The sequence below is a fragment of the Rutidosis leptorrhynchoides genome, chromosome 4 (genome assembly GCF_046630445.1).
Source record: "Rutidosis leptorrhynchoides isolate AG116_Rl617_1_P2 chromosome 4, CSIRO_AGI_Rlap_v1, whole genome shotgun sequence".
Lineage (NCBI taxonomy): Eukaryota > Viridiplantae > Streptophyta > Magnoliopsida > Asterales > Asteraceae > Rutidosis > Rutidosis leptorrhynchoides.
In genome coordinates this window covers 275617020-275689108 of record NC_092336.1, presented here as the reverse complement: position 1 = coordinate 275689108, position 72089 = coordinate 275617020, and positions in this window count along the sequence as shown.

Here is a 72089-nt window from a genome sequence, read left to right as displayed (position 1 = left end):
TTATATCTTCCCTTATATTTCAAAGCCCCTGCTTTTGTCTTCTATAATCATTGACATCCACAGTTAATGCTCCCTTCTATTTGCTGTGATTTATACTCCAATTTCTATTTTGGAGTTTTGTCCTTTCGTTTCTTCTTCTTGCGATTAAGCAATGTTTGTAATGGTCCAGTATTCGCAGATATGAATTTCAGAATGAACATAGTTAATGTTCTAAGAAGAAAATGGTAATGGCACGATCTTGATTTGTTAATTTACCAGAATACCCTGAAAAGACCGAATCATCAAGAAAATATATTCTTGATATTTTTAGAGATTAAATAGAATACAAGAGTCGTGTAACATGGAACATGATGACGTTATGATCTGTGAATCATCACGTTCCATTTAGAAACTCAGCATGACTTACTGTAATATAATCACATTGATCAAGTGTCATTATATTATACTAGTTCATGCTTCAGTTCCCAACACTACTTCAAAAATATTCCTATTTTAAATTCGAAAGTTTCAGAATTTAGAAACTAAAATAGTTTCTTTTATGATGTAATACAGACAGCACGAAGAGGTAAATGATTTCAGATAAGAATAATTATGGAAATATCTTCAGAAATATGGAGAATATTTATAATGAAAGATACGATGATATCTTAAAATTTCTAATATCAGAGGATGATGAAGAATATTGTCCGTAAGGGTTTAGAGTCAGGAGCAAGGTATTCAATAATGACTTCAGCAGACACGGAATCATTTGGATTCTTTGAAGGTAGATTTCATCCTTGTGATTTATCCACAGCCTTCTTCATGGTTTGCTCAATCCGTATTTTTCAGTACCAAATCTTCTCTTTTTCTTAGCTTTGCCAACACACTACTCTTTATCATCAAACTTTTTACTGTTAAGGTCGTTTATAGTTTTTGCTGCTTCATCAGTATTTCGAGAACTAGTTCGCAGTTTAGGGTGTTTTTCAGAAATTTCACATTCAAAGTATATAAGTCCAGAAGATATACACATATAATTGTTGGCGTAGACATGCTGCGAGATTTCAAAATACTGATTGCTAATTTTCGATGATTTGTATGGCAATTCTCGTTACAAGATGCAGATGAGTAAATGATGGGGCTTTGATAAATATAAAGATTTTTCGGAAAGTCAAAGATCAATGAAGTTGTTAATAAGTTTACTGCTAATGTGGCGAGATATGAAAGGTTCCCCGGTAATAATGATGAAGGGGTAATCATTATAATAAGGCTTATTCAAATGAACAAATGAAGTTGGTTTGCTGGAGCTGTGACAAAACCGTCTATTTTTAGAAGGGATTGAAAAGTTATTTTAGCTAGTAAATGCCAAAAGGTCTGACATGGATACATGTTAAATTATGACTTTGGTTTCAAGAGTTTTTCAGGTACGTAACTGTGGATAACATGTGGTTGGATCATCATCTCGATTGTTCATTATTTGAAGTGTCTTCAGGTATTTCGAAGGGCTTGAACACAGATTATAATCGTTAATATACATACGATGTTCTAACACATTTTTGAAGTTAAAGTATAGCTTTGAAAGATGTAAGAATCTAAGAGTGATGATACCGGTTATAACTTGAATTGAATTCGGCGATTTCAAAATCAGAATATGTAATTAGATTTTTAAATGAGTATGGTTGTTTTGATTTCTATAAAAGAATGTATATTGTTGTGAAAGTAGGGAGTATAATGGATGATTTGCTGAATCAGATTCGAAGAATGTAACATATTAATTGTGAATTTATATATCTCTCGGGTATTACCTACCCGTTAAAAAAAATGTCACAATTAATATTTAGATAAACAAAAGAATTTTATTACAGTCTTTATGGAAATATATGTGTATATTTCTTCAGATGTAATATAGATTTAATGAGTTAATATTAAATTAAACTCACTTGATTTATGGTTAAGGCTAGGATAGATAATTTCTAAACTTTAGAAATTACATAATCGTTGTAGAATGTTTTCCCAATGAAGTTATGAATCAATACTTCATCGTTGTGGTATTCCTTAGTATCTACAGGGCGTATGACGTCGATGCTCATGGGACAGATTGTGAAGTTGAGGTTTGCGATGCGATTGTTGTTGGTGGTGGTAATGGTACTGTTGATGTTGTTGATGGTGGTACTGGTTATGTTGCTGGTGCTGCTGCTGGTGTTTGTAACCTTTGCACCATATTCTCCAAAGCCACTACCCGAGCGCGAAGCTCGTTGACTTCTTCTATTACACCGAGGTGATTGTCAGTTCGGACGAGCGGATAAATAAGATCTAGAATTTGGTGTAGTATATAATCATGACGAGATACTCTGGAAATGAGAGAGAAAATGGTGTTTCGGACAGGTTCGCCGGTAAGTGCTTCAGGTTCATTGCCAAGAGGGCAATGTGGTGGATGGAAAGGATCGCCTTCTTCTTGTCTCCAATGATTAAGGAGGCTACGAACCCATCCCCAATTCATCCAGAATAGATGATGGCTGATTGGTTGATCCATTCCAGTCACACTGCTTTCGGAGCTTGAGTGGGATTCCATTTCGGAATCCGAGGAACTTGAACTGATGATGAATTCCATTTCGTACGATTTGATAAAGGATTTTTCGATACGAAATGATTTTCCGGCTATCGGGTGGTATTCTAACTACATAGAATATCTATATATATAGATCAAAAGATTTCATAGATTACGGAGGAATTTACGGAATATGTCAGGAAAAGTTTACGGTAATAGATACGATAAGATATGATTTAGCAGATACGCTAAGATATGAATTTTGTCTATGCACTATTCATGCAATCAATGTAGCAAGACGTGTCTAGACTAAGAATGATAAGCAGGTAATTTCCTAAGGATGGTAAATAGATGATTTTCGACTAAAAATGATAAACAAAACTTTTGACATGCAGACACGGTCGAAGTCCAGACTCACTAATGCATCTTAACAACTATCAGTTAGACACACTAATGCAAGACCTGGTTCGCTAAGACCACCGCTCTGATACCAACTGAAAGGACCCGTTCATATATATTATAAACGATTCACAATAGTTGATTACATCGCGAGGTATTTGACCTCTATATGATACGTTTTACAAACATTGCATTCGTTTTTAAAAGACAAACTTTCTTTACATCAAAAATTGACGGCATGCATACCATTTCATATTACATCCAACTATAATTGACTTAATATTAATCTTGATGAACTCAACGACTCAAATGCAACGTCTTTCAAAGTATGTCATGAATGACTCCAGGTAATATCCTTAAAATGAGCTAATGCACAGCGGAAGATTTCTTTAATACCTGAGAATAAACATGCTTTAAAGTGTCAACCAAAAGGTTGGTGAGTTCATTAGTTTATCATAATCAATCATTTCTGTAATAGTAATAGACCACAAGATTTCAGTTTCCATAAATATCCGTACACTCGCAAGTGTTTAAAAGTATTCTATAAGTTGTAGGCACCCGGTAACAAGCCTTAACGTTCATGTTTTACCCTCTGAAGTACACCAGATCAGGTGTGTTTAAAATAACCTCGAAGTACTAAAGCATCCCATAGTCAGGATGGGGTTTGTCAGGCCCAATAGATCTATCTTTAGGATTCGCGCCTACCGTACATAGACAAGTAGTTTAATGTTACCAAGCTAAGGGTATATTTCTGGTTTAAACCCACATAGAATTAGTTTTAGTACTTGTGCCTATTTCGTAAAACATTTATAAAAACAGCGCATGTATTCTCAGTCCCAAAAATATATATAAAAGGGAGCAAATGAAACTCACCATACTGTATTTCGTAGTAAAAATACATATAACGTCATTTAACAAGTGCAAGGTTGGCCTCGGATTCACGAACTTATATTAATTATATATATTTATATGTTGGTCAATATTTGTCTAACAATTTTTGATCAAGTCATAGTGTACCACAATCCTAATGCTCGAGACTAATATGCAAAAGTCAACAAAAGTCAACTTAACCCAAAATGACTTCTAAAATTTATACGTGTTTATTATATAACTTAACTATATTCGTTTTATATATTTAAATATATTTATTAGATTTTATAATAATAAAAGTCATTTATTAATAATAATTTATATTAACGTTTATATATGATAAAATATACTTTTATATATCTTAAGTAGTAAAATTTATAAAGTTCACTTAATATCTTAAAACTATAGTGGTAAGTATTATTAATGTAATTATATTACGCGTGGTGAAAAATATCTTTGTATCCCCTATTTATTTGATAAAATAATATTGATCATAATAATAATAAGTAAAAGTTGTATTATTTTGTAATAATAATTATTATTATTCTATAAAAAAATAACAATATTTATATTTACTAAAAATGTTATTATGATAAAACGATAATACTAACATAATAGTAATAATGATATTTTATAATAACAATGATATTTCTATTAAAATAATAACGACGATAGTAATAATAATCATTTTAACAATAATACTAAAATTCAGTTGACTATAACTTCAAATCCGTTCATCGAAACCATTCGATATCTAAATGAAAAGTTCTTAATTTTTCGCTAGCTTTCCAATGACATGCATATCATATACCCTATCTCAGTAGCATATGTATCTAATTCAGGATTCAACAAACCTATCTAAGGACAATATCGAATGTACAAGCATGCATAATCCTATATACTCGAGCACTAGTCAGGGATACACTATTGATATATAAAAGTTAAGTTATGAGTGCTCACGTATCAATATTGAGATTCAATATTGCAGGAAAGTAGGTAGACGCAACGGAGATGATAAACACTAGATTGACCTCACGAGCATACCCATGAACCATACCCATCACTTCCATAGCTATAACCCATAATTTCCTTAGCTTCGACTCATTCAAAAAACTATTTTGAAATCACTCGGACATCACTCCGTCGTAATATTTTATGTATACTAATAATATCTTGAAATAATACAGAGCAAATATATATATATATATATATATATATATATATATATATATATATATATATATATATGTAAATCGATTGAGAGAGTTTAGAGAAATATATTTTCAAGTTTCTATGAAATAATGAAACTTATTGAATTCTATTTATAATATATTTTTGAATTATTAAAGTGAATTATTAAAGTATGAATTATTAAAGTGAATTATTAAAGTATGAATTATTAAAGTGAATTATTAAAGTATGAATTATTAAAGTGAATTATTAAAGTATGAATTATTAAAGTGAATTATTAAAGTATGAATTATTAAAGTGAATTATTAAAGTTAAAGTAAAGTAAAAGTAAAGTAAAGGTAAAGTTAAAGTATAGTAAAAGTATAAAAACTATGTATGTATAATACGCGTATAAATATATATAATATTAATTTAAATCGTTATATATATTTAATGAAATAAAATATAAATATCGTTATATTTATTATACTGGTTAAGTAATGAGTTATCAAAAGTGATTCTAGATATTTATAAAAGTTTAATAATAAAGTTTTTTTTTAAACTGAAAACGTTTTTGTACGTTTGAAAATAGATTAATAGAATATTATGGAAACCAATTCTCTACTAGCTTTTGTCCAACTTTCGTAAATGACACTTTTTATTTTTATTTATAAATAGCTTTACAAATTATTCCGAATATCGTTAAGAGAAATAGATTTCTCAAATCATAGTGGACCTCTCAACAGAGACTTGTAATCATAATTCAATGTTTCTGATAATTCAATCATTTAATATATTTTTTTTAATTTCATCGATAATCATATTGAAACAAATACGTTCATATAAAGCATTATACTTTTAAATACTTTGTTGACATTTTCAATTTATAACATATACACATATACATACATATTCATATATGTTCATTTAATGGTTCGTGAATCATTGGAATTTGGTCGAGGTTTAAATGAATGTATAAACATAGTTTAAAATCCTTGAGATTTAACTTAACAAACATTGCTTATCGTGTCAGAATAATATAAAGATAAAGTTATTTAGTCGGAAATTTTCGGGTCGTCACAAGTAGTAACAAGCTGAGTTTAAGATATCACAAGCTTTTCTATCATCGTTTCAAGGTTGGACTTTTTCTCTTCGACTTGGGGCTTCTGAAAATATCCGGGAGCTTGCTATTGATAACCTCCACTAGATCCTGGCTGGAACCTCGAACCTTGATTACCTTGAGGGTTATAGGGATTATTGAAATTCCTATTAAACTGAGCACGTCCCTGAAACTGATTGTTGTTCTGTTGACTAATAAAAGCGATCTCTTCTTTCTGATTCATAGTCAAACCCGCATCACAATCTTTTGCTAAATGTAATACCCCACAATATTCACAACCAACCTTCATACCATGAATATCCTTATCCAACTTCTCTAAATGCCTACCAAATTTATCTAACTTAGCATTTATAGACCCATAATCATCATAAGCACCAGTGGTTTCGGTCCTCTTTACTGAAGCTGAACGAGGTAACTCATGATATTGATGCCACTCGTGAGTGTAGGCAGCTTGCTTTTCAATAATCTCTAACGCTTCTTCTTCTGTCTTATCCATCAAAGTACCTCCTGCTGCTTAATCAATACTCTGGCGAGTTAGTATGTCAGAACCTTTGTAGAAAATCTGGACCTTTTGTAAATCATTCAACCCGTGTTATGGACACGAGCGTAACATATTAGCATAATGGTCCCAAGCATCAAATAATGTCTTACTGCTCTTTTTCCTGAGTTGTGAAATTTCTGCTTGAAGTCTAGCAGCTCAAGATGCAGGGAAAAAATTTGATAAAAACTTATCCACCAAACCATCCCAAGAGGTAAATGTACCCTCGGGTTTCTTATCTAACCACCTCTTAGCTTCTCCCTTAAGAGTACAGAGAAAAAGCCTTATGTTGATCGAAGTATCAGCAACCTTATTCAGCTTGAATAAGTTGCAAACATCATTGAAAACACGAAGATGATCGTTAGCATCCTCACTATCTTTGCCATGAAATTGTCAATCAGAAGAAATCAAACTCAAAATTGGACCTGTGATTTGGAAAGGCTGAGTGATGTTTGGTTGAGTAATCGAATTCCCTTGGCCAGCTTGGGTGGCCTTCAACTTTTCTTCCATAGTCTGAGGACGAGGTGGTTGATCAGCCATCTCTTCAATCTTGAAAATATCTAATGAAACGTAAGTGTCTTCCTCTTCGTTGATTTTAGGTGGTGTATCGGGCACCACGGTCTCAGAACTACTACCCAAATGAATTATATTATCACTCGAAGAAACGGGTGAATCTACTGTAGATTGTTGCTCTTGACTTAACGCTCTAAATAACTCTCTTTCAGGTTTGTTAAATGGTTGAAGAATCGGAGAATCTGAAGAACGTGTATGTGGCATGCACTACTGCTATCTTGCAAAACACAAACGATAAAATGATTAGACGCACCGACTCAAGAAATAACTAAAATCAAAGAAAAATAATAATAACTATAATTAAAACTAAACTAAGAACAATTAGATAGCAATCTTAATTTTTGACACAACTGTCCCCGGCAGCGGCGCCAAAAACTTGATGTGTAAAATCGCGTCTATAATCTATATATGGAAAATACTGGTTAAAAGGATTACTACACACTAACGGGCAGTGTACCCGATCGTGTAATAGTATAAAGTTGGTAATCCGTATTCGTTCCAAGGACAGTTTAAACGTGAAAATTAAGGTTGCTACTAATGAAATTAAACTAAGTTAATCTATTGAAATGAAAATTACGAGATAATAGTTTTGGGTGGCTATTTAACGATTAGCCAAATCAATAGTGATTTTATCTAAGAACAGAAAAGAACAATATTTTTGGTATTTTAAGATTTAAGCTTTAAAGCAACATGCAAATAAAAATAAGATAGTTGTAATCAAATAAAAAAACAAATGCTTGTCTAGACCTTTTACACCTAGTATTTGATGCATTTAGATTAAGCCTCAGTTATTATCTAACATATGTGAATTATCTAGTCGGTTCACCTGGAATTCCCCAGCGCAAACACTTCAATTAAGATTACACGACACTGAATTCCCCGTAGCCTAAGACCTCCTAATTGTGACCAAATATTTCAACTGAGATGAAGACTCGAATCACATTCACACCAACTCTGGTTGTGTATAATTCACCCCTATTTCGTCTAGCCTTTCGAATTCAATTTACTCTCATCTCTGAGTAAGCAAACAATCAATTGACTCAAACCAATTGTAAATTTATGTATTAAATTAATGAACTCTCATCCTATCAAACAAATACACAACCAATTGAATCGAAAAGTCTAGCTTCAATAAGAATCATTCTTTAATTCAAACATCAAATCATCATAAATTTAACGAATAACTGATAAGTACCATCCAATACATAGGTTTATAAGTCTAGACAAATATTAACTAACTTAGCCAATAACTATGGCAACAAAAGAAATCAAAATAACAAATAAAGAAAACATTGTTTGATAATTTAGAATCAACCTAACACGATGAATCTTGATGAGTGCTGAGATTGATCCTTGAAATAGGAATGATTGGAGCGTTAGAGTGACCTTGGAATTCCCCAAAAGTGACTGAAAATCGCCCCTAATGCTCTCAAATTCGGCTGCCAAAAAGATAACCCCTAGAATAAAAAACTGCACCCTTTTTTATAGGTTTTAAAAACTGGCCGACTGAAAACACGCGGTGCGTGTTTAAGTACGCAACGTGCACTTCCAAAAGATTTTCGTTGCTCGAAATTTAAAACTGCCTGATATGTTTTGACGCACAAATGCGCGATGCGCACTCTTCCGCGCGGCGCGCACCTGGAGACTTAGCAATTCTTCACTGCTATTACATATAACAAGTCTTGGTCTTATCCCAAATCAACCATAATCAAATAAACTGTTATAAACTCGCCATAAACTCCAAAAATCAAACAAATAACACTTATCGGCTCTCAAATAATAATCTTCCAAATAACCGCGAATAATAACCAAAACCATATCCGAATGGACTAAAAATGACGGATATTGCCATGATAAATATATGAGAAATGTACAATATCATTGGGCGTCTAGTGGAAAGATCCATGTGCTTCCAGATGAGAGTCAGTAGTGCTCGTTGGTTTGCTGAGACCAGAAGTGCAGATCCGGCTAAGGCGTGATAAACCTTAGAGTAAATGATCTTCTGATCTCGATAGAATCTCGTGTCAAGAATAGTGTGAACCACTGAATTGTGCTCTCGTTGCCTTTCTTCTCGGTAAATATGATCGTGAAGAGTGTTGATAAAGTCTTGAATGCGTTCTTCTAGGATTTCAACATCAATATCTTCTCTTTGGAGATAGTGGTTGTGTTCTTCTCGGATAGACATAATTCGTTCTGTTAAATGTAGCGTGAAATCAATTGTTGATTTACGGATGGCTTCGAGAATATCTTCAAATTCATCAGTATCATTGATGAAGGTAATCATATCTGCATGTGTAGATATGACCGGAATCCAAACTGAAGAAGAGTCTGGCTCCCCTTGATCTGGTTTGATTGGAGAGTGTGAGTTATCCAGGATGTCTTCATGTTGCTCTTCCTCTTCATCATTGGTATAATGTTCTTCTGAGGATGCGTCTGATGAACGGGTTTCTTCAGTATTCTGATTCTCCACTTTAATACTTGCAGGGTTAATTGTCAGTCTTCTTCTTGAAACGAATGATTAAACTGTGATCTTCCATCTCAAGCCTCATTAATTCTTCGTAATGCTTAATGCTTAGAGAGGGTATTATCGCAGTTTCTTTTACGTCTTCCATTTTCTCTTCCTCTTCAGATTCCTCCTCTTCCTCTATTTCTTCGTTGGGATCCTCCTCTTCCATTTCTGGGCCGTCTACAGACTGTGACTCGACACCTATCTCGATATCATCGGCTGGTGGTGAAGAGTCATCATCGGAAGTGATCCGTCTGGTGGAAATAGCAAACATCTCTTCCTGTCCAGAAAGATCGGTTGGTCGGTCAATTTTGAAGGTAACGCTCTCTCCATGTGATCGCAAGATCAAGGTTTGATTGTACACATCAATGACAGTCCTAGCCGTGTTCCTAACACTACTGGTATGTGTAGGTCTTCCTTAATATCCATTACTACGAAATCCGTAGGATACAAGAATTTTTCGACTTTCACCAAGACATTCTCAACTATTCCCTTAGGATATCGAATTTTGTGATCGGCAAGTTGGATTGTCATTTTAGTTGGTGACAAGTCTCCTAATTCTAATCTCTTATAGAGAGAGTAGGGGATTAGGTTTATACTTGATCCTAAATCTGCTAGCGCATGAATGGTTCCAGATTGGTAGATTAGACACGGGAAAACGAATCAGCCCGTATCTCCTAGCTTTGGTGGTAGAGAGTTTCTGAGTAATGCATAGAATTCTTCACTCAAGAGAATTTTGTTAGAATCTGGTATCCTTTCCTTTGTAGAGAGAAGTCTTAAGATGTATCTCTTCTGGTTGGGGACTTTGGACATAGTGTCCAGGAATCTTCCATCAAGTTTGAAGGAATCAAGCTTGGAGAGTTCCTCTTGTAGCCTTCTAGGATAGGGTACACGAACTGGAGTTGTAGGGGTCAGCTTCTGAGTATATGTCGATTTGTTCTTGAGCCTAGCTAACCTTCTCCGTGGTTCTTCCTCTGGGATTACGGAATCCATTTGCTTAGCTTCCTCTATGTGGGGGTTTTGGATAGTATTACTTGGTAACCTTCCCTGTGTTCGGGTTTCAAGGCGTTGTGATAACTATCTGAGATGCGTCTCCAGACTTTTGAGCAGAGCCAATTAATTTCTCATTAGTATCTCCGTCTAATCTTATCTGGCTGCATTTCTATGATTTAGCTGTTGTTGTCCTTAAATGAACTGAGTCAACTGATCATCAGCTCCGAGAGTGGGGTTGGTTGCTTTTGTAATTTGGGTGGAAGTGGTTGATCATTGGCCAATTGAGATTGTTGGGCTGGATAAGGTGGGTAGCGATAGCGTAAAGGCTGGTTGCTTCGTTGAAATTGATTAACCCTAGGTTGTTGACTGAATCCCGGATTTGGTGGACGAGCTCGGTATTGAACGTAATAGACTGAACTGTCAGGGTTTTCGTACTCAAGTTGATATTCTTCAGTGGGTTGCGAGTTGTTTAGCGAGAGATTCCATCTTTTCCGTGAGGGATTTGATGGCCTCCGTTTGATTGTTAAGTGCAGAGAGTGGGGCAGATGATGAAGCTGGTTCACCACTGTTCCAGTCATGATGATGCATTGTCATGTTTTCGAGCAATTTCCATGCTTCGTCTGTGGTTTGGTTCATCAGATTCCCTTGAGCTGCTGCATCGATCATTGTCCTACGATTTACCATAAGACCATTGTAGAAGGTACATATTTGAGCTGACCGTTCTAGCTGGTGATTAGGGCATTTCTTCATTAGGGTTTTGAATCGCTCCCATGCAGTGTAAAGAAATTCATCATAGCTTTGTTTGAAGTTAATGATGTCATTCTTTAGTTTGGTTTGTTTAGAATGAGGAAAATATTTAGTTAAGAATTTAGTAGCCATCTCCATCCATGACGTGATGAAATCTTTTTCCAGTCCTTCGAACCAGGTTTGAGCATGATGAGTGAGAGAATAGGAAAACAAGTATAGCCGGACTATATCTTGTCCTATCCCTGGCAGTTTGTAGGAGTTCGAAAGAGATATGAATTTATCAAGGTGAGAATTAAGATCATCATTCGGTAATCCATGAAACTGACAGCTATTTTGGATGAGCTGGATGATGTGATGTTTTAACTCGAACGAGTGTCCTTGAATCTCTGGAAATCTGATTGGTCCTCCTCGACCTTCAATCGAGGGTTTGGTATTTTCTACTAAAGTAACACGTAACACCATTTGATTTCTGATTCGTGCTTCCTTGCGTGCTTTAGAGATTATTGCGTCTGGATCAGGTACGAATAACAATGGCCCAGGTCTAGATCGGGTTTGGGTCATACACTGGGTATGCCTTTTTGTTTTTAATTTTAATCAGATAAAATAAATTTCTAAAGTAATCTAAGTTAATTCTAACTTAATCTAAGGTAGTCTTAATATAAGGTATTCTAATTTAAAATAATCTAATTTAACTAACTATCCTAAGGTTGAATATGTTTTTGGTTCTTCCTACTCATTCCCTGGTATTTCGGTAACAGAGCTCCGCACGAACTATTCAACAAACCTGTAACACCCCGCCAAAATCACCATTGACGCGAATGTTAACTCTGGTCCCAGTACTTGGCTTGACTTCTAAGTAACAGCAGAGTTCTACAGCGGAAGCAAAATATCTAAGTACCTGAGACAAAACATGCTTAAAGTGTCAACCAAAATGGTTGAGTGAACATCATAGGTTTAACAATCATAATAAGTTTTAGACCACAAGATTTAATTCAAAATATCAAAATAGTAAATATGCCATGAGTTATAATATCGAACTAAACATTAACCCATGATACTGTATAGGTGTCGGCAATCATTATTATGTACCCCCTTGACGATCACGCCAATGGGTAGAGACGTCACTCTCAATAGGCCTACTCACAATAATTAAGCTTGCAAATTTCAATTCCAGCAATTAACAATATTATGGCGGGGATTCGCATGTAATAATAAATACATGTTTAACAAAAGTCTCACAAAATTGTATATCAAATAGTTTAGGCACTTGTGTCTAAATTGTAAATCATTTAAAAGCAAGCATGTGTCTTACCCCAAAGTTTATAAAACAGTTAAGAAATAGTAGAAAGAGGGGCTATGAAGTTCACCTTAAATCGAAGATGAAGATAATTTCATGAATAAAATGAACGAGAGTATATACCAGGCCTTCAACCTAGAGATATATAGGCTTAATCAGAAATTTGTCCAATTGACAAATGAAGAATCCTAGGTACATTAAGGATTGACTAAACATATGTTTATCGTTATGATTATAGTATTCACTAGTTGTATGTAAGTATAGTAATACAACACTTAATAGATTACTTGTACATACATTTAATACATGTTATATATATAATAAGTATTATATATTATATAAATATTATTTAATTGTTTGTATTATATATATTAATTAATTAGTGTTATATATTAACAGTTATGATATATTAAGTATATAAGTACTTGTTGTATTACATTTTATACATTAAATTAAGTATATATAATTTTAGATTTATTATGTTATTATATTTAATATAAATGAATTATTAAAGTATATATTTGTATAATCTATATTATATACTTTATAAAGTAAATGTATTATATTAAATTAGTTATGTTTTAGTAGATATTTATTATATATATATATTAGTAACATAAATAATTATTATTTAAATAATTATTTACAGATTTTTATATTTAGAAACAATAATATTTAATTATTATAATTTATATGCATTATAGTTATCCCGAAAATAGATATATACTTCCTAAATTCGTTTTTAATTAAAATAATTATCAAATAACTAAGTTTATAATTTCTATAAGTTTCCTTTAGTGTAAAAACCTATAGAAAATTTTATAAAATTATTCTACCTTCTTTTTATATTTATTTGTATTTATTTCCTTATTTATCTTCTCGGTTTATATGGAAACAAAATTAATTATTTATAAAATACTAATTTGACTTAAACAATAAATTTTATAATTTTTATAAATTCTATATACTGTAAATATAATAAAAAAAAATTTATAAATCGATTTTATATGGTTTATAATATTTATTTTAAAATTTTACACTTTAATATACATAATATTCCATAAATAACTAATTAAATATAATAAACCTTCCAAAATATTATATAATGACCTAGATATGTTTCTTAACAGTTCTAAGTTGTTTTTATGTGTCTTATACAGTTCCTCATATTATATATAATTAAATTAACAATTTAACATACATTATATATAAATTGAAAACAATAATTACATAATAATTAGTTTAATAGTTATGAAATTATGTAATCTATATTTTAATGTTATAATAATAATGTTATGGTTTTACACCAGATCCCACGAATTTATAATACTTTTATTAATTACTTTTGTATTTTAATCTTTTTCAATTATAAATAATGATGATAAATCTATAAAATTTCGTATATAATATATATGAAATATGTACTGATCAAATTAATCAAGGTTTATACCCTAATTTACTGGAAAAATAGTCGTATAATTTATTTAGCCTTTTTCCTATTTGTTATAAATATATACATATACCGATTATATATGTATATAATATAAACTATTTTTAATTATTTAAAAAATATAAAAACGTGATATAAATCTATAAAAGTAATTTTCCTTAATCCTATAATATATAAAAGTATTTGTCATCTATTATTTATGATTTATTTAATTCGTTTCATATTTATTAAAAATAAAAATATATATCAGCTAAAAAAAGAAAAGAAATCGAAAAAATAAAAAGAACTTACAAGATATTTTTAGGGTTTGAGAGGACTCCAGGGATTTTGTGAAAAAAAATGTGAGGCCAAGGTATGTATTTATAGGGTAATTTTCCTTATCACCAAGTAAAAGCAATTAGAATGGAAATACAATTCTATTTCCTTTTATAAATTTGATTATTATTATTATTTTTTTAAATTTCGACCAGCCATGGGGGGTAAGAAAATAATTTTTTTTATATAACTTAATTATTAGTACATTCTATAATATTGTTTGTTATTTAATGAATTTATATTTATCTTCCTTTTTAATTTAAATATCGAAAAAATATATATATATATATATATATATATAAATTTTCGGCTTTATTTATTTATATAAATAATCCTTATAATTAGACTTATTTAATTATTTACATTATACTTTTATATTTTATAAAAGTGCCACAACATTTTAAATGCAGTTTGTTATTACATATTTTAATTAATAACCTTGTATAATAATTAGTTAATATTACATAAGTATATTATAATTATATTATACTTATATTAATAATGATGTTGTCTTAATAATAATAAATATTGGGTCAAGGTTAATTAAGTTCCTATATTAATTATGTTACCGTATATAAACCCTAAATATTAGATACGCAGACATGCAAGGAAAAACCCTATGGGTATTTTAGTCATTTCGAGAAGGAAAAAGTGAGGGTTGTCACAGTATCCCCCCGTAAATGGAAACTTCGTCCCGAAGTTTTAGGTAGACTTCTCGGATGCATCAACGGTTGAGAATTAATGTGGATATTTTCGCTTCATCTGGTCTTCACGTTCCCAGGTATACTCGGGGCCTCTTCGTGAATTCCAACGAATCTTAACAATAGGGATAGTGCTATGTTTCAAGCCTTTAGACGTGAAGTATTTCCGCAGCCAATCCTAAAAAGAATAGTTGATGAGCACAAGAAGCATGTTTCGTTCTTACGCGGAGGATAAGAGGAGCTGTGATCTCTTGATGAGAAAGACGTTCTCGCACCTATGGCGAGTCGATCTATTATTCACTTATGAGTTTAAGTGCGGACGAAAAGAAATATGAATCATTGGCTACAAAGAATAGTCACACCGGGTGAGGAAATATATGAGAAATGCTTTCTTGTGCCAAAAAGATATTAAATCATAGAATTGACATTTTACGAGGTTGTTGTGGTTGAGCCGTGAGATATCACAAGTAAAATCTTCTCAACGGTCAACCTTACAAGGGAAAAGTTACTGAGAACATAGAGTTTTGAATGATGAACTCAATGGTAAGTTTTCGAAGGGCAAGAGGAATTGTGATTACTACATTGTGTAGAATAATACGAAAATTTTTATATAAACAAGCAATGAAAATTTTATAGAAGTTCGAGTCATTTAAGGTGACAATGTAGAATGGAACGAAGTTCTTAGTAAAACTAGAGTTATGTACATCATGTACTATTTTACTTAAAATATCTTTTGAATAAAAGAATTAATTTATAAAAGTCAAAGTATAATTTTATATGTACTAGTTCAAAAATAAGTAAAGGTAAATTTTATTTACTTTATTATATTAACATATACGATTTATAAAATTTGCACGAATGGTAGTAAATAAATTTATAAAAATTTTGAGAAGATCGCACAGTAAAATAGTGTGTGTAAAATTTTGGTAAACAGAATTTTATATTTATGAGGTTACGAGTTGGAGAATGACTGAGAAAAATCGAGTGAAGGACCTTGAAAATTTCGGGTGATATTTGAGCAACAATGTTACGAGGTAATGAAATCTATTGTATTTAAATACGGTTGTTGACTATTATTAGGACATACGTTCTTGGAATTCAAAATGTTCATGTGTGAAGCTGTTGCTGACAAGTGAGATATGAATGGTAGAGTATGAGAATGTGATAGTGAATGTGGTGTTTATAATATCTTCGTTTGAATATTCAAATGAAAATCTTGCGAGTGGTTGTTGCTTATCTTCGACGGGTTTCCTAATGGGTTTATGAAAATCTATACTAGGAGCGTAATTGCAGATAACAGGAGGCATACTTCGAAGAAGTTTCGGGGGTGTCACTTCAGGTCACTTAAGAACATGCATCCTTCCTTCCAGCGGGGATGTGATAATTAAGCGTCAAAGAGATAAGTTGTTTAAGAATGCCAAGCTTTACAACTTTTATGGCATAGGAGAATTTATTAACCTACTCATGGGTATGAGATAGATAGTTTGGTTGAAAAACGAGCTCTTAGTATCTCTACAAATCAGATGATGATTACCCTTCATGTAATAACATTAAGATTTTTGAATGAATGGCTTAGAAATTTTCTTTGATTCACTTTCTATTCCATATGTCATGATATTGGAATTTCTATATGAATTACCGTAATATAATCACGTTGGCCGGGAGTCATTATATTTCACTAATTCATATTTCCATTTCTATATCACTTCACAAGGTCAGGATATGTGATCAAACTTAGATAGTTGACGTTGGAATGTTGAGTCATGAGTGACATCCCTTCGCGTGAGTCAAGAATACTTTGAATCACAATGGCGAAGTCAGGTCATAAGATATGTATGGATATGATAACAATCACATACTAACCGATCCTTTAGAGTCGGGATCAGGCAAGATGATAGGGTTTTGGCTTGATATCATTAGGAAAAGGTACAAAATATCAACAGAGGTAAAAGCAGGACGTAAGATGAAATAGCATTATTAAGATTAAAGGAAAGCGCTTATAACTAAGGCAGGAAAGGTTATAGTCCAAAAGATTGCTAAGGTACCTAACTAACACATAAGGCACTCCTAAATTAAATAATGAGATAGGTATGGTGGCGTTCTATTTTTGGAATACAAGTAAGTTATGGCCCTTATTCTAAGAGTCAGATGTGTAAGTATAGTTACTATAGAAAAGTGTTTTCTAAAGAATTGAATGGTATAGGAATTCTAGGCATAACAAATATAAGTGAACTTAATGCACATAATCTAGAATGTAATGCAAATAATCAATGCAAATGAACAACTCGGTTATAGACTAGACTCACTAATGCATCCTAACTATTCATGTTAGTCACACTAATGTAACCTAGTTCCCTATAACCAGAGCTCTGATACCAACTGTAACACCCCGCCAAAATCGCCATTGACGCGGATGTTAACTCTGGTCCCAGTGCTTGACTTCTAAGTAACAGCAGAGTTCTACAGCGGAAGCAAAATATCTAAGTACCTGAGATAAAACATGCTTAAAGTGTCAACCAAAATAGTTGAGTGAACATCATAGGTTTAACAATCATAATAAGTTTTAGACCACAAGATTTAATTCAAAATATCAAAATAATCAATATGCCATGAGTTATAATATCGAACTAAACATTAACCCCTGATACTGTACGGGTGTCGGCAATCATTATTATGTACCCCCTTGACGATGATGCCAATGGGTAGAGACGTCACTCATAATAGGCCTACTCACAATAATTAAGCTTGCAAATTTCAATTCCAGCAATTAACGATATTATGGCGGGGATTCGCATGTAATAATAAATACATGTTTAACAAAAGTCTCACGAAATTGTATATCAAATAGTTTAGGTACTTGTGTTTAAATTATAAATCATTTAAAAGCAAGCATGTGTCTCACCCCAAAGTTTATAAAACAGTTAAGAAATAGTAGAAAGATGGGCTATGAAGTTCACCTTAAATCGAAGATGAAGATAATTCCATGAATGAAATGAACGAGAGTATATACCAGGCCTTCATCCTAGAGATATATAGGCTTAATCAGAAATTTGTCCAATTGACAAATGAAGAATCCTAGGTACATTAAGGATTGACTAAACATTTGTTTATCGTTATGATTATAGTATTCACTAGTTGTATGTGTGTATAGGAATACAACACTTAATAGATTACTTGTACATACATTTAATACATGTTATATATATAATAAGTATTATATATTATATAAATATTATTTAATTGTTTGTATTATATATATTAATTAATTAGTGTTATATATTAACAGTTATGATATATTAAGTATATAAGTACTTGTTGTATTACATTTTATACATTAAATTAAGTATATATAATTTTAGATTTATTATGTTATTATATTTAATATAAATGAATTATTAAAGTATATATTTGTATAATCTATATTATATACTTTATAAAGTAAATGTATTATATTAAATTAGTTATTTATTAGTAGATATTTATTATATATATATTAGTAAAATAAATAATTATTATTTAAATAATTATTTACAGATTTTTATATTTAGAAACAATAATATTTAATTATTATAATTTATATGTATTATAGTTATCATGAAAATAGATATATACTTCCTAAATTCATTTTTAATTAAAATAATTATCAAATAACTAAGTTTATAATTTCTATAAGTTTCCTTTAGTGCAAAAACCTGTATAAAATTTTATAAAATTATTCTACCTTCTTTTTATATTTATTTGTATTTATTTCCTTATTTATCTTCTCAGTTTATATGGAAACAAAGTTAATTATGCATAAAATACTAATTCGACTTAAACAATAAATTTTATAATTTTTATAAATTCTATATACTGTAAATATAATAAAAAAATTTATAAATCTATTTTATATGGTTTATAATATTTATTTAGAATTTTACACTCTAATATACATAATATTCCATAAATAACTAATTAAATATAATAAACCTTCCAAAATATTATATAACGACCTAGATATGTTTCTTAACAGTTCTAAGTTGTTTTTATGTGTCTTATACGGTTCCTCATATTTTATATAATTAAATTCACAATTTAACATACATTATATATAAATCGAAAACAATAATTACATAATAATTAGTTTAATAGTTATAAAATTATGTAATCTCTATTTTAATGTTATAATAATAATGTTATGGTTTTACACCTGATCCCACGAATTTATAATACTTTTATTAATTACTTTTGTATTTTAATCTTTTTTGATTATAAATAATGATAATAAATCTATACAAATTCGTATATAATATATATGAAATATGTACTGATCAAATTAATCAAGGTTTATACCCTAATTTACTGGAAAAATAGTTGTATAATTTATTTAGCCTTTTTCCTATTTCTTATAAATATATACATATACCGATTATATATGTATATAATATAAACTGTGTTTAATTATTTAAAAAATATAAAAACGTGATATAAATCTGTAAAAGTAATTTTCCTTAATCCTATAATATATAAAAGTATTTGTCATGTATTATTTATGATTTATTTAATTCGTTTCATATTTATTAAAAATAAAAATATATATCGGCTAAAAAAAAGAAAGAAATCAAAAAAAAGGAAAAGAAAAAGAACTTACAAGATATTTTTAGGGTTTGAGAGGACTCTAGGAATTTTGTGAAAAAAAATGTGAGGTCAAGGTATGTATTTATAGGGTAATTTTCCGTGTTCCCCAAGTAAAAGCAATTAGAATGGAAATACAATTCTATTTCCTTTTATAAATTTGATTATTATTATTTTTTTTTTTAAATTTCGACCAGCCATTAGGGGGGGGGGGGGGGGTAAGAAAAATAATTTTTTTATATAACTTAATTATTAGTACATTCTAGAATATTGTTTGTTATTTAATGAATTTGTATTTATCTTCCTTTTTAATTTAAATATTGAAAAAAATAAATATATATATAAATTTTCGGCTTTGTTTATTTATATAAATAATCCTTATAATTAGACTTATTTAATTATTTACATTATACTTTTATATTTTATAAAAGTGCCACAACATTTTAAATGCAGTTTGTTATTACATATTTTAATTAATAACCTTGTATAATAAATAGTTAATATTACATAAGTATATTATAATTATATTATACTTATATTAATAATGATGTTTTCTTTATAATAATAAATATTGGGTCAAGGTTAATTAAGTTCCTATATTAATTATGTTACCGTATATAAACCCTAAATATTAAATACGCAGACATGCTCTAACGACCCGTCCTAATCCATCTGGACGAATACATTACAATTGATTACATCGCGAGGTACTTGACCTCTATATGATACATTTTACAAACATTGCATTCGTTTTTAAAAGACAAACTTTCAATACATCAAAAGTTGACGGCATGCATACCATTTCATAATATATCCAACTATAATTGACTTAGTAATAAACTTGATGAACTCGATGACTCGAATGCAACGTCTTTTGAAATATGTCATGAATGACTCCAAGTAATATCTCTAATACGAGCAAATGCACATTCGTACCTGAGAATAAACATGCATTAAAGTGTCAACCAAAAGGTTGGTGAGTTCATTAGTTTAACATAAATAATCATTTCATATTTTTAATAGACCACAAGATTTCATATTTCCATTTCTCATAAACATACGTCCCATGCATAGAGAATATCATTCATATGGATTGAACACCTGGTAACCGACGTTAACTTAATGCATAGAATATCCCCAAAACAGAACCTCTCGTCTGTATAATAATCTCAAAGTACTAAAGCATTCGTACCCCGAATGGAACTTGTCAAAGTCCATAGATCTATCTTTAGGATTCGCCTCAATCAGGGGCCATTTCCCTAAATTCTTAGGTTACCAGACTTGAAGGGCGATATTCGGTTTAATAATCCAACCATAGAATGTAATTTTAAGTACTTGTGTCTATTCCGTAAAACAGTTATAAAAGCAGCGCATGTATTCTCAGTCCCAAAAATATATATTGCAAAAGCATTTAAAAAGGGAGCAAATGAAACTCACGATACAATATTTTGTAGTAAAAATATACATACGACGGAACTGAACAATGCAGGGTTGGCCTCGGATTCACGAACCTATATCATTTACATATATATTAACACATATAATTAATATGTAATAGTAATCAAACCTAGTTTATTTATATTACTTTAAAATTGTAATGTATTTTTATATAAAATATTTATTTGTAATATAATAATAATAATAATAATAATAATAATAATAATAATAATAATAATAATAATAATAATAATAATAATAATAATAACGCATAGGGAAGCATAGGGAAGTCTAAACGACCAAAAATCCCCTGCATATTAGTGTGTAGGATAATAATAATAATAATAATAATAACGCGTGACGAAACATAATTTGGCTGCTGCTTCTCAAAATTACCCTCATGGCGTTCTCAGTGAAGATGGGTACTTTTTTGTTTTCATCTATTTTTAAATATTTGGTAACGTGATTGATAATTGATAATTGATAATTGATAATAATAATAATAATAATAATAATAATAATAATAATAATAATAATAATAATAATAATAATAATAATAATAAGCCCCCTGTCAGAATCGCTTTCTTTATCAACTATAGCATGAAAGAGAGATTGGCACCTGTATAGTCATGTACTTTTCAGAAAGCATCTACTGTACGAGTTACAAAACACGTTCGCCATTCATATTATCGAGTGATTTGAGATTATCATATTCTCAGAGATTAATCAAGCTTGGGAGAAGATAGAGTTGTATCATTACTCAATTGAATTTGTGCCCACAAGGTGTTTGTTAAAAGTCCCCTATGAGTTTTTTCTTGGCTTCATGGTTATAATTTTATTGGTGTATGGGGATTTTGTCTCTGTCATTTTAGCTATGCACTACAACTAAAGGTTGTGTGCAGTTATGTCGCATGTCACAGTGAAGTTTCATTGTCCCTTTGTGGGTCTTAGTGGCTGTCAAAATGGGAGTGGAAATGGGCTTGTTAGAAGTTCTCTTATCAAGCATCTTAGTGATCATCATTGTGGTATCGATGCGCGGGATATCACTCGACATTCTCTTACTTCTAATTTGGGTGTTTATACTGAGGCTGATGTTACTTTTAGGCGTATGGGGATTTGGTTATGTGGTGTTTGCTACAAAACACACACGGTACGTGCTAAGTGCCGTCATGGTAGGGGCCCGGATGTGCCGCCCCCGATGAGGGAAATGGTGTTGTTCGTTTTGTGCTTCATAATTTTTCCAAGCCACTAGCTCCCTCTTCTCCTGCTCGACTTTGTATTGAGGATGGTTCGGTGCGTGATCATAACGATGGTTTTGACGTGGCTCTCCTGGATCAGTTGTTCTCTAAGGGGTTTCGCACGGTTAAGTCTATCCCTCCCAAGTGTCGTTTGGGGTTTTCTCGGGTTTTGAAAGGTGCTCTTGATAAGGTGATCTTTAAGCCTGATGACATTTCTAGTTGGGTCTCTTTGTTGGTGTTACCCCTTTGTATCCTTAAAACCTTTCGGCCACGGAGTAGTCGTGAGTCTAGGTCTTCGATAAAGCGTCGGCATCAGGAAGAGAATATTTCCCGTGCTATTTGCTCTTGGGGGACAGCGGGTGGGAGTTTACAGCTTGTGAGGGAGTATTTGGCAGAGGATTCTCCTATGTTGTCAGTGGTTGATGATGAGGTCCTTGATTTGGAAGAGCGTAATATTAAGCAGTGTCGTAGAAAGATTTGTGATGGCCATTACACCGCTGCAGCTCGTGTTCTTTCTTCATCAGGCGTTGCTCCTTATAATGACGCCACACTGGCGGACTTGCTGTCTAAGCACCCTTCTTCTATCGCTCCATCCTTGCCTGATATGACGGTTGATCACCTTCACCTCGTTACGACTTCTGCTGTTGTTTTGGGCCAGATTAAAAGTTTTCCTCGGGGCACTTCATGTGGTAGGGATGGTTTACGTGCACAACACCTTATGGATTGCTTGAGTGGTGCTGCTGTGGCAGTATCGGATGAGTTGGTTGGCTCTATTACCGGAGTCGTTAATCTCTTTCTAGCTGGAAGGTGCCCTATGGAATTAGGAGAGTATATTGCTAGTGCTCCCCTCACACCGCTTGTCAAGCCCGGCGGTGGTTTTCGTCCTATAGTTGTGGGTACTGTTTGGCGACGTCTTGTTTCGAAGGTTGGCGCTGCTATGGTTGGCCAGTCTTTGGGAAGTTACTTCGATGGTCTTCAGTTTGGTGTTGGTGTTTCTTCAGGTGGTGAGGCTATTCTTCATGCTGTGAATCGGCTGATTGAGGATCGTGGCTCTGATGTTGGCCTCTCTATGTTATTAGTTGATTTTCAAAATGCCTTCAATCTAGTTGATCGTACGGTCATGTTACGTGAAGTTCGCCGCCTTTGTCTGAGCCTTTCTCGGTGGGTTGAATTTTGCTACTCTAATCCAGCCAGATTGTATTATGGGAACCACACATTATGGTCTTCTCAGGGGGTGCAACAGGGTGATCCCCTTGGTCCGCTGCTTTTTGCTTTGGTCCTACAACCCTTGGTTTCTAAAATCAGAGATAATTTTGAGGTTTGTCTTCAGGCGTGGTATTTGGATGATGGTACTATTATTGGGGACACTTTGGTGGTGGGGAAGGTTTTGCATTTGATTATGGAGGATGGGCCTCGTTTTGGGCTGCATCTCAACGTTGAAAAAACAGAAATTTTCTGGCCTACGGAGGACCCTCGCAGCAGGCAAGTAGGTGTCTTTCCTCCTAATATTGCTCGGCCTTTAAATGGTGTTAAGTTGCTTGGGGCCCCCGCAAGTTCCGATCCTGGTTTTAGTAGTGAACTGGTGATGCAAAGGGTGACCAAGTCCATTGCGCTTATGGATAAGGTTGCTAAGCTTGATGATCCTCAGTGTGAGTTGTTGTTGCTTAGGGCATGTACGGGAGTTTCTAAACTCTACTTTTCCTTGCGTACTTGTCCTCCTAGTATATTTGAGGCGGCTCAACGCGCTTTCGATGGAGCCCTTCGATCTTCCTTGGAGCGTATTGTTACTGCTTCAGGGTCTGGGTTTGGTGATTGGCAGTGGCGGCTTGCCACCTTGCCATTTGCATTTGGAGGGCTTGGTGTTTATTCTGCGGGAGATGTTCGTCATTATGTTTTTCTGGCTTCTCGATTACAGTCTGCTGGATTGCAGACCAAGCTACTACGTCATGCGAGTATTGTTGGTCTTGGTCGTGCTTTTGAAGATGCATTGGGTCTGTTTAATAAAACAGTTGGGTTTGATATTTTAGGTAATCCGAGTGAGGTCGCTGCCCCAATACTCATGAGGAAATTGGCAGATGTTTATTTCACAAAGGTTACCGCTTCTGCAGAATCCACTTTTTCGTTATCTCCCCGACAATCGGCCTTATGGAAATCGCAGCAGGGTGATCACACCTCTGCTTGGCTAAGGGCAGTCCCTATTTTGGGGTTGGGTCAGACGATGAACGCAAAGACTTACCGATGTGTGTTGTGCTACCGGTTGGGTGTTCCATTGTTCTCTATCTCGACGGCATGCTCTGCCTGTTCAAGGGTTTTTACTGGGGATATTTTCGGGGATCACGCGGTGTCTTGTGCTGGTATGGTGGGTATTAAGCATCGACATAATGTTGTTCGGGATTCCCTTGTTGATGTTTGTTATCGATCTGGGATTTCAGCGAGAAAGGAGGTTGACATTGGGTTGTCTGGAGGGAACGACAGGGCCCTCAGACCTGCAGATGTGTTACTTTATTCCTGGGATTGTGGTCGCGGTTTGTGTTGACTTGACAGGGTCTTCTCCTTTGACACAGTCTAGGCTTTCTGACTTTGTCCCTGGACGTGCTGTGGTTGATGCGGCTCGTCGGAAGCGGGTCAAGTACGAATCTAGCTGTCAGACGATTGGTTATGGTTTCATTCCTTTCTCATTTTCTTCCCTTGGGGAATTAGAAAAGGATGCTGTTTCTTTGCTAAAGCGGGTTCAGAAGAGTTCGATGGCGCAAGATATTGGTGCCGGTGCTGCTGCTCATATTTTTACTAGGATAGGTTTTGCTATTGCTAGAGGTGTGGGAGCCCAGATTGTCTCTAGGCTCCCCACTAATTTTTTGTAAGTTTTAATACTTTTAAGTTTATAATAATAATAATAATAATAATAATAATAATAATAATAATAATAATGATAGTAGTAATAATAATAATAATATAATAATACTAATAATAATAACGATAATAATTATAAAAATCATAATATTTATAATAACTCTAATAGTAATGTTTATAATAATTGCTTTGATTAGGTATATACACTTGTTAGTCAAAAGAAAAGGGAAAAAAAAATATAAACCAAAGAGAAAAAGTGTACGCGATAATGGGTTTTCAAATTGGTTCCACTTGTATAAAGTGTTGTAATAATCTATTTTATCAAGTGGACCAAAACCTCACAATATAATACGCGAAAGAGACAATAGAACCAGGAACAGATTAATCATCATTCGAAAATTAGTTGATGCTGAGCTGTTTTCGGACAAGAATGTGAACAAGATCAAGTGGATTGTTTATAATATTGCCAAATCCCCGATATAAAATAAAGGTGATTGAAAATTAGATAAAGTATACTTTATCTTTTTATCCACCATCAAATCATATCACGTTTTTTTTCTTCTTTTTATACGAAGTAGTAGTAGTTCACTCGTTATATATATACTCGTTATATATATAGGAAGATAGCGGCAGTAGGAATTTATGGCAGGTGGTGATTGGGATGGTGAACTAGACGAACGAAACCAGAGAATTAAAGCAACAGCCATAGATTCATAATAAAAGTATTAGCTGTAAATTTAAGTGGGTTTTGATGGTACTCTTATCAAGCAAAAGCAACAATGGTGTAGCAGAAACTTACGATGGGTTTGGGTTTAATCAAGTGACAAGTTGTGAGGATGATTCTTGAGGTTTGGTATTGAATCGAACCAGGACAACAGCGAAATTTAGTAGTAGTAGTCGATTAATCATGGGATGGTAGTGTGTTTGTGAATTAAAAAGATGATGTCTAGTATGAGAAAAATGGTGTTGGTGTTGATTATGTTCACGAACAGGAAAGCGAAAAAAAATGGTAAGTGGGTGTTATGATAGTCTAGTGATGGTGTTGGATTGTTCTTGATGGTAGTGGTGGAGTGTGGTTCTCGACTGTAAACCGAAGAGAGAGAGAAGGGTGGAGTTAGGAGGTTGAAGGTGATCTTCAAAGGTGATGGTGGCAACTTCATCAAACAGAAAGAGATGGTGATCGAAGAACATAATTGGAAATGGGGTGGTGTTACATGGCTGCAAAAACAAAAAATAAAACGGATAAGTAGGTAATCTGTTATAAAAGTAATAATTGGATGATAATTTTATTATTATTATAGATATTGCATAGTATATTTTTTTGAGTATAAATAGGTGTGTTGAGTTAGAGTTTATTGTATGTATTTTTTGATTAACAAAAACATTCTCTCTCTCTAGATTCCAAATGCCACCAAACTCTCATTGTACATTTTTCTATAAATAAAAATCAATTACTCATACCTTTTGTTCAACCTTTGTTTTTTCCGTTTTACAGTATCTCTATCTCTATATACCTTCTACAGTCAAGAACCACTAAAGGTAGTTATAAGCCTACTGAATTATAACACGTTATCAGCACGAAAAGCTTAGTGTAATTAAAAGATATCTCAAACGATCACGAATCACTAATCAAGGTATGAAATTATTAATAATTTTCAGACTCGAATATATCAAATTTTGGACTACTAACATTTATATTTATGTTATTTAAGTTATATATGGTCGGTTATACCACCTGAATTATATTTCTGTAATCTAACTTTTACTAACTTCACTAACATTTATATTTATGTTATTTAAGTTATATATGGTCGGTTATACCACCTGAATTATATTTCTGTAATCTAACTTTTACTAACTTCACTAACATTTATATTTATGTTATTTAAGTTATATATGGTCGGTTATACCACCTGAATTATATTTTCTGTAATCTAACTCTTATTAACTTCACTAACATTTATATTTATGTTAATAAGACCTCATGATTGTACGCAACACGTCATTTGACAACACGGTACTTTATGTACGCAACACGTCATTTGACAACACGGTATCATGGGTCGAGATTAATTCCGATCAATACGAATACGACGGGGTCTTTATATGTTATCTAACATTTATGATTACTTATGCAATTAATCATTATTTATTTCATGCATACTAATGTTTATTCTTAAATTTATAATTTTAAAAGTTAAAATAAAAAAATAGTTTGTATTTTTATTAAAAGTAAATCTTAAAAGTTAAAATAAGAAAAAGTAGTTTGTACTTTTATTAAAAGTAAATCTTAAAAGTTAAAATACAAAAAGTAGTTTGTATTTTTATTAAAAGTAAATCTTAAAAGTTAAAATAAGAAAAAGTAGTTTTTATTTTTATTAAAAGTATATCTTAAAAGTTAAAGTAAGAAAAAAAAGGGATGGTAAAATGGAATAGTTTTTTGTCAAAAATGAAGTATTGAAAATGAAGTGGTCTCCTTCTATAACTAAAAAAAAATATATACTTTTATCAAATGAATTTTTTTGTGGCCGACAATTTCAAACACGAGTCCGTGTTTAGTTTATCAAGAATATCTCTTGCTTTGGTGAAAGGTCACGATCACGATATCAGGTGTTGTGAAAGAATTAAAAAATTGGTCAAGTGGCCTTATAAAAACTAAAAAAAAATTTAAACAAAAAGTTTTTTTTATATATTTATAATTTACGGGTAACGTAAAAAAAAAGGAAGTTTTTTTTAAAAAAAAAATAAAGAAAGTGTTTAAATGAGTTTTACAGAAAGGGGGAAAGCAAAGTAAAAAAAAAACTTTTTTCCAAACAAAGGTAAATGAAAGTAGGACTTAATACAAGAAAAAAATAAACATCTCCTAGACGTGATAAAATCTATCAATGATAAGTATTAGACTTGATGAGCTAAATGTGACAAAAATGTTTCAACATGTCTTATGTTAATTTTCTAAAATAAGTTATTATTATTCCGAGTTTAACACATATACATATGTTAATTAAAAACAACCTTTTTGTTCTTATGTAGTGTTGGGTTGCAATTTTGGTTGTATGCCATAATTCCATCCAGTAGAGTGACAATAGAAAACTTTTGATGATAATCAATAAAAAAACTTTTTTCCAAACTTGTCAAATGTTTTGTTAAAAACGTGACCGTTGAAAAAAAGGAGGTTGAATAATAAAACTTAAAAAACAAATTATTTTTTTAAGAGTGTGCATCAAAATGGCCCGTTTAATAATGGGGAGTAAAAATATAGTCAAATTGTTTCAACGAACAAGGGTTCAATTGGATGTCTCTTAAAAAAAAAAAAAAATCCGCGGGTACGAGTGATGGATCCAATGGATCCGCATCCACGACCCGCGGGTGCTATCCCTAATTGTGACAAGTACAAATCAACTAAAAGTCTAAAAAATAAATGCTCTTATAGGGACCAAATGTTCACAATAATTGCCTAAGCTAGATATGAAACAAATAGTTCATAAAAAAAAAAAAAAGGTCGTTGTGCGTTTTCGGGATGATAGCCGAAATACACTTACAAAAGTAGGTCAGCCGTCAATTCTTTATGGCCATATCAACGTAGATCAATAAAATCATTTATGGTTTTGATAAAAGATTAATTAAAAATTAATTGTTTTTTTGGTCTTGGATTCTCGGTAACAAAAGCAAAGGTTGTTTTTGGTTGCCACAACAAACAAGACAGAGGTTGTTGACTTTTGTTGTTAAACATGGCACAAGTGAACAATAACAATAGATTATTGTTTTTGAAAAGAATAATGATGCGTTAATTTTATTGTATAAAATAAAATTAAAGAAAATGGTTTTCATTGATGACTATGAACAAACGCAAACAAAGTGTTTGTGGTATTTGGTGATTAAAAAAAAAGTGCATCTAAAGCTTCTACTGAAAATAATATGCATCTAAAGCTTCTACTGAAAATTAATGTGCAAGGTACAACGTATAACTATATGGTCAAATTCATTTGAGCCTTCGGAGTCACAAGTATATGATGTATATATATATTACTCAATTAACAAAATAGTAAAACTAAATTAATTCATATGAATAGTAAAACGAAATTAATTAATTTACTATTCACATAAAAAAGCGCATATGATAAAAAGCGCATCGCATATGATAAGCGCATATGATAAAAAGCGAATATGATGAAAAACACAACGCATATGATGAAAATCGCATATGATTAAAAGCGCATATGGTGAAAAACACAGCGCATATGATTAAAAGCGTATATGGTGAAAAGAATATATGATAAAAAAAAACACATATGGTGATTTATAAAAAAAAAAAAAAAACACATATGGTGATTAATGGAAAGCACATATGGTGATTAATGAAAAGTATATTGTGAAAAAGAATCACAAATGTTTCTTGAAAGAATTCAAGGTAAGATATATGAACCAATTCATCCATCATGTGAACCATTTTGATATTTCATGGTTCTAATAGACGCATCTAGCGGATGGTCTCATATTTGTATGTTATCAAGCCGTAATATGGCATTTGCAAAGTTTCTTGCACAAATTATTAAATTGAGAACACATTATTCTGATTACACCATTAAAAGGATGAGACTTGATAATGCTGGTGAGTTAACATCTCAAGCATTTAATGATCATTATATATCTACAGGGATTGTTGTTGAACATCCAGTTGCTCATGTGCATACACAAAATTGGTTTAGCTGAATCAATAGATAAACGCTTACAGCTAATAACTAGACAATTGATAATGGGTACAAATCTCTCAATATTTATATGTGGACATGTAAATTTACATGCTGCGACATTAATTCGCATTATACCATGTGGAAGTCGTAAATATTTTCACTTAATACTTGATTTTGGCCAAGAGCCAAATATTTTCTACCTTAAAACATTGGTTGTGCAGTGTATGTTCCAATTGTATCACCACAACACAATAAAATGGTTCTTCAAAGAAAGATGATAATATATTTTGGATATAAAACATCTTCAATCATAAGATATATTGAACCCATGATGAGTGATGTTTTTACAGCACGTTTTGCTGATTGTCATTTTAATAAAACATTGTTCCCTAGATTAGGGGGAGAAATAAAAATAAAAATAAAATGATGCTTCATGATGTGAACATCAATTAAGGTATATTGAACTCGCACAAAAGAATGTGAAACGAAAGTTCAAAAATAATGCATATGCAAGAACTTGCAAATTAATTACTTTATGCATTTACAGATATAAAAAAGTGACTAAATCATATATACCAGCGATAAATGCTCCAGCTCGAACTGAAATTCCAAAAGCTGGCAATAATGTCACTGTTGAGTCTTTGCCACGCATCAAACGTGGAAGATCAATTGGTTCCGAAGATAAAAATCCTCGAAAAAGAAAATCAGCTGATAATGAGGTAAGAGAAAGTGTTCAAGAAGAACCACAAATCAATATTCCTTCTGCAGAGGATATTGATAAATGTAAATACTAAAATTGCGATAAATTATGCAATATTATGGAACCGAAATGAAACTAAAATCTCTATGAGATATTTTCATATAATGTTACAATGACATCATGAATAAAGATGATGATCTGGAACTAAAATCTGTCATTGAATATACAAAATGGACATGATTGAGCTCAATGGAAAGGAGCAATAAGAGCTGAATTAGAATCGCTCGATAAAAGAAAAGTTTTCGGATCAATCGTTATCACTTTTAAAGATGTGAAACGTATGGGATACAAATGAATTTTTATCCGAAAAGAAATGTGCAAATGAAGTTACAAGGCAAAACTAGACTTGTAACTCAATATTTCCCACAAAGACCAGAAATGAATTAGGAGGAAAAATTATCCTCCTGTAATGGATACAATTACTTATTAGATACTTAATCAACCTGGTAGTTATTTAAATGCATCTCATGAATGTTGTTACTACTTATCTGTATGGATCACTTAATAGTGATATATATGAATATACCTAAAGGGTTAAGGTATCATAAGCATCTAATGTAAAACCCAAGGGAATATATTCCATTAAATCAGAAAGATTTCTAAGTGGGTTTATACAAACGGGACGTATGTGGTATAACCGATTAAATGACTACTTGATAAAAAAAAGGGTATAAATATAAACTTATTTTGCACGTATGTTTTATAAAAACAATGTTCGGATATGAGATCGTAGTTGTTTATGTCAATGTTCTTAACATCATATGAACAAATAAAGAGATCTATGAAATCATTCAACTTCTAAAGAATTATTTTGAAATGAAAGATCTTGAAAAAACCAAGTATTACCTTGGATTGCAAATTGAGCATATGCCTAATGGTTTACTTGTACATCAAACAACTTATACCGAAAAGATTTTAAAACATTTTTTTTTAAGACAAACTCATTGTTGTTAGATCACTCAATATTGACACTGATCTATTTCATCCCTGCGAAGATCATGAAAATTTTAACAGATCGAAAGTTCTATATTTTAGTGCAATTGAGGTTCTTATGTATCTTATAGATTATACAAGATCTGACATTTCTTTTGCAGTTAATTTGTTGGCAAGGTTCAGCTCAGCTCCTACCAAAAGACACTGGAATGGGATCAAACACATATTTCGATACCTTCGAGGAACTACTGATTTAGGATTATTTTATTCTAACGAATCAAAACAAGATTTGGTTGGTTATGCAGATGCAGGTTATTTATCTGATCCACATAAAGCTAAATCTCAAAATGGATATGTATTCCTAAATGGAGGTACCGCAATATCATGGCGTTCTCAAAAACAAACACTTGTTGCAACATCATCAAATCATGCCGAAGTAATTGCATTACATGAAGCCAGTCGGGAATGTTTTTGGTTGAGATCAATGACACAACTCATTACTGATTCTTGTGGACTAGAACGCAATAAAAGTTCAACAACTATCTATGAAGATAATGTAGCTTGCATAACACAGATGAAAGAAGGGTATATCAAAAGTGACCGAACAAAACACATACCCCCTAGATTCTTCTCATACACTCAAAATCTCATTAAGGACAACCAGATTGAAATGAGATATGTTCAGTCCAGCAAAAACTCTGCTGACCTTTTCACCAAAGCACTTCCAACTGCTATTTTCAGAACACACGTTCATAATATTGGCAAGAGGCATGTTCAGAAGATGTAACAACTCAGGCGTTGCCTACTTGAGGGGGAGTCAACTCTATGCTGCACTCTTTTTCCCTTAGCTAAAGTTTTATCCCAAAGGGTTTTCTTTAGCAAGGTTTTTAACGAGGCAGTACTAGTTATTCACTAATAAAATTATCATCCAAGGGGGAGTGTTATAAAAGTAATAATTGGATGATAATTTTATTATTATTATAGATATTGCATAGTATATTTTTTTGAGTATAAATAGGTGTGTTGAGTTAGAGTTTATTGTATGTATTTTTTGGTTAACAAAAACACTCTCTCTCTCTAGATTCCAAATGCCACCAAACTCTCATTGTACATTTTTCTATAAATAAAAACCAATTACTCATACCTTTTGTTCAACCTTTGTTTTCTCCGTTTTACAGTATCTCTATCTCTATATACCTTCTACAGTCAAGAACCACTAAAGGTAGTTATAAGCCTACTGAATTATAACATAATCTAAGTAGAAGCAAGTAAACAAAGGTGATTTACTTGGTTTGGGATTTGATTCGAAACAGGAAACAGTATGTAGCCAAACGATGGTTGTTCTTGGTAGTGGAAGGTTAAAGGGATTACTTATCATCCTAAATTGTTCGGTTTATATTAATAGAAAGGGTTATCAAAATAATTGAAGGAGACAAAACAAGAAAAAAAAAATAAGCAAAAACTAAGATATGAAAACGATTGGTAACAACTTCAGATTGTATTGATATTATGGATTCGACATCTAACAATTTAGAGACAGGAACAGCAAGCTTAAAAAGCTCGATGGGGATGTATAAAAACTAGGTTCATCTGCTTTATATTTATATATAATTAATATATAATTAATATTAAAAATTAATAATTAATAAATATAAATATATTAAATATTAATAATATAGAAAAAAAATATACTAATAATAATAATATTAATAATCAAGGTAATACTAATAATAAGAATGATAACAATATTAATGATATTTAGTAATAATTAAAATGATAATAATAATAATAATAAATGATAATTTTAATTTAAATCATAATTAGATTATAATTTAAATCATTCTTATAATAATACTTATATTTTTAACTTTTGTTTTGATAATCACACCTTACAATTATTAGGATTTTAATTATAACAATAATAATAGTAATAAGATTACTAATACTAATATTAATAAAATATAGGAAGTAACTATAACAATTAATTTTAATTATATTTTTAACCAGTAATCGAACTTAGTATTTCATATTATTAATTATGACACACTCTATATATATATATATATATATATATATATACACACACACACACAATTGTTCGTGAATCGTCGAGATTAGTCAAAGGTCAAATGCATACCTGAACACAGTTCAAACTTTTTAAGACTCAACATTACAGACTTTGCTTATCGTATCGAAATCATATAAAGATTAAGTTTAAATTTGGTCGGAAATTTCCGGGTCGTCACGCATGCAAGGAAAAACCCTAGGGGCATTTTAGTCATTTCGGGAAGGAAAAAGTGAGGGTTGTCACAAAACCAAGTGGCCAGGCCAACTACGGAGAGGTAGGATCTTTTTGGTCCCAATATAATTGGAGACTGTTCGAAAAATCCAAAAACCAAGTCCATGTATAATTGTCTTTCTTAGACACCACTAAATACTTGTGAATAAGTTTAATAAAGAGAAGTATTGTCTTATACCAGTTCCCCGGCAGCAGCGCCAAAAACTAGCTTCCCTCTTGATATGGCCGAAACGGACGGTTTTATTTGTACGGTGTCGTTAGGTCACAACACGTCAGAATCAACCACCAAGAGGGGGTACTATTTTAAATTTATATTTAGCGGGGCCTAAATCGTATTACTCCTTAATATGATTAAGGGAAGTATGGCCTAGAGTCGTATTTTTGTGATACCAGTAGAATCGAACCTATATTTAAGCCTAAGATAGTTATGAAGGAGTAGTGGTTACTTAATTTTTGGGATTTTCTAAATTATAATACAGATAAAGTAAATGCGATAAAATTCGTAATTCATATAAGGTTAAAGTAAGTGCATACTATGATTTCATCAGTTATTTAGCCGAGATTATTGAATACTGGCTCATGAATAGGCAGAGGCCTTGTATTCATTACACTGGTCCTAAACGCCCCTGTCGTAAGACATGTCACTAGTTAATGCGATAGGCTTAAAGATTCTGAATAGACAGCAACGTCCCTTACCCCCGATGCCCGTGCAGTCTGACTACAGGCATACACGTTCAGATGGCTCATCCAATTGAGCGACTCGGTTGGGTGATGTATTAACATTCCACAAAGGTCTAAACTTTCTTAAGTATAATTAAATACATGGTTTACCATATCCAAGAGACTTGATGTGTTTTAATGCTTTCGTTAATGATTGGTTTTAAAAGATAGTTAGGCCCTTAAAAAGAGTTCAACTTTAAAGAACACCATGGCCAAGTCAAGCTGACTTCCATGAACACGTTCGGTTATCCTAACGGTCCAATCCTTTATGTGTCTAAACAAACAGTTCCTTAATTAACTAAGAATCCCTCAAGCGGGGTACAATGCTTGAGACCGCGTTATGGTGCAGTGTACTAATCAATACTGACTACACTAGCATGGTCTAGGACCGACAATGGTCTAGGATCGACAATGTACTAAGGGTCTAGTTAGATGTTTCACTAGCATGGTCTAGGACCGACAATGTACTAAGGGCCTAGTTAGATGTTTCACTACGAAAGAGTCCTCAGTCGGAATCCAAAGCTCGATAGACTTACTACAACCGGTGTGCCTCATTCGATCTTACATTGTATCCGATAGACTTCTCTTACCAAGGGGTGACACAGACAGTGTACTCAGAATCGGGGTTCACAACTTCCCAATAACATAGCCAATAACTACGTTCTATTAGTTGGAAAAGCGATTGAGTTTAAAGCATAATCGGAAAGCATTTCAACAACATACATAGACCATAACATTATTTCGGCATTATAACTGCTTACATCATAGCATACACTAAAGATAACTACTCGCTAATCATGGCAACAATATCACAGAACATAATGATAAAACACGTTATATAAAGATAAAGGATAGAAGTACCAGTAGATTAAACGAGTTCCGAATACAAAAGTGACAACTTTAAAACTCCAGACCGCTGCTAATACAATCTTCGGTGTTCTTCTCCGGGTACTAGGTTTCCCGCACGGAGTCGAAGACCTTGAAAGTATGACTAATATTGTACAAGAGAGAGAAAGAAGTGAATTGAAGTGTGTGTTGGAATGAATGACAAAGACCCTTTAAATAAGCTGGTATTTTGCCTGCAAACGGCTGGTAGGCCGTTTGGCAGGCCTTTTGCAGGGGCCATTTTCCAGGGCAAGCCGTCTGCAGGGGCCATTTGTCTGACTCATTTGGCAAGCCGTTTATGAGTCGGGCATTCCATTTGGCAGGCCGCTTGGTAGGCCGTTTGGCTTGCCTAGTTCCCTGGATCGTAACTTGATTTCTTGTCTTTCACCGTTTTCGCTCTAGAGTCTTCGTTTTAGCTCCGATTCTCTTGATTCTTTTTGCACCATCTTTGTAATTACTTGTTCTTCAATTCTAACCGATGAAGTGGGTATTTTTCTGAAAAAGTTCGAATCTTTCATTTTTTAGCCTTTAATACCTGGGTGAAAACGTGACTTTTTAACCGATATCAGAAACCATAGGGAAGTTAAATCCACCGCGCTCCCCCTAGCTACTACCCGATACCCATCGGCCAAAGGGAATGAAATCATCTTCTTATGGCACTTGATACTAGCCCTAGTCACACATAACCAATTCATGCCTACAACTACATTAAAGCTAAGTATAGGCATCAGCAAACAGGTTAAAGGGAAAGGATGGCCATCAATTTCGATGGTAAATCCAGACACCGATGATGTGCATGGAACCATTTTACCATCAGCTACTTCTATTCCCAAAGGCGCATCTAACATTCTAGTAGGCAGCTTCAACTTACTGATATGTTCGAAATGGACGGTTTTTATTCGCGCGGTGTCGTCAGGCCGCGGCTCGCCAGGGTCAGCCACTCGTGGGAGGAAGGTACTGTTTTAAATTTATATTTAGCGGAGCCTAACTCTTACTACTCCTTATAAGTAAGGGAAGTATGACCTAGGGTCGTATTTTTGAGATATCAGTAGAACCGAACCTATATTTAAGCCTAAGATAGTTAGGGAGTAGTGAATATTTATTTTGGGTTTTCTAATTTATAAGACAGATAAATTAAATGAGATAAAATTCGTAATTCAGATAAGGTTAAAGTGAGTGCATACTATGACTTCATCAGTTATTCTGCCGAGATTATGGAATGCTGGCTCATGAATAGGCAGAGGCCCTGTATTCATTACACCGGTCCTAAATGCCACTGTCATAAGACATGTCACTGGGTACTGAATTAGGCTTAAAGATTCTGAATAGACAGCAACGTCCCTTACCCCCGACGCCCGTGCAGTCTGACTACAGGCATACACGTTCAGACGACTCATCCAATTGAGCGACTCGGTTGGGTGACGTATTAACATTCCAAAATGGTCTAAACTTTCTTAAGCATAATAGAATACATGGTTTACCATATCCGAGAGACGTGATGTGTTGCAATGCTTTCGTTAATGATTGGTAAAAGGTAGTTAGGCCCTTAAAAAGAGTTCAACCATAAAGAACACCATGGCCAAGTCAAGCTGACTTCCATGAACACGTTCGGTTATCCTAACGGTCTAATCCTTTATGTGTCTAAAAAATAGTTCCTTAAGTAACTAAGAATCCCTCAAGCGGGGTGCAATGCTTGAGACCGCGTTATGGTGCAGTGTACTGGTCAACACTAACCGGGTTCCATGGCCTTACTAAGCAGAGGTACAGCTTACAACAACCGTTGTGCTTCAGCGTGCACATATGAAGTTTATATTCTTGGTGACTACACTAGCATAGTCTAGGACCGACAATGTACTAAGGGTCTAGTCAGATGTTTCACTACGAAAGAGCCCTCAGTCGGAATCCAAAGCTCGATAGACTTACTACAACCGGTGTGCCTCGGTCGATCTTACATTGTATCCGATAGACTTCTCTTACCAAGGGGTGACACAGATAGTTTACTCTGAATCGGGGTTCGTGACTTCCCAATAACAGAGCCTATAACTACGTTCTATTAGTTGGACTTTGGAACTTTTCTTCAATTGTTAATCATTTTCGGTCGAGTTCTCTTCGACATTTCTCTTCATACAGTTCTGCTCTTTTTTTCAGAACTTGAAAATCATTTTTTTTTATTTTTTTTATTTTTTTTATTTTTTTTATTTTTTTGGAGACTTCATCTCGAGAAACTTTTTGCCGGTAAACTTTTTCAAGACCTTTGCCATGATACTTAAGAGGTTTATAACATCTGGTTTTCGGAAGGAATCTCATTTTCTGAATTTTTCGAGAAATAGTGATGTAGATGTGGTGGTGGAGTAGAAGTAGTGGAGGTGCGGAAGATTTATGTTTGACAAATGGCTAGCTATTTTGATTACAACCGAATTGCGTTTTGCTGCTTGAAGATGTAGATCTAAAGCAAGTTTTGATTCTGAGCACAAACATCGGCACTCTCAACGGAAAATAGTGAAGCATTAAAGATGAATGCTGGTCTTATTTGGGGTGCCTCACCATAATCAATTTAGGTCGATAATGCCTTAGTCATGTAATGCTCTATTAGAGTTCTCAATCTAACAAGATTCCCACCTTACTTAAGCCTTATTTTTATTGACAAACGTTTTAGGTTTTCAAAAATACTCTTTAGAAAAGGGTTTCTTTTGCAAAAATTTTGAAATTTGGCTTAAGGACTTGGAATCTTCATAATGGGTTATTATAATATAGCATAAAAAGATTATACCAACATCCCACACTTAGACGAACATTGTCCTCAATGTTCCTAGTGTATCCAACACTTAGGAGTTTTAGTTGAAGATTTGGGAGTATTTGTCTAGTGTTTTAATTGGGTGTTATCCCATACTTAGTGATAAACTAGGATGTTGTAGCGACCCCGACAAATCGTCAAATGGCGGCGTCATCTACGTATGGTCCCATTACATGGTCGTAAGTCTTTATAACAAAGTTTGACCGAATAATATGTCGCATTCATTTCATAAATAAGGGTGTTTCAAAGTTTACAAAAGTAGTTTCCATAACAAGTACATAACAATGTTTAAAGTTTGTATGAAACACGTGCAACACAATTAAAAGTAGTCAAAAAGACGCTCCACGTATGCAAGTATACTCGACATCCAATGCAAGTATCAAAAAAAGTATGAGCGGAAGCATGTATCACCTAAGTTCAAGGACCTGAGAAAAACATAGAGAATCTGTCAACGAAAACGTTGGTGAAATCATAGGTTTAAATAAGTAAGTGAGTAAAAGTAAGTTGAACCACAAGATTTGCAACATCGATAAAGTCATAGTACATTCTAAAAGTTAATATTCACGAGCACTCAATTATCAAAGCTTAACATTCCGTCCGTTGAACCCCGTAATAATAGTGTTAGAACATACACTGTTTCCCGAAAATATATTTCACCCGTAGACGGTAGCGAACCGTCCGAAGTGAGGGTTTGTCAAACCCATATGGCCATATAACATAAGTTCTCGCTTACACCATCTGATGTAACTAATGATAATCGAATTGAGGATTTGTGTTCAAACTCGTATGTAGAATGTTTGTTTTCCCTGTACTTGTGTTCACGTAGTTTAAAAGAACGTTTATGTCTTCTCATCCCAAAAGTAAGTTCAAAAAGAGTAAAAGTGGGACTATGATCTCACCTTGTATGCACGAACCAAAAAGTACTTCGACAAGTAACGTGTGCAAAGAACAATGCTAGTCTTGACCTAAACAAATAGGTTGTATCAATAACGATAGTCACGAAGGGTCAAAGATGTTCAATTAGTCCTATGGCTCAATACGACTCGATTAATATAGCATGTGAATCAAATCATCAAGTTTCATGCAAGACACAAGTATAAAAGCATGTTAGAAAGATTGCATAATTAATTGATTAAGTTTGACAAAAAGTCAAACTTTGGTCGGTCAAAGTCAACGAAAAAGTCAACACGTTCGGGTCGGGTCCCGAACTATTTTTCTGAGGTTTTTAATCATGTATGAGCATGTTAGAACAAGTTACATGTGAATCGGAGGTGCGTAGCATAGCAAACATTATTCGAAAATTGACAAAGTTGGACAGACCACATTGGCGCGCCGCGCGGGTATATGGCGCGCCGCGCCATTACCTGTGCAGAGAATTCTGGTCAGTTTTTCCAAGTGTGCACGAACCAAAACCTTTTCTAACACAACTCTTGACCCGCAAACACTTATAATGCCTATCATACATCGTTGGAAAGGTATTTTGACGAGTAAAACAACTAAACACATATCATCAATCAAACTTCCACTTGCAACAACCAAAAACCGCAATTAATGTTCCTCATTCAATGCATACAAGTCATAAATGCAATTTAATGATTTGGCAACCAAATTACATGAACGATATGCCGTTTCGAAGGTAATTAAGCATACAACACCACCTAACACTTACAATTAACATTATCAAGCATTTAATGCATCAAGATTCAATTTACTTCTATCAAACCCTAACCCAAAATCACAAATTCTACAATCATGATTATGAAACTAATCCATGTCAACCTACATACCAATTTGAAGCTAGTGATGTTAAGAACACAATTAAAACATGAACTTTCATCATCAAACAACATATGAACACCTAAAACTCAAGATTATGCGAGTGTTCTTTCATAATGAACTAGTTACATCAAAATTGCAAGAACAAGCATACAAATCACATAATCATACTAGACTTGAGCCATAGACACTAATTAACAACTTTATAACTCAAAAATCTCAAGAACACATAAAATTAGTGATTTTAGAAAGTTACCCAAAATTGATGAAATCGGTATGGAAATCGAAGAGGAGATCACGAGGAGTTCAAATATGTAATTTGTTTTGATTGAATCCTTCTTGAACGAATTTGGATGATGATTTCCTTTTGATGAAATTAGAGAAAAATATGGAAGTATTTTAGAAAAAGAGAAATGAATGGATAATGGTGGGGAGGTGGTTGACTTAGTCAAAAGCTAGTCACCACTTTGGTGTTTTGGCGGAACTAGTCCCTCGAGTTCGGTTGCGGGTGCGTTAAATTACCTAAACATGATAATTTAAAACGCGTATTAACGGGAGATGTTATAAACATATAACGGAGTTTTAAATAGTTTAACGGAAAAGTAAACGGAAAAAGGCGGGATGTTACATTACCTACTCCTTAAAAGAAATTTCGTCCCGAAATTTAAGCAGGCGTAGTAATCGTTGTTTCCTCCTCGGAATCCGACGATTCCGGAACCGGGAATAGATGAGGGTGTTTCTTTCGCATTTGATCTTCTCTTTCCCAAGTAAACTCGGGCCCCCTTTTGGCGTTCCAACGGACCTTAACAATCGGGATCCGGCTTTGTTTTAATTCCTTCTCGACGTAGTCCACAATTTCAACCGGTTCCTCCACAAAATGGAGTTTGTCATTAATAGTAAGTTCCTCGAGAGGGACGACGATATCGGGCTCGGCAAGACATTTCTTCAAGTTAGATACATGAAACGTAGGGTGGACGGAGCTTAGTTGAGGCGGAAGATCCAAACGATACGCAACGGTTCCAACACGCTCTAAGATTTCGAAAGGACCAACGTACCGCGGATTTAGTTTTCCACGTTTCCCAAAACGGATGACACCTTTCCAAGGTGCGACTTTTAACATGACGCGGTCACCGACTTGAAATTCGAGGTCTTTGCGTCTTTTGTCGGTATAGCATTTTTGGCGACTTCGGGCCGTCCGAAGCCTATCTCGGATTTGAAGAATCTTCTCGGTGGTTTCGTGAATGAGTTCGGGCCCGGAAATTTGCACGTCACCCACTTCGGCCCAACAAAGAGGAGAGCGACATTTTCGACCATATAACGCTTCAAAAGGTGCGGCCTTAATACTCGCGTGATAACTATTGTTATAAGAGAACTCGGCGAGAGGTAAGTGCTTGTCCCAAGCTTTTCCAAAATCAACAACTCAGGCTCGTAACATATCCTCTAAGGTTTGTATTGTACGTTCACTTTGCCCATCGGTTTGGGGATGATATGCGGTGCTCATGTCCAAACGCGTTCCCAACGCTTCTTGTAACGTACGCCAAAATCTAGAAACGAAACGACCATCTCGGTCGGAGATAATCGATAACGGTACTCCGTGTCGGGCTACAATCTCTTTAATGTAAAGTCGTGCAAGTTTCTCCATTTTGTCGGTTTCTTTCATGGCGAGAAAGTGCGCGAATTTGGTGAGGCGGTCAACAATGACCCAAATTGTATCACAACCGCCCGACGTTTTTGGTAGTTTGGTGATAAAATCCATCGTGATCCTTTCCCACTTCCATTGCGGAATCTCGGGTTGTTGAAGTAACTCGGACGGTCTTTGGTGTTCGGCTTTGACTTTAGCGCAAGTCAAACATTTGGCGACGTATCTAGCAACTTCCTTTTTGATGTTCGGCCACCAATATTGTTCTTTAAGGTCATGGTTCATCTTATTGGCGCCGGGGTGAATCGAGTATCGTGATTTGTGGGCTTCATCTAGGATGAGGTTTCGTAAATCACCATATCTAGGCACCCAAATTTTTCCGGCGTAATATCGAAGTCCGGTCTCCTTAACTTCGAATCGGGAGACGAGAATGTTTAAAAGTTCGCGTGCGATATTGTTGTCCTTAAGAGCTTCATCTTGGGCTACCCGAATTTGGCTATTAAGGTTGGTGTGGATAGTGATGTTTAATGCTCGGACGCGAAGAGGCACCGCTCTTTCCTTTCGACTTAAGGCATCGGCCACTACATTAGCCTTTCCGGGGTGGTAACGAAGTTCACAATTGTAATCGTTCAAGGTCTCAATCCACCTTCGTTGTCTCATGTTTAGTTGCTTTTGATCGAAGATATGTTGGGGACTTTTGTGATCGGTAAAGATAGTACTCTTGGTACCAAGAAGATGATGTCTCCATAGCTTAAGTGCAAAGATGACGGCACCGAGTTCAAGATCATGTGTCGTGTAGTTTCGTTCGTGAACCTTGAGTTGTCGAGAGGCATAAGCAATGACTTTCTTTCGTTGCATTAGTACACACCCATAACCGTTTTTCGAGGCATCACAATATACAACAAAATCATCATTGCCTTCGGGAAGTGACAAGATAGGAGCGGTGGTTAGTTTAGTTTTCAAGATTTGGAAAGCGGTTTCTTGTTCGGATGTCCAAACGAATTTTCGTTCCTTGTGAGTTAACGCGGTTAAAGGACGAGCGATTAGGGAGAAATCCTTGATGAATTTACGATAGTATCCGGCGAGACCCAAGAATTGACGAATTTGAGTAGGAGGAGTAGGAGTCTCCCATTTACTAATGGCTTCAATTTTCGCGGGATCGACTTTAATTCCTTGATCACTTACAACGTGACCGAGGAATTGAACTTCCTTCAACCAAAATTCACACTTGGAGAACTTGGTATAGAGTTGTTCTTTTCTCAAGAGTTCAAGCACGAGTCGGAGATGTTCTTTATGTTCCTCTTCGCTTTTTGAATAGACCAAAATATCGTCGATGAACACGATAACGAATTTGTCGAGGTACGGTTTGCACACGCGGTTCATGAGATCCATGAACACTGCCGGTGCATTTGTGAGACCAAAAGGCATGACAAGGAATTCATAACTACCATAACGAGTCCGGAAAGCGGTTTTGGAGACATCTTCCCCCTTAACCCTTAGTTGATGATAACCCGAACGGAGATCGATTTTTGAATATACACGAGAACCTTGTAGTTGATCAAAGAGATCATTGATGCGAGGAAGGGGATATCGGTTTTTAACCGTCAATTTGTTTAGTTCACGATAATCAATGCACATTCGTAGGGATCCGTCTTTCTTCTTGACGAACAAAATCGGAGCGCCCCATGGTGAATGGCTAGGTTGAATGAAACCACGGTCAAGTAGCTCTTGGATTTGACTTTGCAATTCTTGTAATTCAGATGGAGCGAGTCTATACGGTGCACGCGCTACGGGTGCGGCTCCTGGAATAAGATCGATTTGAAATTCAACCGGTCGATGAGGTGGAAGACCCGGTAATTCGTCGGGAAATACATCGGAAAAGTCACTAACAATTGGCACATCTTCGATGCGCTTTTCGTCGGCCTCGACTTTCTTAACGTGAACAAGAATCGCGAAATAACCCTTGCGAAGTAGCTTTCGAACTTTAAGGCACGAAACGAGATTGAGTCCGGTGCAATTTTTGTCGCCATAGACAATCAATGGTTCACCATTCTCGATAGGAATTCGGATTGCGTGAAGATCGCAAAGAATGTGAGATTTATTTTTGACCATCCAATTCATACCGATTATTACATCAAAACTCCCTAATTCCATGGGTATCAAGTCAATTTCAAATTCCTTACCCAAAATGTTCAAAGTACACCCCCGGTAATATGTGTCGGCACTTAAGAGTTTTCCGTCGGCCACTTCGATGGAATAAGTAGTATCTAAAGGGTGTGGTGGAGTGCAAAGGGTAGGATCCAAAGTCTTAGACACAAAACATTTATCGGCACCCGAATCGAATAAGCAAGTAACATAAGAGTTGTTGAGAAGAAATGTACCCGTGACTAGTTTATTGTCATCTCGGGCTTCCTCGGTGTTGATGTTAAAGGCTCGGCCTCGGTTGTTGGGGTTGGCTTTCTTTTTCGGGCATTCGTTCTTATAATGGCCCGTTTGGCCACATTCGTAACAAGTGACCGTTTTTGGAGGATTGGGCCCCTTTCGAGCAACAGGGGCGGCGCTTGTGCAATTGTTGGCCCTATGACCAACACCTTGGCAACGGTGACAAACTAGCTTGTTACATTCGCCGTGATGATGCTTGTGGCATTTGTTGCAAAAAGGTAAGTTTCTGACATAACCCTTCTTGCCGTCGTTGTTGAAAGGCTTTTTGGTGAAGGTGTTGTTGTAGTTGGTTGATGGAGTGGCTTCCCATTTCCTTTTGTTGCCACCCGACTTGTCCTCGGCCTTAGGAGCCGGCACTACGATTTCGTCAACCGTTTCGATTAATTGGCGGGCCATGTTCATAGCAGCTTGATGAGTAGCGGGTTTGGATGACATCACCCCTTGTTTGATGCTCTTTGGAAGACCGATCATGTAGAGCTCAATCCTTTGAGATTCGGGGTTAACAAGATTAGGACACATCAAGGATAGTTCGGCGAAGCGTTGATTATAAGCTTTAAGATCGTTTCCGACCGCTTTCAAAGCTCTTAGTTCTTCCTCAAGCTTTCGGGTTTCTTCGCGCGGAAAATATTCAACAATCATCTTTTCCCTTAGATCGGCCCAAGAGAGGGCATGAGCTTCATCGGTACCCACCGATTGAACATAGGTGTTCCACCATGTTAGAGCAATTTCGGAGAAAGTGTGGGTGGAGTATTTGACCTTGTCTTGATCCCGACAACCGCTTATGCTAAAGACGGCCTCGGTTTGTTCAAACCAACGAGTAAGCACAACCGGTCCCCCGGTTCCATCATAAGTGTGAGGTTTGCACCCCATGAAAGCTTTGTAGGAGCACCCTTCGCTAGAGTTACCGGCTCCTTGGTTATTGTTGTTGTGGTTGTTGTTATTGTTATTGTTAGACGAGTGACCGGCCATGGCCGCATCCACGGCGGTGGCTATCATGCGTTGTAAGGCTTGTTCGGGAGTTTCATTGCGTCGTACACGGCGAGGAGGCATTGTTCCTTCAAAACAAAAGAATTCCGTTGGTTAGTATTCTAAATAATACTAACCGTGATATGGAATAAAGATAGAGAGAAAATTATCCTTGACTCGCCTTAAATTCTTTATGTCATAATGTCGGAATGTTCATATGTGTCACCGTAATATAATCCCGGAAATTATATTACCCTAACTCATATGTGCATGAGACATTACTTCATATAGTCAAGGTGGCGTGCCAATTTAATTATACAACGCGAGATTAAGATAGAATAAGAGTAGAAATGAGTAGAAGAGTTAGAGTATAAATGCACAATTTGTCAAGTAATTCCTATGTCAAGTCTATATGCCGGTTGTAGTCTAGACTCACCAATGTACCCTATGACTCGGGGTCGACACCAATGATCTCTAAATCCCTACAACCAAGGCTCTGATACCACTTGTAGAGACCCCGACAAATCATTAAATGACGGCGTCATCTACGTATGGTCCCATTACATGGTCGTAAGTCTTTATAACAAAGTTTGACCGAAAAATATGTCGCATTCATTTCATAAATAAGGGTGTTTCAAAGTTTACAAAAGTAGTTTCCATAACAAGTACATAACAATGTTTAAAGTTTGTATGAAACACGTGCAACACAATTAAAAGTAGTCAAAAAGACGCTCCACGTATGCAAGTATACTCGACATCCAATGCAAGTATCAAAAAAAGTATGAGCGGAAGCATGTATCACCTAAGTTCAAGGACCTGAGAAAAACATAGAGAATCTGTCAACGAAAACATTGGTGAAATCATAGGTTTAAATAAGTAAGTGAGTAAAAGTAAGTTGAACCACAAGATTTGCAACATCGATAAAGTCATAGTACATTCTAAAAGTTAATATTCACGAGCACTCAATTATCAAAGCTTAACATTCCGTCCGTTGAACCCCGTAATAATAGTGTTAGAACATACACTGTTTCCCGAAAATATATTTCACCCGTAGACGGTAGCGAACCGTCCGAAGTGAGGGTTTGTCAAACCCATATGGCCATATAACATAAGTTCTCGCTTACACCATCTGATGTAACTAATGATAATCGAATTGAGGATTTGTGTTCAAACTCGTATGTAGAATGTTTGTTTTCCCTGTACTTGTGTTCACGTAGTTTAAAAGAACGTTTATGTTTTCTCATCCCAAAAGTAAGTTCAAAAAGAGTAAAAGTGGGACTATGATCTCACCTTGTATGCACGAACCAAAAAGTACTTCGACAAGTAACGTGTGCAAAGAACAATGCTAGTCTTGACCTAAACAAATAGGTTGTATCAATAACGATAGTCACGAAGGGTCAAAGATGTTCAATTAGTCCTATGGCTCAATACGACTCGATTAATATAGCATGTGAATCAAATCATCAAGTTTCATGCAAGACACAAGTATAAAAGCATGTTAGAAAGATTGCATAATTAATTGATTAAGTTTGACAAAAAGTCAAACTTTGGTCGGTCAAAGTCAACGAAAAAGTCAACACGTTCGGGTCGGGTCCCGAACTATTTTTCTGAGGTTTTTAATCATGTATGAGCATGTTAGAACAAGTTACATGTGAATCGGAGGTGCGTAGCATAGCAAACATTATTCGAAAATTGACAAAGTTGGACAGACCACATTGGCGCGCCGTGCGGGTATATGGCGCGCCGCGCCATTACCTGTGCAGAGAATTCTGGTCAGTTTTTCCAAGTGTGCACGAACCAAAACCTTTTCTAACACAACTCTTGACCCGCAAACACTTATAACGCCTATCATACATCGTTGGAAAGGTATTTTGATGAGTAAAACAACTAAACATATATCATCAATCAAACTTCCACTTGCAACAACCAAAAACCGCAATTAATGTTCCTCATTCAATGCATACAAGTCATAAATGCAATTTAATGATTTGGCAACCAAATTACATGAACGATATGCCGTTTCGAAGGTAATTAAGCATACAACACCACCTAACACTTACAATTAACATTATCAAGCATTTAATGCATCAAGATTCAATTTACTTCTATCAAACCCTAACCCAAAATCACAAATTCTACAATCATGATTATGAAACTAATCCATGTCAACCTACATACCAATTTGAAGCTAGTGATGTTAAGAACACAATTAAAACATGAACTTTCATCATCAAATAACATATGAACACCTAAAACTCAAGATTATGCGAGTGTTCTTTCATAATGAACTAGTTACATCAAAATTGCAAGAACAAGCATACAAATCACATAATCATACTAGACTTGAGCCATAAACACTAATTAACAACTTTATAACTCAAAAATCTCAAGAACACATAAAATTAGTGATTTTAGAAAGTTACCCAAAATTGATGAAATCGGTATGGAAATCGAAGAGGAGATCACGAGGAGTTCAAATATGTAATTTGTTTTGATTGAGTCCTTCTTGAACGAATTTGGATGATGATTTCCTTTTGATGAAATTAGAGAAAAATATGGAAGTATTTTAGAAAAAGAGAAATGAATGGATAATGGTGGGGAGGTGGTTGACTTAGTCAAAAGCTAGTCACCACTTTGGTGTTTTGGCGGAACTAGTCCCTCGAGTTCGGTTGCGGGTGCGTTAAATTACCTAAACATGATAATTTAAAACGCGTATTAATGGGAGATGTTATAAACATATAACGGAGTTTTAAATAGTTTAACGGAAAAGTAAACGGAAAAAGGCGGGATGTTACAGATGTGGCATAATTTGAATCTTGAGCTAGTAGCGAAAAGAAAGAAATACCCCTAGCAGATGCGGCTGGTTTCTAATCCTTGCGTCTTTATCGGCTCATTTGTTGTTCTTTATTCTTCTACTCTACTTTATTGGATGGGTTGCCTCCTTAGAAGCGCTTTTGTTTAAGGTCGTTGGCTCAACTGTAGTGATGCTTCAAAAAGCAAACATTCCTCACTGATGGTTGTGATCTTGGTCTTCTTGAGGGAATGTGAGTCTTGGCAGAAAAATCCTGAGAAAGTGTCGGACCAATAGTGGTAACAGATCCGGTACTTCTCTTGAAGATCTTCTGAACGATAAGTAGTGCACAGTTTCGGCTCTTGATAAGTCTTGAAGTCCGATGAGGATATGATCCACGGCTCTGCTGGTTGACCCATGAATGTCAATCATAGAAGCAGTGCTGGTGTTGATGATTTCTCTGATGAGATGCTCATTTCGGAGGTCTTCAAACAATGTCAGAAACTGTATCTTTAGAATTTCAAAGTCTTCGAAACGGTGATCTCCACAGTAAGAGTCAGTAGCTTTGCACAGATTTACTAAAAGGCGAAGCTGAAACGAAGTGAAGAGCAACCCTGATCCGAGCATTAATTTCACCGTCTTTGAGTATATCTCCCTACATCCAGCTTTAAATGTGAAACTAGGATCCGTGGATTCTTGGAAGATACGTGTTGTCTGCTTAGTAACGTAGGTGGCAATGTTGACTCGGTCTGGTTCAAGATGAGAGAACGAATTGTTTCTCCTTGCTTCTTCCATAACAACGTCTCGTTGCTCTTTGATAATCAGATCGGCGTGGTGATCAATGATTACGTAAATTACTAGCCTCTCTGGTGTGCTTTCGAAATTATCTCTTTCCAAGAGAGCGAAAAAGCTGTGAATATCCTCGATCATTTGCAAGTCGGAGTGATAAGTCGGGCATCCAGTGGAAAGATCCATATGCTTCCGGATGAGAGTCAGTAGTGCTCGTTGGTTTCGTGAGAACGGAAGTGCAGATCTGGCTAAGGCATTATAAACCTTAGAGTAAATGATCTTCTGATCTCGACATAATCTTGTCTCAAGAATAGTGCGAACCACTGAATTATGCTCTCGTTGCCTTTCTTTGTGATAGATATGATCGTGAAGAGAATTGATAAAGTCTTGAAGGATTTCAATATCATTGTCTTCTCTTTGGAGATAGAGGTGGTGTTCTTATCGGATAGCCATAATTCGTTCTGTTAAGCGTAGCGAAAAATCAATGGTTGATTTTCGGATGGCTTCGAGAATGTCTTCAATTTCATCAGTATCGTTGATGAAGGTTATCATGTATGCGTGTGTGGATATAACCAGAATTCGATCTGAAGAAGAGTCCAACTCCCCTTGATCTGGTTCGGTTGGAGAGTGTGAGTTATTCAGAATGTCTTCATGTTGCTCTACCTCGTCATCATCGGTGTATTGTTCTTCTGAGGATGCGTCTGATGAACGAGTTTCGTCAGTATTCTGATTCTCCACTTTGATACTTGCAGGATCAATTTCTATATACTTAACCTCAGCCTTATCGGTCTTTTTCTTGAAACGAATGATTAAACTGTGATCTGCCATCTCAAGCCTCATTATTTCTTCATGACGCTTAATCTTTGGAACGGGTATTGTCGCAGTTTCTTTTACGTCTTCCATTTCCTCTTCCTCTATTTCTTCGTTGGGATCCTCTTCTTCCATTTCTGGGTCGTCTGCAGACTGTGATTCGACACCCATCTCGACATCGTCGGCTGGTGGTGAAGACTCGTCATCGAAAGTGATCCATCTGGTCGAAATAGCAAACATCTCTGCCTGTCCAGAAGATCGATTGGTCGGTCAATTTTGAAGGTAACTGATAATGCTAAAAACGAACATATATTTAATAGCATTATTCCTCAAGAAAGACAAGCTTTTAGTTGCAATTGTTCTATTTACAAGTGATATTCGTTTAAATAATAAAAGGTGAAGACAAAAGACAGATTCGATGAATTAAAGACGCAAACGACCAAAAAGCTCAAAAGAACAAATTACAATCAAAGAGGTTCCAATTATTGATAAGAAACGTCTCGAAATTACAAGAGTACAAGATTCAAAACGCAAAGTACAAGATATTAAATTGTACGCAAGGACGTTCGAAAATCCGGAACTGGGACCAGAGTCAACTCTCAACGCTCGACGCAACGGACTAAAAATTTCAAGTCAACTATGCACATGAATATAATATAATATATAATTAATTCTTAAAATTAATATATATATTATATTATATTTAAAAACCGTCGGCATAAAAAAACAAAGACTTTTGAGTCTCCCCAGCTGGCCATGCGATCGCATGGCCTGGAGGAAGAAACTCCATGCGATCGCATGAGCATATTTTCCAGCCCACATGCCTATAAATTCGCAGTTTGGTGAACGTAAAAACACATCTTTTTCTTCTTCACTCAAACGTAGTATATGTATATATAATTTATATTTTAATTTTAATTTTAATTTTAAATCCTAATAATAAGGGTGTGTTAGCGAATGTTGTAAGGGTGTAAGTCGAAATTCTGTCCGGGTAACGCTACGCTATTTTTAATCATTGTAAGTTATGTTCAACCTTTTTAATTTAATGTCTCGTAGCTAAGTTATTATTATGCTTATTTAAAACAAAGTAATCATGATGTTGGGCTAATTACTAAAATTGGGTAATTGGGCTTTGTACCATAATTGGGGTTTGGACACTATGGGCTATTAATGGGCTTTATATTTGTTTAACTAAATGATAGTTTGTTAATTTTAATATAAAGATTTACAATTGGACGTCCCTATAAATAACCATATACACTCAATCGGACACGATGGGTGGGATATTTATATGTACGAATAATCGTTCATTTAACCGGACACGGGAATAGATTAATAGCCACTAGAATTATTAAAACAGAGGTGAAATTATGTACAAGTACACTTGGCATAATTGATAACAAAGTATTAAAATCTTGGGTTACACTCAGTCGACATCCTGGTGTAATTATTAAACAAAGTACTAAAATCTTGTTACAGTTTAAGTCCCCAATTAGTTGGAATATTTAACTTCGGGTATAAGGATAATTTGAAGAGGACACTCGCACTTTATATTTATGACTGATGGACTGTTATGGACAAATACCAGACGGACATATTAAATAATCCAGGACAAAGGACAATTAACCCATGGGCATAAAACTAAAATCAACACGTCAAACATCATGATTACGGAAGTTTAAATAAGCATAATTCTTTTATTTCATATTTAATTTCCTTTATTTTATATTTAATTGCACTTCTAATTATCGCACTTTTATTTATTGTTATTGTATTTAATTGCACTTTTAATTATCGTACTTTTTAATTATCGCAAGTTTATTTTATCGCACTTTTATTTATCGCAATTTCATTATCGTTATTTACTTTACGCTTTAAATTAAGTCTTTTATTTATTCAATATTTTACATTTTGTTTTAACTGCGACTAAAGTTTTTAAAATCGACAAACCGGTCATTAAACGGTAAAAACCCCCCTTTATAATAATAATATTACTTATATATATATTTGTATTTTTATAAAATAAAACTAATATAGCGTTAAGCTTTGATTAAAAGATTCCCTGTGGAACGAACCAGACTTACTAAAAACTACACTACTGTACGTTTAGGTACACTGCCTATAAGTGTTGTAGCAAGGTTTAAGTATATCCCTTCTCTAAATAAATAAATATCTTGTGTAAAATTGTATCGTATTTAATAGTATTTCCTTGTAAAATTTAATAGTATTTTATACCCCTTAGCTTTAACATCAGTAACGCTCTCCCCATGTGATCGTAAGATCAAGGTTTGATTCTACACATCAATGACAGTCCTAGCCGTATTCATGAATGGTCTTCCTAACACCACTGGTGTGTGTAGGTCTTCCTTAATGTCCATCACTACGAAATAAGTAGAATACAAGAATTTGTCGACTTTCACCAAGACGTTCTCAACTATGCCCTTAGGATATCGAATTGTGTGATCGACAAGTTGGATTGTCATTTTGGTTGGTGACAAGTCTCCTAACTCTAATCTCTGATAGAGAGTAGGGGATTAGGTTGATACTTGCTCCTAAATCTGCTAGCGCATGAATGGTTCCAGATTGGTAGATTGAACATGGGAAAATGAATCGGCCGTATCTCCTAGCTTTGGTGGTAAAGAGTTTCTGAGTAATGCAGAGCATTCTTCACTCAGTGGAATTTTGTTAGAGTATGGTATCGTCTCCTTTGTAGAGAGAAGCCTTCGGATGTATCTCTTCTGGTTGGGAACTTTGGACATGGTGTCCAGGAATCTTCCATCAAGTTTGAAGGAATCGAGGTTGGATGGTTCATCTTGTAGCCTTCCAGGATAAGTTACGCGAACTGGAGTTTCAGGAGTCAGCTTCTGAGTATATGTCGATTTGTTCTTGAGCCTAGTTAACCTTCTCCGTGGTTCTTCCTCTGGGATTACGGAGTCCATTTGCTTTGCTTCTTCGATGTGGGGATTTTGGATAGTATTACTTGGCAATCTTCCCTGCGGTAGGGTTTCAAGGCGTTGTGATAACTGTCCGAGCTGCGTTTCCAAACTTTTGAGCAGATCCAATTGATTTCTCATTAGTATCTCCGTCTGATCTTGTCTGGTTGCAGTTCTCTGATTTAACTATTGTTGCCCTTGAATAAACTGAGTTAACTAATCATCAGCTCCGAGAGTGGGGTTAGTTGCTTTTATAATCTGGGTGGTAGGGGAATTTTCCTCAACTGGGGGACCAGTGAGTGGGAGTGGTTGATCGTAGGTCAATTGAGATTGTTGGGCTGGATAAGGTGGATAGCGATAGCGATAGCGAAAAGGTTGATTACTTCGCTGAAATTGATTAACCCTAGGTGGTTGATTGAATCCGGGATTTGGTGGACGAGCTGGGTATTGGACGTAACAGACTAAACCATCAGGGTTTTCGTACTCAACTTGATATTCTTTAGTAGGTTGTGGTTTGGTACAATTAACACAAGCCTGAGCTTGGTTAACCTGCTGTGGCTGCGTCTTCAGTTCTCCGAGTTGTTTAGCAAGAGATTCCATCTTATCCGTGAGGGATTTGATGGCCTCCGTTTGATTGTTAAGTGCAGAGAGTGGGGCAGATGATGAAGTTATTTCACCACTGTTCCAGTCATGATGATGCATTGTCATGTTCTCGAGCAATTCCCATGCTTCGTCTGCGGTTTGGTTCATCAGATTCCCTTGAGCTGCTGCATCGATTATCGTCCTATGATTTACCGTAAGACCATTGTAGAAGGTACAGATTTGGGCTGACCGTTGTAGCTGGTGATTAGGGCATTTCTTCAGCAGGGTTTTGAATCGCTCCCATGCAGTGTAAAGAGATTCATCATAACTTTGTTTGAAGTTAATGATGTCATTCTTCAGTTTGGTTTTTTTAGAAGGAGGGAAATATTTGGTTAGGAATTTAGTAGCCATCTCCATCGATGACGTGATGGAATCTTTTTCCAGTCCTTCGAACCAAGTTTGAGCATGATGAGTGAGAGAATAGGGGAACAAGTATAGCCGGACTATATCTTGTCCTATCCCTGGCTGTTTGTAGGAGTTCGAAAGAGATATGAATTTATCAAGGTGAGAATTAGGATCGTCATTCGGTAATCCATGAAACTGACAGCTATTTTGAATGAGCTGGATGATGTGATGTTTTAATTCGAACGAGTGTCCTTGAATCTCTGGAAATCTGATTGGTCCCCCTCGACCTTCAATCGAGGGTTTGGTGTTTTCTGCTAAAGTAACGCGTAACGCCATTTGATTTCTGATTCGTGCTTCCTTGCGTGCTTTATAGATTATTGCGTCTGGATTAGGTACGAATAACAACGGCCCTGGTCTAGATCGGGTTTGGGTCATACACTGGGTATGCCTTTTTGTTTTTAATTTTTCGCAAATAAGCTAAACTAATCTAATCTAATTCTAGGATAATCTAATTCTAAGGTAATCTAATTTAATCTAAGGTAATCTAATCTAATTTAATCTAGGGTAGTTTAAAGTAATCTAAGATAATCTAAATTAACTAACTATCCTACGGTTGAATATGTTTTTGGTTCTGGCTACTGATTCCCTGGTATTTCGGTAACTGAGCTCCACACGAACTATTCAACAAACCAAGTGGCCAGGCCGACTACGGAGAGGCAGGATCCTTTTGGTCCGAATATAATTGGCGACTGTTCGGAAAATCCAATAACCAAGTCCGTGTATAATTGTCTTTCTTAGACACCACTAAATGCTTGTGAATAAGTTTGATAGAGAGCAGTATTGCCTGATACCAGTTCCCCGGCAGCGGCGCTAAAAACTTAGTATCCTCCCTTAATATGGCCGAAACGGACGGTTTTTATTCGCGCGTTGTCGTCAGGCCGCGGCTCGCCAGGGTCAGCCACTCGTGGGAGGAAGGTACTGTTTTAAATTAATATTTAGCGCGGCCTGAATCTTACTACTCCTTATAAGTAAGGGAAGTATGACCTAGGGTCATATTTTTGAGATATCAGTAGAATCGAACCTATATTTAAGCCTAAGATAGTTAGGGAGTAGTGAATATTTATTTTGGGTTTTCTAATTTATATGACAGATAAAGTAAATGAAATAAAATTCGTAATTCAGATAAGGTTAAAGTGAGTGCATACTATGACTTCATCATTTATTCTGCCGAGATTATGGAATGCTGGCACATGAATAGGCAGATGCCCTGTATTCATTACACTGGTCCTAAACGCCCCTGTCATAAGACATGTCACTGGGTACTGCGTTAGGCTTGAAGATTCTGAATAGACAGCAACGTCCCTTACCCCCGACGCCCGTGCAGTCTGACTACAGGCATACACGTTCAGACGGCTCATCTAATTGAGCGACGCGGTTGGGTGACGTATTAACATTCTGAAATGGTCTAAACTTTCTTAAGCATAATAGAATACATGGTTTACCATATCTGAGAGACGTGATGTGTTGCAATGCTTTTGTTAATGATTGGTAAAAGGTAGTTAGGCCCTTAAAAAGAGTTCAACCATAAAGAACACCATGGCCAAGTCAAGCTGACTTCCATGAACACGTTCGGTTATCCTAACGGTCCAATCCTTTATGTGTCTAAACAAACAGTTCCTTAATTAACTAAGAATCCCTTAAGCAGGGTGCAATGCTTGAGACCGCGTTATGGTGCAGTGTACTGGTCAACACTAACCGGGTTCCATGACCTTACTTAGCAGAGGTACAGCTTACAACAACCGTTGTGCTTCAGCGTGCACATACGAATTTTATATGCTTGGTGACTACTCAAGCATTGTCTAGGACCTACAATGTACTAAGGGTCTAGTCAGATGTTTCACTATGAAAGAGTCCTCAGTAGGAATCCAAAGCTTGATAGACTTACTACAACTGTGTGCCTCAGTCGATCTTACATTGTATCCGATAGACTTCTCTTACCAAGGGGTGACACATATAGTGTACTCTGAATCGGGGTTCGCGACTTCCCAATAACATAGCCTATAACTACGTTCTATTAGTTGGAAAAGCGATTGAGTTTAAAGCATAATCAGAAAGCATTTCAACAGCATACACAGACCATAATATTATTTCGGCATTATAACTGCTTACATCATAGCATACACTAAAGATAACTTCTCTCTAATCATGGTAACAATATCATAAAACATTATATAAGATAAAGGATAGAAGTACCAGTAGATTAAACGAGTTCCGATTACAAAAGTGACAACTTCAAGACTCCAGACCGCTCCTAATACAATCTTCAGCGTTCTTCTCCGGGTACTAGGTTTCCCGCACAGAGTCGAAGGCCTTGAGAGTATGACTAATATTGTACAAGAGAGAGAAAGAAGTGAATTGAAGTGTGTCTTGGAACGAATGACAAAGTCCCTTTAAATAGACTAGGAATTTGCCAAAATACGGCTGGCTGGCCGTTTGGCTGCCCGTTTGGTGGCCCGTATTTGGCAGACTGTTTGCCTGACAGCCCGTATGGCAGGCTGCTTGGTGAGCCGTATTTAGCAGGCCATTTCCATACTGGCAGGCCGTATGGCAGGCCGTATGGCAGGCAGTTTTTGATGCTGGTCAGCCTTGATTCACTAGATCGTAACTTGATTTCTTGTCTTTCACCTTTTTCGCTCTAGAATCTTCGTTTTAGCTCCGATTCTCTTGATTCTTTTTGCACCGCCTTCGTAATTATTTGTTCTTCAATTCTAACCGGCGAAGTGGTTATTTTGCCGATAAAGTTCGAATCTTTGTTGTTTTTGGGCCTTAATACCGGGGTGAAAACGTGACTTTTTAGCCGATATCACTTATCGTATAAGCTAAGGACATAAAAGAATGGTTTGCTCCTGAATCATATAACACACGAGTTGGCAAGGAATTAACCAAGAACATACCGGTAATGATGTCATCTGAAATGTCCCGTTCTTATTGATTAAAAACGTTCCATATTAATTGATTTCGTTGCGAGGTTTTGACCTCTATATGAGACGTTTTTCAAAGACTGCATTCATTTTTAAACAAACCATAACCTTTATTTCATCAATAAAGGTTTAAAAAGCTTTACGTAGATTATCAAATAATGATAATCTAAAATATCCTGTTTACACACGACCATTACATAATGGTTTACAATACAAATATGTTACAACAAAATAAGTTTCTTGAATGCAGTTTTTACACAATATCATACAAGCATGGACTCCAAATCTTGTCCTTATTTAAGTATGCGACAGCGGAAGCTCTTAATAATCACCTGAGAATAAACATGCTTAAAACGTCAACAAAAATGTTGGTGAGTTATAGGTTTAACCTATATATATCAAATCGTAACAATAGACCACAAGATTTCATATTTCAATACACATCCCATACATAGAGATAAAAATCATTCATATGGTGAACACCTGGTAACCGACAATAACAAGATGCATATATAAGAATATCCCCATCATTCCGGGACACCCTTCGGATATGATATAAATTTCGAAGTACTAAAGCATCCGGTACTTTGGATGGGGTTTGTTAGGCCCAATAGATCTATCTTTAGGATTCGCGTCAATTAGGGTGTCTGTTCCCTAATTCTTAGATTACCAGACTTAATAAAAAGGGGCATATTCGATTTCGATAATTCAACCATAGAATGTAGTTTCACGTACTTGTGTCTATTTTGTAAATCATTTATAAAACCTGCATGTATTCTCATCCCAAAAATATTAGATTTTAAAAGTGGGACTATAACTCACTTTCACAGATTTTTACTTCGTCGGGAAGTAAGACTTGGCCACTGGTTGATTCACGAACCTATAACAATATATACATATATATCAAAGTATGTTCAAAATATATTTACAACACTTTTAATATATTTTGATGTTTTAAGTTTATTAAGTCAGCTGTCCTCATTAGTAACCTACAACTAGTTGTCCACAGTTAGATGTACAGAAATAAATCGATAAATATTATCTTGAATCAATCCACGACCCAGTGTATACGTATCTCAGTATTGATCACAACTCAAACTATATATATTTTGGAATCAACCTCAACCCTGTATAGCTAACTCCAACATTCACATATAGAGTGTCTATGGTTGTTCCGAAATATATATAGATGTGTCGACATGATAGGTCGAAACATTGTATACGTGTCTATGGTATCTCAAGATTACATAATATATAATACAAGTTGATTAAGTTATGGTTGGAATAGATTTGTTACCAATTTTCACGTAGCTAAAATGAGAAAAATTATCCAATCTTGTTTTACCCATAACTTCTTCATTTTAAATCCGTTTTGAGTGAATCAAATTGCTATGGTTTCATATTGAACTCTATTTTATGAATCTAAACAAAAAAAGTATAGGTTTCTAGTCGGAAAAATAAGTTACAAGTCGTTTTTGTAAAGGTAGTCATTTCAGTCGAAAGAACGACGTCTAGATGACCATTTTAGAAAACATACTTCCACTTTGAGTTTAACCATAATTTTTGGATATAGTTTCATGTTCATAATAAAAATCATTTTCTCAGAATAACAACTTTTAAATCAAAGTTTATCATAGTTTTTAATTAACTAACCCAAAACAGCCCGCGGTGTTACTAAAACACCGTAAAACCGGTTTACGGTGTTTTTCGTGTTTCCAGGTTTTAAATCATTAAGTTAGCATATCATATAGATATAGAACATTTGTTTAGTTGATTTTAAAAGTCAAGTTAGAAGGATTAACTTTTGTTTGCGAACAAGTTTAGAATTAACTAAACTATGTTCTAGTGATTACAAGTTTAAACCTTCGAATAAGATAGCTTTATATGTATGAATCGAATGATGTTATGAACATCATTACTACCTTAAGTTCCTTGGATGAACCTACTGGAAAAGAGAAAAATGGATCTAGCTTCAATGGATCCTTGGATGGCTCAAAGTTCTTGAAGCAAAATCATGACACGAAAACAAGTTCAAGTAAGATCATCACTTGAAATAAGATTGTTATAGTTATAGAAATTGAACCAAAGTTTGAATATGATTATTACCTTGTATTAGAATGATAACCTACTGTAAGAAACAAAGATTTCTTAAGGTTGGATGATCACCTTACAAGATTGGAAGTGAGCTAGCAAACTTGAAAGTATTCTTGATTTTATGAAACTAGAACTTTTGGAATTTATGAAGAACACTTAGAACTTGAAGATAGAACTTGAGAGAGTTCAATTAGATGAAGAAAATTGAAGAATGAAAGTGTTTGTAGGTGTTTTTGGTCGTTGGTGTATGGATTAGATATAAAGGATATGTAATTTTGTTTTCATGTAAATAAGTCATGAATGATTACTCATATTTTTGTAATCTTATGAGATATTTCATGCTAGTTGCCAAATGATGGTTCCCACATGTGTTAGGTGACTCACATGGGCTGCTAAGAGCTGATCATTGGAGTGTATATACCAATAGTACATACATCTAAAAGCTGTGTATTGTACGAGTACGAATACGGGTGCATACGAGTAGAATTGTTGATGAAACTGAACGAGAATGTAATTGTAAGCATTTTTGTTAAGTAGAAGTATTTTGATAAGTGTATTGAAGTCTTTCAAAAGTGTATAAATACATATTAAAACACTACATGTATATACATTTTAACTGAGTCGTTAAGTCATCGTTAGTCGTTACATGTAAGTGTTGTTTTGAAACCTTTAGGTTAACGATCTTGTTAAATGTTGTTAACCCAATGTTTATAATATCAAAAGAGATTTTAAATTATTATATTATCATGATATTATGATGTACGAATATCTCTTAATATGATATATATACATTAAATGTCGTTACAACGATAAACGTTACATATATGTCTCGTTTCAAAATCATTAAGTTAGTAGTCTTGTTTTTACATATGTAGTTCATTGTTAATATAATTAATGATATGTTTACTTATCATAATATCATGTTAACTATATATATAACCATATATATGTCATCATATAGTTTTTTTACAAGTTTTAACGTTCGTGAATCACCGGTCAACTTGGGTGGTCAATTGTCTATATGAAACCTATTTCAATTAATCAAGTCTTAACAAGTTTGATTGCTTAACATGTTGGAAACATTTAATCATGTAAACATCAATCTCAATTAATGTATATAAACATGGAAAAGTTCGGGTCACTACAGTACCTACCCGTTAAATAAATTTCGTCCCGAAATTTTAAGCTGTTGAAGGTGTTGACGAATCTTCTGGAAATAGATGCGGGTATTTCTTCTTCATCTGATCTTCACGCTCCCAGGTGAACTCGGGTCCTCTACGAGCATTCCATCGAACCTTAACAATTGGTATCTTGTTTTGCTTAAGTCTTTTAACCTCACGATCCATTATTTCGACGGGTTCTTAGATGAATTGGAGTTTTTCGTTGATTTGGATTTCATCTAACGGAATAGTGAGATCTTCTTTAGCAAAACATTTCTTCAAATTCAAGACGTGGAAAGTGTTATGTACAGCCGCGAGTTGTTGAGGTAACTCAAGTCGGTAAGCTACTGGTCCGACACGATCAATAATCTTGAATGGTCCAATATACCTTGGATTTAATTTCCCTCGTTTACCAAATCGAACAACGCCTTTCCAAGGTGAAACTTTAAGCATGACCATCTCTCCAATTTCAAATTCTATATCTTTTCTTTTAATGTCAGCGTAGCTCTTTTGTCGACTTTGGGCGGTTTTCAACCGTTGTTGAATTTGGATGATCTTCTCGGTAGTTTCTTGTATAATCTCCGGACCCGTAATCTGTCTATCCCCCACCTCACTCCAACAAATCGGAGACCTGCACTTTCTACCATAAAGTGCTTCAAACGGCGCCATCTCAATGCTTGAATGGTAGCTGTTGTTGTAGGAAAATTCTGCTAACGGTAGATGTCGATCCCAACTGTTTCCGAAATCAATAACACATGCTCGTAGCATGTCTTCAAGCGTTTGTATCGTCCTTTCGCTCTGCCCATCAGTTTGTGGATGATAGGCAGTACTCATGTCTAGACGAGTTCCTAATGCTTGCTGTAATGTCTGCCAGAATCTTGAAATAAATCTGCCATCCCTATCAGAGATAATAGAGATTGGTATTCCATGTCTGGAGATGACTTCCTTCAAATACAGTCGTGCTAACTTCTCCATCTTGTCATCTTCTCTTATTGGTAGGAAGTGTGCTGATTTGGTGAGACGATCAACTATTACCCAAATAGTATCAAAACCACTTGCAGTCCTTGGCAATTTAGTGATGAAATCCATGGTAATGTTTTCCCATTTCCATTCCGGGATTTCGGGTTGTTGAAGTAGACCTGATGGTTTCTGATGCTCAGCTTTGACCTTAGAACACGTCAAACATTCTCCTACGTATTTAGCAACATCGGCTTTCATACCCGGCCACCAAAAATGTTTCTTGAGATCCTTGTACATCTTCCCCGTTCCAGGATGTATTGAGTATCTGGTTTTATGAGCTTCTCTAAGTACCATTTCTCTCATATCTTCAAATTTTGGTACCCAAATCCTTTCAGCCCTATACCGGGTTCCGTCTTCCCGAATATTAAGATGCTTCTCCGATCCTTTGGGTATTTCATCCTTTAAATTTTCCTCTTTTAAAACTCCTTGTTGCGCCTCCTTTATTTGAGTAGTAATGTTATTATGAATCATTATATTCATAGATTTTACTCGAATGGGTTCTCTATCCTTCCTGCTCAAGGCATCGGCTACCACATTTGCCTTCCCCGGGTGGTAACGAATCTCAAAATCGTAATCATTCAATAATTCAATCCACCTACGCTGCCTCATATTCAGTTGTTTCTGATTAAATATGTGTTGAAGACTTTTGTGGTCGGTATATATAATACTTTTGACCCCATATAAGTAGTGCCTCCAAGTCTTTAATGCAAAAACAACCGCGCCTAATTCCAAATCATGCGTCGTATAATTTTGTTCGTGAATCTTCAATTGTCTAGACGCATAAGCAATCACCTTCGTTCGTTGCATTAATACACAACCGAGACCTTGCTTTGATGCATCACAATAAATCACAAAATCATCATTCCCTTCAGGCAATGACAATATAGGTGCCGTAGTTAGCTTTTTCTTCAATAACTGAAACGCTTTCTCTTGTTCATCATTCCATTCAAATTTCTTCCCTTTATGCGTTAATGCAGTCAAGGGTTTTGCTATTCTGGAAAAGTCTTGGATGAACCTTCTGTAGTAACCAGCTAGTCCTAAAAACTGGCGTATGTGTTTCGGAGTTTTCGGGGTTTCCCACTTTTCAACAGTTTCTATCTTTGCCGGATCCACCTTAATACCTTCTTTGTTCACTATGTGACCGAGGAATTGAACTTCTTCCAACCAAAATGCACACTTTGAAAACTTAGCGTACAATTCTTCCTTCCTCAATACTTCTAACACCTTTCTCAAATGTTCACCGTGTTCTTGGTCATTCTTTGAGTAAATAAGTATGTCATCAATGAAAACAATGACAAACTTGTCAAGGTATGGTCCACACACTCGGTTCATAAGGTCCATGAACACAGCTGGTGCATTAGTTAAACCAAACGGCATGACCATAAACTCGTAATGACCGTAACGTGTTCTGAAAGCAGTCTTTGGAATATCATCTTCTTTCACCCGCATTTGATGATACCCGGAACGTAAGTCAATCTTTGAATAAACAGACGAGCCTTGTAGTTGATCAAATAAGTCGTCGATTCTCGGTAGTGGGTAGCGGTTCTTGATGGTAAGTTTGTTCAACTCTCGGTAGTCGATACACAACCTGAATGTACCATCTTTCTTCTTGACAAACAAAACAGGAGCTCCCCACGGTGATGTGCTTGGTCGAATGAAACCACGCTCTAAAAGTTCTTGTAATTGGCTTTGCAGTTCTTTCATCTCGCTGGGTGCGAGTCTGTAAGGAGCACGAGCTATTGGTGCAGCTCCTGGTACAAGATCTATTTGAAATTCAACGGATCGATGTGGGGGTAATCCCGGTAATTCTTTCGGAAATACATCGGGAAATTCTTTTGCAATGGGAACATCATTGATGCTCTTTTCTTCAGTTTGTACTTTCTCGACGTGTGCTAGAACAGCATAGCAACCTTTTCTTATTAGTTTTTGTGCCTTCAAATTACTAATAAGATGTAGCTTCGTGTTGCCCTTTTCTCCGTACACCATTAAGGGTTTTCCTTTTTCTCGTATAATGCGAATTGCATTTTTGTAACAAACGATCTCCGCTTTCACTTCTTTCAACCAGTCCATACCGATTATCACATCAAAACTCCCTAACTCTACTGGTATCAAATCAATCTTAAATGTTTCGCTAACCAGTTTAATTTCTCGATTCCGACATATATTATCTGCTGAAATTAATTTACCATTTGCTAATTCGAGTAAAAATTTACTATCCAAAGGCGTCAATGGACAACTTAATTTAGCACAAAAATCTCTACTCATATAGCTTCTATCCGCACCCGAATCAAATAAAACGTAAGCAGATTTATTGTCAATAAGAAACGTACCCGTAACAAGCTCCGGGTCTTCCTGTGCCTCTACCGCATTAATATTGAAAACTCTTCCACGGCCTTGTCCATTCGTGTTCTCCTGGTTCGGGCAATTTCTAATAATGTGGCCTGGTTTTCCACATTTATAACAAACTACATTGGCATAACTTGCTCCGACACTACTTGCTCCGCCATTACTCGTTCCGACACCATTTGTTCCTTTCGTTCTATTAACCCCTGGTCCGTAGACCTCACACTTCGCCGCGCTATGACCATTTCTTTTACACTTGTTGCAAAATTTGGTGCAGAACCCCGAGTGATTCTTTTCACACCTTTGGCATAGTTGCTTCTGATTGTTGTTGTTGTTGCGGTTATTATTGTTGTTGGGATGATTGTTGTAGTTGCTGTTGTTGTTGTTGTTGTTGTTGTTGTTAGGCCGTTTGTTGTAGTTGCGATTGATGTTGCGATTGTTGGGATAATTGTTGCGATTATTGTTGTAATTGCTGTTGTTGTTGTATTGGTGATTCTTATCACCGTTTTCCTCCCACTTTCTTTTGACTTGCTTCACATTGGCCTCTTCAGCAGTCTGTTCTTTAATTCTTTCTTCAATCTGGTTCACTAGTTTGTGAGCCATTCTACATGCCTGTTGTATGGAGGCGGGCTCGTGTGAACTTATATCTTCTTGGATTCTTTCCGGTAATCCTTTCACAAACGCGTCGATCTTCTCTTCCTCATCTTCGAATGCTCCCGGACACAATAGGCACAATTCTGTGAATCGTCTTTCGTACGTGGTAATATCAAATCCTTGGGTTCGTAACCCTCTAAGTTCTGTCTTGAGCTTATTGACCTCGGTTCTGGGACGGTACTTCTCGTTCATCAAGTGCTTGAATGCTGACCACGGTAGTGCGTACGCATCATCTTGTCCCACTTGCTCTAGATAGGTATTCCACCATGTTAACGCAGAACTTGTGAAGGTATGCGTAGCGTACTTCACTTTGTCCTCTTCAGTACACTTACTTATGGCAAACACCGATTCAACCTTCTCGGTCCACCGTTTCAATCCGATCGGTCCTTCGGTTCCATCAAATTCCAACGGTTTGCAGGCAGTGAATTCTTTGTAGGTGCATCCTACACGATTTCCTGTACTGCTAGATCCAAGGTTATTGTTGGTATGTAGCGCAGCCTGTACTGCGGCTATGTTTGAAGCTAGAAAAGTACGGAATTCCTCTTCATTCATATTCACGGTGTGTCGAGTAGTCGGTGCCATTTCCTTCAAAATAGTTAAATGGAACAAGTTAATCATACAGAATATTAAGAGTAGTTAATAGTATTTCGTAGCATAATATGAACTCATTTATAAAAGCTTTTTCTTCATATTAGCGTTTTATAAGTTTAAATTCGGGTAGTACCTACCCGTTAAGTTCATACTTAGTAGCTAATATACAATTCAACTACTACAATTCTATATGAAAAACTGATTGTAATAATATTTCGCGTTCAAACTTTTATACAATATTTTACAAACTTACAATACCGCTTATTTTACATAAAGCATGAAATATAGCACACAATAACTTTGATACAAGATAGTTGTGAAGACAATTCTAGCTAGTACACAAGTCGTTCGGCAAAGGCAATAAAGACACGTAATTCATACGTCCAGAAACAAGTCATGCATTCTGGTTTTACTAGGACTACTTCCCATCCTTGGTCTTGTGCAACATAACCGTTATGGCCGTTGATAAGACAGCGTGTTGTAACGTCATCAAAGGGACGAGGGTTACGTAATGTCCAACAGTCCCGTAATAATCTAAAAACCTCATTTCTTACCCCAATTACCGACTCCGTCACTTGTGGAAACGTTTTGTTTAATAGTTGTAGCCCGATATTCTTGTTCTCACTTTGGTGAGAAGCGAACATTACTAATCCGTAAGCATAACATGCTTCTTTATGTTGCATGTTAGCCGCTTTTTCTAAATCACGAAGTCCAATATTCGGATATATTGAGTCAAAATAATTTCTTAACCCGTTGCGTAAAATAGCATTTGGGTTCCCCGCAATATATGCGTCAAAGTAAACACATCGTAATTTATGGGTTTCCCAATGTGATATCCCCTATCTTTCAAACGAAAGTCTCTTATAAACCAAGACATTCTTGGAACGTTCTTCGAATGTCTTACAAACTGATCTCGCCTTAAATAGTTGTGCCGAAGAATTCTGGCCGACTCTAGACAAGATTTCATCAATCATGTCGCCGGGTAGGTCTCTTAAAATATTGGGTTGTCTATCCATTTTGTGTTTTTAAACTGTAAAATAGACAGGAGTTAGATTCATAAAAAAAATACTTATTAATACAAGTAATTTTTACATATATCATAAAGCATAAGAACACTATATTCCATATATTACACCACACGAATACAACTATCTTATTCCGACTCGCTCGTTTCTTCTTCTTCGGTTTTGGTTCGTTTTGCCAAGTTTCTAGGGATATATGATGTTCCCCTAATACGAGCCGTCGTTGTCCACATTGGTTTAGAAAAACCTGGTGGTTTAGAGGTTCCCGGGTCATTGTTACAACTTAAGGACTTCGGGGGTTGACGATACATATAAAGTTCATCGGGGTTGGAATTAGATTTCTCTATTTTTATGCCCTTTCCCTTATTATTTTCTTTTGCCTTTTTAAATTCAGTTGGGGTAATTTCTATAACATCATCGGAATTCTCGTCGAAATCCGATTCATCGGAGAATTGGTAATCCTCCCAATATTTTGCTTCCTTGGCGGAAACACCATTGACCATAATTAACTTTGGTCGGTTGGTTGAGGATTTTCTTTTACTTAACCGTTTTATTATTTCCCCCACCGGTTCTATTTCTTCATCCGGTTCCGATTCTTCTTCCGGTTCCGATTCTTCTTCCGGTTCCGACTCTTCTTCCGGTTCCTCTTCGGGAACTTGTGAATCAGTCCACAAATCATTCCAATTTACATTTGACTCTTCATTATTATTAGGTGAGTCAATGGGACTTGTTCTAGAGGTAGACATCTATCACATAATATCAAACACGTTAAGAGATTAATATATCACATAATATTCATATGTTAAAAATATATAGTTTCCAACAAAAATGTTAAGCAATCATTTTTAAAGAAAACACGGTCGAAGTCCAGACTCACTAATGCATCCTAACAAACTCGATAAGACACACTAATGCAAATTTTCTGGTTCTCTAAGACCAACGCTCGGATACCAACTGAAATGTCCCGTTCTTATTGATTAAAAACGTTCCATATTAATTGATTTCGTTGCGAGGTTTTGACCTCTATATGAGACGTTTTTCAAAGACTGCATTCATTTTTAAACAAACCATAACCTTTATTTCATCAATAAAGGTTTAAAAAGCTTTACGTAGATTATCAAATAATGATAATCTAAAATATCCTGTTTACACACGACCATTACATAATGGTTTACAATACAAATATGTTACAACAAAATAAGTTTCTTGAATGCAGTTTTTACACAATATCATACAAGCATGGACTCCAAATCTTGTCCTTATTTAAGTATGCGACAGCGGAAGCTCTTAATAATCACCTGAGAATAAACATGCTTAAAACGTCAACAAAAATGTTGGTGAGTTATAGGTTTAACCTATATATATCAAATCGTAACAATAGACCACAAGATTTCATATTTCAATACACATCCCATACATAGAGATAAAAATCATTCATATGGTGAACACCTGGTAACCGACAATAACAAGATGCATATATAAGAATATCCCCATCATTCCGGGACACCCTTCGGATATGATATAAATTTCGAAGTACTAAAGCATCCGGTACTTTGGATGGGGTTTGTTAGGCCCAATAGATCTATCTTTAGGATTCGCGTCAATTAGGGTGTCTGTTCCCTAATTCTTAGATTACCAGACTTAATAAAAAGGGGCATATTCGATTTCGATAATTCAACCATAGAATGTAGTTTCACGTACTTGTGTCTATTTTGTAAATCATTTATAAAACCTGCATGTATTCTCATCCCAAAAATATTAGATTTTAAAAGTGGGACTATAACTCACTTTCACAGATTTTTACTTCGTCGGGAAGTAAGACTTGGCCACTGGTTGATTCACGAACCTATAACAATATATACATATATATCAAAGTATGTTCAAAATATATTTACAACACTTTTAATATATTTTGATGTTTTAAGTTTATTAAGTCAGCTGTCCTCATTAGTAACCTACAACTAGTTGTCCACAGTTAGATGTACAGAAATAAATCGATAAATATTATCTTGAATCAATCCACGACCCAGTGTATACGTATCTCAGTATTGATCACAACTCAAACTATATATATTTTGGAATCAACCTCAACCCTGTATAGCTAACTCCAACATTCACATATAGAGTGTCTATGGTTGTTCCGAAATATATATAGATGTGTCGACATGATAGGTCGAAACATTGTATACGTGTCTATGGTATCTCAAGATTACATAATATATAATACAAGTTGATTAAGTTATGGTTGGAATAGATTTGTTACCAATTTTCACGTAGCTAAAATGAGAAAAATTATCCAATCTTGTTTTACCCATAACTTCTTCATTTTAAATCCGTTTTGAGTGAATCAAATTGCTATGGTTTCATATTGAACTCTATTTTATGAATCTAAACAAAAAAAGTATAGGTTTCTAGTCGGAAAAATAAGTTACAAGTCGTTTTTGTAAAGGTAGTCATTTCAGTCGAAAGAACGACGTCTAGATGACCATTTTAGAAAACATACTTCCACTTTGAGTTTAACCATAATTTTTGGATATAGTTTCATGTTCATAATAAAAATCATTTTCTCAGAATAACAACTTTTAAATCAAAGTTTATCATAGTTTTTAATTAACTAACCCAAAACAGCCCGCGGTGTTACTAAAACACCGTAAAACCGGTTTACGGTGTTTTTCGTGTTTCCAGGTTTTAAATCATTAAGTTAGCATATCATATAGATATAGAACATGTGTTTAGTTGATTTTAAAAGTCAAGTTAGAAGGATTAACTTTTGTTTGCGAACAAGTTTAGAATTAACTAAACTATGTTCTAGTGATTACAAGTTTAAACCTTCGAATAAGATAGCTTTATATGTATGAATCGAATGATGTTATGAACATCATTACTACCTTAAGTTCCTTGGATGAACCTACTGGAAAATAGAAAAATGGATCTAGCTTCAATGGATCCTTGGATGGCTCAAAGTTCTTGAAGCAAAATCATGACACGAAAACAAGTTCAAGTAAGATCATCACTTGAAATAAGATTGTTATAGTTATAGAAATTGAACCAAAGTTTGAATATGATTATTACCTTGTATTAGAATGATAACCTACTGTAAGAAACAAAGATTTCTTGAGGTTGGATGATCACCTTACAAGATTGGAAGTGAGCTAGCAAACTTGAAAGTATTCTTGATTTTATGAAACTAGAACTTTTGGAATTTATGAAGAACACTTAGAACTTGAAGATAGAACTTGAGAGAGTTCAATTAGATGAAGAAAATTGAAGAATGAAAGTGTTTGTAGGTGTTTTTGGTCGTTGGTGTATGGATTAGATATAAAGGATATGTAATTTTGTTTTCATGTAAATAAGTCATGAATGATTACTCATATTTTTGTAATCTTATGAGATATTTCATGCTAGTTGCCAAATGATGGTTCCCACATGTGTTAGGTGACTCACATGGGCTGCTAAGAGCTGATCATTGGAGTGTATATACCAATAGTACATACATCTAAAAGCTGTGTATTGTACGAGTACGAATACGGGTGCATACGAGTAGAATTGTTGATGAAACTGAACGAGAATGTAATTGTAAGCATTTTTGTTAAGTAGAAGTATTTTGATAAGTGTATTGAAGTCTTTCAAAAGTGTATAAATACATATTAAAACACTACATGTATATACATTTTAACTGAGTCGTTAAGTCATCGTTAGTCGTTACATGTAAGTGTTGTTTTGAAACCTTTAGGTTAACGATCTTGTTAAATGTTGTTAACCCAATGTTTATAATATCAAAAGAGATTTTAAATTATTATATTATCATGATATTATGATGTACGAATATCTCTTAATATGATATATATACATTAAATGTCGTTACAACGATAAACGTTACATATATGTCTCGTTTCAAAATCATTAAGTTAGTAGTCTTGTTTTTACATATGTAGTTCATTGTTAATATAATTAATGATATGTTTACTTATCATAATATCATGTTAACTATATATATAACCATATATATGTCATCATATAGTTTTTTTACAAGTTTTAACGTTCGTGAATCACCGGTCAACTTGGGTGGTTAATTGTCTATATGAAACCTATTTCAATTAATCAAGTCTTAACAAGTTTGATTGCTTAACATGTTGGAAACATTTAATCATGTAAACATCAATCTCAATTAATGTATATAAACATGGAAAAGTTCGGGTCACTACATCATCGGTAGCGGTTACATCGTGAGGTACTTGACGAATACATTACATACCCGTCCTAATCCATCTGGACGAATACATTACATTTGGTTACATCGCGAGGTACTTGACCTCTATATGATACATTTTACAAACATTGCATTCGTTTTTAAAAGACAAACTTTCATTTCATCGAAAGTTGAAGGCATTCATACCATTTCATAATATATCCAACTATAATTGACTTAATAATAATCTTGATGAACTCAACGACTCGAATGCAACGTCTTTTGAAATATGTCATGAATGACTCCAAGTAATATCTCTAAAATGAGCAAATTCACAGCGAAAGATTTCTTTCATACCTGAGAATAAACATGCTTTAAAGTGTCAACCAAAAGGTTGGTGAGTTCATTAGTTTATCGTAATCAATCATTTCCATAATTTTAATAAACCACAAGATTTCCTTTATTCAATAATCATACACTCGCAAGTGTTTAAAAATCATTCATATGGATTGAACACCTGGTAACCGACATTAATAAAATGCATATAGAATATCCCTAAAACAGAAATCCATCTGTATTAATAACTCGAAGTACTAAAGCATACCATTTTCCAGTATGGGGGGAGTTAGTGCCCGTAGATCTACCTTTAGGATTCGTGTCAATTAGGGTGTGTCTTCCTTAATTCATAGGCTACCAAGCTAAAAGGGGTGATATTCGATTCGATAATCCAACCATAGAATGTAGTTTCGATTACTCATGTCTATTTCGTAAAGCATTTATAAAAGCGCATGTATTCTCAGTCCCAAAAATATATATTGCAAAAGCATTTAAAAATGGAGCAAATGAAACTCACGATACTGTATTTTGTAGTAAAAATACATATGACGAAACTGAACAATGCAGGGTTGGCCTCGGATTCACGAACCTATATCATTTGTGTATACATATTAATACACATAATCGTAATCGAATAAGTTTATATATATAACCTATTAATGATATTATTTTTATATTAATAATATATTTATATTTCATATATTCCTTTTATATAATTAAATATTTTGTTATGTTATTTGTGTTAAATATATATATTTATGTATTTCATTTATTTATCCAAAACAATAGTTCTAATTATACTAAGTTAATATTAGTAATGATAAAAATAATGATAATAATATTAATAATATACTTATGTTAATAATAACTCTATTAATGACAATAACAATGATATTAATAATAATACTTGTAAAGATATTAATTTTACTGTTAATGATAGTTATAATACTGATTTTAGTAATTACATAATAATAATACTCGTGATAATATAATTAATAATACTTATGTTAATATTAACAATTCTATTATTTATAAAAAGATATTAATACTAACATTTACGAAAATAATAATAATTTGTATTATTTTTTATAATGATAATACTAATAAACCTTTTCATCATAATGATAATAATATTAAAGTTTTAAAATTAATAATAATATCATAACTAATACTCATAATAATAATAATAATAATAAATATAATACTTATAATTATGATAATAATAATAATAATAATAATAATAATAATAATAATAATAATAATAATAATAATAATAATACTAATGATAATTATAATACTTTTAGATATAATCATAATGATAATAATTATAACCTTTATAATAATAATAATAATAAATGATCATACATCTTGTATTAGTAATAATAACAATATTAATTATTATATTGCTAATAATAACAATAATAACAATAATAATAATAATAATAATAATAATAATAATAATAATAATAATAATAATAATAATAATAATAATAATAATAATAATAATAATAATAATAATAATAATAATAATAATAATAATAATAATAATAATAATAATAGAAGTAAAAATAGCAAAGTATACCCTTTAACTCTTTTCTAAAAAGAATTGCCTAGACGTGGCTTGAACCCGTGACCTCCTGGATACCCGCTAACACCTCAGACCATTCTGCTGTTACTACTTTTCTGTTATTATTCCCCGTACTAAAATTTTTAATCTATATCAATCTATTTCTCTCGTTCTTCTTCTTTATCAAAACATTCAACCAGAGGTAGGAAATTATAAAGTCGACTAACATTTCATTTTGGATTTTGGAATTACAAATAAATAGATTAATAAATGTATTGCGATATTAAAATAATCAAACGCGAAGGAAAAAAAAAGAAAAAAATAAATAAAAGAACACCTACAGCAGTCGCTGTTCGTTTAAAAAAAATATAACTCAAACATTGACTCAGTTATTTAGACATTTTTAGGGTATGATTATAACATGAGAAAGATTCTAAATTGCTTCTATAAACTTTTTGGATCCTCGATTTTATCAGAAATATTAAAAATAAAATTAATTTTGCCAAGAACAAAAAGTTTTGACTTTTGAATTATAAACTTTGACTCGTAAATTCGAAGTCGATATAACGAATTGA